This window comes from Schistocerca gregaria, chromosome 8, assembly GCF_023897955.1.
Source record: "Schistocerca gregaria isolate iqSchGreg1 chromosome 8, iqSchGreg1.2, whole genome shotgun sequence".
NCBI lineage: Eukaryota > Metazoa > Arthropoda > Insecta > Orthoptera > Acrididae > Schistocerca > Schistocerca gregaria.
In genome coordinates this window covers 157,419,157-157,477,072 of record NC_064927.1, presented here as the reverse complement: position 1 = coordinate 157,477,072, position 57,916 = coordinate 157,419,157, and the positions used below count along the sequence as shown (strand labels likewise).

The following is a 57,916-nucleotide window of genomic DNA, read 5'->3' as shown; positions in this document are numbered from 1 at the left end:
TAGGCCACCATTCAGTACACGGCTCGTGCGCCGCCCATCACGGTTTTTGCCTTCCAAGACAGGGAGGTGGCGCCGCCCTTAGTGAAACACTGCTAACAACGATATATTGCAATCAAGGCCGCACCGAAGAACGTTCAGTTTTGATGAGAGATAGTACAGGATTCCACGTCTTGCTAAGAGGAAACCCATTGTGTCTGTTGATTAAATTATCAGCCAACCTAATTTCAATTGCCTCTTCATAGACACTGTTCCAAAAACCGGAAATGTTGGCAACTACCACAGTTTCATCAGATTCCACACTGTGTCCCTCATTTAGGCAGTGTTCTGCTACCGCCGAATTTTCCGGCTGTTGTAGCCTCGTATGACGGCGATGTTCCACACACCTGTCATGCACTAAGCGAATCGACCGGCCTACGTAAGCTTTCTCACATTGACACGGAATTTTGTACACACGGGGTTTCCTAAGCCCCAAATCATCTTTCACAGAGCCGAGTAGAGGCCTAATCTTAGAAGGTCAAGAAAACACACTCTTGGTGTTAAAATTCCTTAAAATTTGTCCAATCTTAAACGATAAGCCTCCAGCATAAGGAAGAAAGGCCACAGATCTATGTTCCTCTTCATACACCTCCGGAGATGGTCCAAACTCCATAGCCCGACGAATCTGCTTCTCGGTGTATCCATTTTCCTTAAAAACAGTCATCAAATGCTCAAGTTATTGGGTTTAGCTGTCTGCGTCGGAAATGGCATATGCTCTCCGTACCAAAGTCCTAAGGACGCTACTGCGTTGGTGTAGTGAATGACAACGCTTAGGATGCAGATACCAATCTGTGTGTGTCGGCTTTCGGTGAACACTGTTCCCAAAGTACCATCTGGTTTTTTATAAACCATAACGTCCAGAAATGGAAGCATCCCCTCATTTTCAACCTCCATAGTAAATTTGTCACTTTTAACCATACCAATTCCCGTACTTCCGCTCCACTGTAGGTACGCCCCAAGGCTCCATCCTCTCTCCTCTCCTTTATCTCGCCTGCAATATCGACATGCCCAAACCAACTCCTCTGATCCACCTGATGACACCGCTTTTTCGCCCTTTACCCTACACTCCAGAAATCCGAACGATCCCTCTAGACTCACCTAAGACAGTTTACCTCCTGGTGCAACCAACGGCTTCTCCGCATAAATCCCTCCCAATCGTAAGCAATAATTGGAGGACGAGCCGCTGTACTTTTCATCTCCATGACCTTTATCTTACAATTTAGGCAGTACGATGCAGTTAACTGTCAACTTCCGTAATTCAGTGATGTCCTCCTGCTATTCAGGGGTCTTAGATTCGTTTTCCTTAGTAGGAAGACTGGTGCGATGTGCACACAGCTTCATCTTTTTTAGGCACCTTCGGATTGGCTTACGGAAGAAATACAAAATTTCATAATAATGGCTTGACCCCATTTAGTGACACTGAATTACTAAGAAAATATTAAACAACTTACTGATATTTGGTGGCGACGGCTACATCGGATACCATGTATAAAATATCCCAGCGGGTAAATGCCCCTTCTCAAAGTTTTAGAAACGCTGTGCGGTGTCGGTGTCCAACAGAATAGAATAAAACAGAAGATGATCGAAAAGTATATTTTAAAAAAAATATATATGCAACTTGCTTTGTCCCTTAACTGACAACCCAAACTAGAAACAAGGAGGAGGCAGAAGATTACCCTATTACGGCATATGGTCATACAACATTCTGGAAGCGTAGTTCATAATACGGCTGCACACATCACGCCGGGTATGAATACCTACATAGGCTCTAAGACTAGTGCACGCAGCTCTCGGCAGATAGTGCCTGGATACTGCGAGCTACGATAGTGCAAATTTGATAAAACTTGTCATGACAACAAACCAAGACAGTTATTACAGATGACTGGAGTTCTAAAAGTTGCTGATGAAATGCTTACATTAATTATCCGAATAATCGGGGTGAACCAAAATTAAAAACCAATGTGCAAAAAAATACATTGCTACATAGGGAAAGCAAATAAGTACATAGGGAAGCTCCGAATGCCAATTTTGAATGTCCGAAGTAGTGCTATAGCCAACAACACTGTTCATACCCGAACCTCCCTAAAACCAGAATTTACGCCCGTCCCCTCTCCTGATGATTTACATTTTTAATTTATTTATAGTAACTAGGATAATATATTAAGACATAACATTCTAAACGTGCTAAGGACCAAAACTAATGTTTTGTGATACAACAAAAAAATATTGTATGACAAATTAAATTACCATCCTCATTTTTATAGTGTTAAAAATTTATTGTATTCCAGGAAATATAAACTATACTGCAAGTCCAGAGACAACTGCGTTGAATTGTCCAGAAAAAGAAAGATAAAAACTTGATAGCGGAAGGTGTCTTACACATTACGTTATTCAGATCAAATGGGCTAAGTCCTACAGAGATGTCATGCTATAATGGTTGACAAAACATATCCAAATATAAATACCTGATCAGATGTAAACAATACGAAACAAAAATCATCACTTTACAGTATCATTAAACAAATTATTAAAAAAGTGCCTATAGTGATGTGGTATAAGGGATACCATATCAAACGGCTCCCTTTTTCAGCACACAACCGTGAAATATTTTGCACTACTGAAAGTGGTGTACGAATGACATCACCAGCAGTTTTGCTTTTCTTTTCTTTAGGATGTCTACTCTTTCGCAATGTTCAACGTCACTAAATGTCCTACTGATGCGCGCTGTTGCAGGTGAAGTGGTTTTAATTTGTGTAGCTTTGTTGTGATGATGACTTTATAAGCAGAAATTTTGAAGCCCATAAAGTCCTTTTCCTCTGTTCTGAGTGTGTTAAATGGTAAAGGAGGGCGTGCTCAAATGATTACTTCTCGTAAATCATCAGGTAAGTAACAGTTAACAACCTTCTCCCGCACTTCTAGTAAGGCAAAATTTCTTTTATGAGATACGAAACTGTGACCTGATACCAGATACTTACGTTATATTGTATTGACTGATTGTTCCATCGGTTCTTTGTAGAATATTTATACACTGTGAGTGAAACACAAACAACACTGGTGTAATATTCTACAATATTTATTATTTGTTACGCGAACCGGTTTTGGGCTGTTACGCCATCACCAGCTATATATGTGGTGAAGTGAAATTTTGTTGGATCAAAAAGTTAAAACTATTGCAGGCATATAAGTCGCAAGACACTACTAATATCTACGCCGTTGCTGGTCTTCATGCAGACCAAACAAAATTTGTTATCTCTGTGTGTCATCTCTGCTTCCCTAATAACACAGATACATGTTTACTTTTGTGTGCTGGCTCCCCTATGTGACTAGTGTTTGAGGGAGGTAGAGAGACAATGAACTAAGTGCCAAGTCATGAAGTGTTATCCATAAGTTCCTGCACTTTGAATATAACGCGTAAATTCTTACGAGTACACTCAATTCCTGCTAAGAGTCTCCACGAATGTCCTTATTGAATCAGTAAGGCAAGTGGCTATGAGCTGAGTGGTTTTCGTAGTTGCTAGTGAGGATATTTCCGCTGTGTTTCTGTGAATTCAGGCTGCGCCATGGTTCAACTAAAAGAGTAGCGAGTATGTATAAAATTTTACTTTAACTTACAATAATCACTGTAGACACAGGCAAAATTTTAGTCCAAGCTTTTGGGAACAAGGCTTTAGGTCAGGCATCGATCGATGACGGTGACAGTTCCGATCGCCTGTCAACCGGCATCACATTGTAAAATGATCAGAAAGTGAGGTGCCTGATTCTCTAAGGTCGTAGATAGATCATGTAAGAGTTCTACAACATCTGGAGAATATTTTGTGGTACATCTGAAAGTATTCTGTCAGGAGAGTTGAACACGAGCAAGATTTCAGCGAAGTTTGTTCTATAAGTGCTTGAAAGCCATCCAAGGCAACACCACGTGCAAATCTGCAGCAAAAGTTTTATGTATGCAGACTGAAGCAGCGTGTAACAATTTGTACCAAAGCCGGGAATCGTATGCAGGACTCCTGCTTACGGGGCAGATGCGTTAGCCACTAAGCCGCGTTGGCACAGCTGTTCACACAACTGCACGAATTACTCTGGCACGCCTCCTTCCTCGATCCAAATTCTCACTGCCGCCCCAGACTATTTTAAATTTCCCCATACACACCAACAGAACAGCCGAGTCTTTCCGTTTACGTACGATGCTGAGCTGCTATTCCAGAATGGAGAGCTTCAGGAGTTCTGTTCGTGTGTGTGGGGGGGGGGGGGGGGGGGGAATACAAAGTAAACTGGGGCGGCAGTGAGAATTTGCATCGAGTGGGGCGCGTGGGGGGGGGGGGGGGGGGGGGCGGCCTGCTTTCCACGGTAGTGGAGTGAACCGCAGTCTCGTGGTGGCTGCTTAGTAAGCAAAAGATATAGGTTCGATTTCTGGCTTTGGTACAATTTTTCACTCGCTACATCATAACTGTATGAGACTGGTGAAGTCTCTGAAATTGTGACATTTCATCTGGAGGAAGACGATTAAGACTTTCTTTCGAAGGTTGTAACCGATGACGCACACTGACTTTATTGCTGTCTACAACTACATCTACATATACACTCCTGGAAATTGAAATAAGAACAACGCGAATTCATTGTCCCAGGAAGGGGAAACTTTATTGACACATTCCTGGGGTCAGATACATCACATGATCACACTGACAGAACCACAGGCACATAGACACAGGCAACAGAGCATGCACAATGTCGGCACTAGTACAGTGTATATCCACCTTTCGCAGCAATGCAGGCTGCTATTCTCCCATGGAGACACTGCGAGAGGGCTGTACCAGCAATGATCACACGCACGGCACAGCGGACATACCAGGAACCGCGGTGTTGGCCGTCGAATGGCGCTAGCTGCGCAGCATTTGTGCACCGCCGCCGTCAGTGTCAGCCAGTTTGCCGTGGCATACGGAGCTCCAACGCAGTCTTTAACACTGGTAGCATGCCGCGACAGCGTGGACGTGAACCGTATGTGCAGTTGACGGACTTTGAGCGAGGGCGTATAGTGGGCATGCGGGAGGCCGGGTGGACGTACCGCCAAATTGCTCAACACGTGGGGCGTGAGGTCTCCATAGTACATCGATGTTGTCGCCAGTGGTCGGCGGAAGGTGCACGTGCCCGTCGACCTGGGACCGGACCGAAGCGACGCACGAATGCACGCCAAGACCGTAGGATCCTCCGCAGTGCCGTAGGGGACCGCACCGCCACTTCCCAGCAAATTATGGACACTGTTGCTCCTGGGGTATCGGCGAGGACCATTCGCAACCGTCTCCATGTAGCTGGGCTATGGTCCCGCACACCATTAGGCCGCCTTCCGCTCACGCCCCAACATTGTGCAGCCCGCCTCCACTGGTGTCGCGACAGGCGTGAATGGAGGGACGAATGGAGACGTGTCGTCTTCAGCGATGAGAATCGCTTCTGCCCTGGTGCCAATGATGGTCGTATGCGTGTTTGGCGCCGTGCAGGTGAGCGCCACAATGAGGACTGCATACGACCGAGGCACACAGAGCCAACACCCGGCATCATGGTGTGGGGAGCGATCTCCTACACTGGCCGTACACCTCTGGTGATCGTCGAGGGGACACTGAATAGTGCACGGTACATCCAAACCGTCATCGAACTCATCGTTCTACCATTCCTAGACCGGCAAGGGAACTTGCTGTTCCAACAGGACAATGCACGTCCGCATGTATCCCGTGCCACCCAACGTGCTCTAGAAGGTGTAAGTCAACTACCCTGGCCAGCAAGATCTCCGGATCTGTCCCCCATTGAGCATGTTTGGGACTGGATGAAGCGTCGTCTCATTCGGTCTGCACGTCCAGCACGAACGCTGGTCCAACTGAGGCGCCAGGTGGAAATGGCATGGCAAGCCGTTCCACAGGCCTACATCCAGCATCTCTACGATCGTCTCCATGGGAGAATAGCAGCCTGCATTGCTGCGAAAGGTGGATATACACTGTACTAGTGCCGACATAGTGCATGCTCTGTTGCCTGTGTCTATGTGCCTGTGGTTCTGTCAGTGTGATCATGTGATGTATCTGACCCCAGGAATGTGTCAATAAGTTTGCCCTTCCTGGGACAATGAATTCACGGTGTTCTTATTTCAATTTCCAGGAGTGTATTTGCCCGCCAAAGGCAAAGGTCCCGAGCTCGAATCTCGGTCCGGCGCACAGTTTTAATCTGCCAGGAAGTTTCATATCAGCGCACACTCCGCTGCAGAGAGAAAATCTCATTCTGGACATACTGTAAAAGCTCATGCCAACTGAACTTCACGGCGTGTGTATAACACACCCAGGACAGTGCAACAAATGAGAGCATGTGGATTCGTTCTGCTTGCAGCTATATCGGCCTGCTGCAGAAGGTGGTGAGTCGCGCCATATCCGTGTTGCTGGCCTGCAACACCGTCAACATCTGCTTCAATATCATCGCGACAGTGGCAGTAAGTACGCAGCGTTCATACACAAACACGCTATCATGCACTAGCGTTGTCTTAGGAGCTGTTCTTTTACAGTACCATTAGGCAATGCTGCTTAATGGAATACACAGATAATAATAACAAAATTACTTTCCCTGAATTGAAGTTAATGAAAAATGAAATGAAATTAATGAAAATGGGATTGCTTGAAATTGTATCAGCAATAAACTCAACCCAAAATATCCTGAGCTGTCCTTGTAAATGGATAAATGAACTCGTGTAATCAACTAGAGGTAATGAGAATCTTCATTTTCTCCTGGTAGCTATGTTAATCTAACAGTCCATGGGTGTACTCACAGTTCATAGTATCCAACTGGTACACTATTTCTGGAATCAGAAATGTCGCCATCGTCAGGTGCGCTGACGAACCCGCACACGCACACGCACACACACACACACTTTGTCTCTGCAGAAGAGCAGGCCGGGGTGGCCGAGCAGTTCTAGGCGCTACAGTCTGGAACCGCGCAACCAATACAGTCGCAGGTTGTCTAACATCCTTTATATTCCGAGCACTTCGTTCTTGGTCATCCACTCTTACTATTCCCTCTTGGCCTTGTATATGTTGTATGTCACCCCTCTTTCCCCATAGCTTACCCCTACTTCTGAATTCCGAACATACTGCACCATTTGACGTTATCGAACACTTTTTCCAGAAAGACAAATGATATGAATGTGTCTTTTTTTTTTTTTTTTTTTTTTTTTTTTTTTTTTTTTTTTTAGTCTTGCTCCCATCATCAACCGCAACATCAGAATTGCCTCTCTTGTACCTTCACCTTTCCTAAAGCCAAACAGGTAGTCATCTAACACTTCCTCAATTTTCTTTTCCACTCTTCTGTATATTATTCTTGTTAGCGACTTGGACGCATGAGTTGTTAAGCTGATTGTGTGATAATTCTCGCAGTTGTCGGCTCTTGCAGTCTTGGGGATTGTGTGTATGATGTTTTTCTGGAAGTGTGATGCCAGACTCATCATTCTACAGACTAACATGAATACTCGTTTTATTGCCACTTTCCCGAATGATTCTAGAAACTTTGATGGAATGCTATCTTTCTTTCTGCTTTATTCGGTTTTTAAGTCTTCAAAAGCACTTTTAAATTCTGGTTCTAATACTGGATCCCCCATCTCTTCTATATTGACTCCTGTTTCTTCTTCTATGTCATCAGAAGAGTCTTCCCCTCATAAAGGCCTTCAGTGTACCCTTTCCACCTATTTGCTCTCTACTCTGCATTTGATAGTCGAATTCCCGTTGCATTCTTAATGTTACCACTCTTGCTTTTAATTTCACCGAAGGTTGTTTTGACTTTCTGTATGCTGATTCAGTCCTTCAGACCATCATTTCTTTTTCGATTTCTTCACATTTTTCAAGAAGCTATTTCGCCTTTCCTTCTCTCCACTTATTATTTATTTCGCTCCTAAATGACGTGATTTTTCGTATACCTAAGTTTTTCTTTACACCTTCTGTTATTGCTGTTTTTAAGGAACTGTACAGCCTGCTGAGGTATTCCTTATCACAGTATCTATACCCTCAGGGAACTTCAAGCACATCCCTTCATACCTTAATACCTACACATTCCACTTCTTTACACACTGATTCTTCATGACTAGTATCTTAAGCTTCAGCCTTCTCTTTACTAAATTGTGATCTCAGTCTATATCCGCTTCTGGATATGCCTTACAATCGAGTATCTGATTTCGGAATACCTGCCTGACCGTGATGTACTCTAACTGAAATATCTCCTGGCCTTTTCCAAGTATACCTCCTCCTCTTGTGATTCTTGAGCAGAATATTCGCTATTATTAGCAGAAGTTTATTGCAGAAGGCAGTTAGTCTTTCTCGTCTTTCATTCCTACTACCAAGCCCGTATTGTCCGGTAACCCTTTCTGCTACTCCTTCACCTACAACCAAATTCCAGTTTCCTATGCATACAAATATACTAAGGCTTGATTCGCATGACTGGGTGTCATATGGCACTGAAAAGTCACTTTTGCCTGGAGGAAGATTTACCAGTGGATATGTTGTGTAAAAAATGGCTCTGAGCCCTATGGGACTTAACTTCTGAGGTCATCAGTCCCCTAGAACTTAGAACTACTTAAATCTAACTAACTTAAGAACATCACAAACATCCATGCCCGAGGCAGGATTCGAACCTGCGACCGTAGATGTCGAGCGGTTCCAGACTGCAGAGCCCAGAACCGCTCGGGCACTCCGGCCGGCGATATGTTGTGTAAAATAGAAAGGCTGGAAGGAAAAGGTTTGTTGTTGTCTGGTTAAAAGGAGTGTCGTATGCATATGGGAAAAGGAAGTGCCCATCAATCTCCATCATTTCTGCGCCGAAGAAGTGAAGGCGATGTTAACAGCGAGTCTGAACATTCTGGAGGAGGAAGACTACTGTACAGAAGCTGTAAGCCACCGGGCTGTGTCAGTTACATACCACAGAATTTCTACAGGCAATGAAATACCAGTGTGCCTCAGACCCTATAGAATTCTTCGTTATTTACAGTTGATTACTGAGGATTTTGTCAGCCACACTCTCGCTAACGGCATAATAGAAGGGAGCATTAGCCCATGGTCGCATGAATTGTGATTGTTCCAAAGAAGTTGATGAACAGATTTAAGAAGTACAGATTTTTCTGTGATTCCCCTCATACCCAGCATCACAGAAACAGTCGACAAACTGGGACAATGCTAGCATGGGTGTAAGAAGTCGATACCATCAGTTGGAGGTGGTTCCAGAAGACTGACCAAACACATCGTTTTCGTTTGTTGGGCGGGATACTGAGGCGGTTGAAGCCACGTTACTGACTCTTTTATCTGAACGATATATCTGTGTTCTGAAAAGACAAGGAGAAACACAGACAATGTCCGAGAGAGGTACTTATGAGATTACGCGACGGTACATCTGACTTTGAGTACAGATGAGTGTCATTTATCACTGGAGGAAGTAGGTCATTTAGGTCACGTGATTAGCATAGATGGAATGGAAATCGTTCCAAGACTGCTGAAGGCAATGTGAGATATTCCAGTGCCAAAGATGACTGATGAATTACAATCATTGTTGGGACTCTTGTAGGAAATTTGTGATTTGTTTCGTTGAGATAGAGTGACCTCTCACGCAGCTTGTGGCAGGACAGAATGAATGAGTTGGATGATTGTAAGGATTTTAAATTATTAATGCGAAATCACACCGTAATGATTGGGATATATACCTTTCATTTGGCATGACTCTGTACTGTTCAGAGGTCGACACTAGTAGACGGCAGTCCCCATATGTGGTGATGTTGGAAAAACAATGTCATCGCCATTTCATACGATTAAAGTGGAAAGAGGCAAGTACCTAGTCTATCCACGAGTTCATGAGGACAGTGAGAGAGGTATGGGCACAGGTGAAGATCGTAAACAGATAGGCACTATAGACACAGGAGGAAGCATCAAATGCACGGGGAACTTAACGCATTACAGACTAGGCCGACAGGTCATGTTATTCTGCGCTTATGGTCCTAAGGGTGAGACAAAGAAATTTGTCACAATGTTCCAAGGTCTCTACTAAGTGATCGAGACTACAATTCCAGTCAAGATTAGGCTACAGTTGCCAACTAGGTCGACAATAGTGCATGCTGAATGCTTGCGACCATCCAGAGGAGCTCCGGAGTCATTCCCAGGAGTAGCCAGAATGAAGACAGAGAGAGAGGCAAAAAGGAAGAAGCAGGAGCGTATACATGAAGCTATAGATAATAATGTTACGGAAGTACCATACGCATTGACAGAGTGTTCGGGAGTTAGGTGATTGGAAGGATGTTAAGTTATTGACGGAGTAACAGAAGTATTTTTTATTACGTTTGTTGGTGATTAAGGTATTATGTGCTAGGTATCGAGTTGTGATATGTTACGGGTGAACAAATAAGTTTTGCGTTAGAATAAGGGTTTCTTTATATTTATTTTTATATGACATTCTGACTGGTGACAGCTGTTAAAATTTTGGGGTGAGGGAGTGGGGTTGGGGGGATGGTAATACACCTAGTCCTCAGGTTGCTGTAAAAGGGCGAGCATGGGAAGCCACTGCTGTAGCTCTTTACGTGGGGTGAAGTGGAAGTGATGCAGAACCAAGACGTGGAGGGGAACGCTCTGCTGCCGCAAAAGAAAACATGGTGATTACTTGTGATCAATGGACTCCAAGCCTAGTTTCTAACTCATCGGAATTCCAGAATGAAGCAAGGAGTTCGGAGGAGCTATTTTCTGGTTTTAAACGGGTAGCCGAGAATGGAGTAGCACTTGGGAAAGTTTTAAGCAGTTTGAAACGTTCCATTAACCGTATGAGCAGTTACGTAAACAGATCAGCAAGCACTGGAGGTTGTGCTTCGTACGATGTGACCACTGAAGGGACGTTGGATAGAGCTCTGAAGACTGTGTTTGGAACAGGGGATGCCAATGACTTCAGAGAATAAACGGAACTATGGAGGCAGTGAAGATGTTGGCAAAGATTAACACATCGATAATAAAGCGGCATACCACGCAGATAGCGTGACTGGAGTGCAGAGTGTTGAACAATGTCAAGACTGTTGCAATCTTCAGCGGCTGTGTTTTGGACACAAGAGAGTAAGCTTGCAAGAGGTTATTCGTCATACACCGCATGGGCAGCTGAGTCTCATCTTGTTGTCTCCAGAACAGTATCTGTAGGGCCTGAAGAAAATGGAGGGGCAACTACGATTAGAGTTGAGATTGATAGCGAATCCCCGGAAGGCAGAGTTTGTCCCGTCATTTTTATATGGCAGTGGAAGTAGTGAGACTAGACCAAAGATGGTTCTACATTCCGGTTGGGATCTTGGTATCAGGCAGGCACGTCCAGCTTAAATGATACACCATTCACCCCTAGCTCGTGGAATAGGTGGCCATTAGGAAATTGGTGCAGGTAAGGACAGGAGTTGCGCTACGGACTTCATAAAAGTACACTACTGGCAATTAAAATTGCTACACCACGAAGATGACGTGCTACAGACGCGAAATTTAACCTACAGGCAGAAGATGCTGTGCTATGCAATGATTAGCTTTTCAGAGCATTCACACAAGGTTGGCGCCGGTGGCGACACCTACAATGCTGACATGAGGAAAGTTTCCAACCGATTTCTCATACACAATAGCAGTTGACCGGCGTTGCCTGGTGAAACGTTGTTGTGATGCCTCGTGTAAGGAGGAGAAATGCGTACCATCACGTTTCCGACTTTGATAAAGGTCGGATTGTAGCCTATCGCGATTGCGGTTTATCGTATCGCGACATTGTTGCTCGCGTTGGTCGAGATCCAATGACTGTTAGCAGAATATTGAATAGGTGGGTTCAGGAGGGTAATACGGAACGCCGTGCTGGATCTCAACGGCCTCGCATCACTAGCAATCGAGATGACAGGCATCTTATCCGCATGGCTGTGACGGATCGTGCAGCCACGTCTCGATCCCCGAGTCAACAGATGGGGACCTTTGCAAGACACCAACCATCTGCACGAACAGTTAGAGGACGTTTGCAGCAGCATGGACTATCAGCTCGGAGACCATGGCTGCAGTTACCCTTGACGTGACGCTGCAACACAGACAGGATCGCCTGCGATTGTATACTCAACGACGAACCTGGGTGCACGAATGGCAAAACGTCATTTTTTCGGATGAATCCAGGTTCTGTTTACAGCATCATGATGGTCGCATCCGTGTTTGGCGACATGGCGGTGAACGCACATTGGAAGCGTGTATTTGCCATCGCCATACTGGCGTATCACCCGGCGTGATGGTATGGGGTGCCATTGGTTACACATCTCGGTCACCATTTACTCGCGTTGACAGCACTTTGAACAGTGGACGTTACATTTTATATGTGTTACGACCCGTGTCTCTACCCTTCATTCGATCCCTGCGAAAGGCTACATTTCAGCAGGTTAATGCACGACCGCATGTTGCACGTCCTGTTAGGACCTTTCTGAGTACAGAAAATGTTCGACTTATGCCCTGGCCAGCACATTCTCCAGATCTCTCACCAACTGAAAACGTCTGGTCAATAGTGGCCGAGCAACTGGCTCGTCACAATACGCCAGTCACTACTCTTGATTAACTGTAGTATCGTGTTGAAGCTGCATTAGCAGGTGTACCTGTACACGCGATCCAAGCTCTGACTCAGTGCCCAGGTGTATCAAGGCCGTTATTACGGCCTGATGTGGTTGTTCTGGGTACTGATTTCTCAGGATCTATGTACCCAAATTGCGTGAAAATGTAATCAAAAATGGTTCAAATAGCTCTGAGCACTATGGGACTCAACTGCTGTGGTCATCAGTCCCCTAGAACTTAGAACTACTTAAACCTAACTAACCTAAGAACATCACACACATCCATGCCCGAGGCAGGATTCGAACCTGCGACCGTAGCAGTCGCACGGTTCCGGACTGCGCGCCTAGAACCGCGAGACCATCGCGGCCGGCAAAATGTAATCACATGTCAGTTATAGTATAATATATTTGTCCAATTAATACCCTTTTATCATCTGCATTTCTTCATGGTGTAGCAATTTTAATGGCAGACATGCAATGATGACAGAGGAGGAGCTATAACTATGTAAGAGGGAGAAGATCACAGTGCGTGGAGCTCGAGTGATTCAGACCAATGAAAGCAGAAGCAAGGTTATTCCTGGGCAGAACAGGGGCATTGTCCTAAGGATAGTGTGGAACCTAGACGTTATTTACAACAAACAGGCCTGCACTAGATTTATTGTGTGTAAGGAAGCGTAGCAGAGGTACTTCAAAAGAGTCGCTGCAGGCCTGACCACCATCCACTCAGACGTAAGTTCTTGTAAGTTTCAAATATTCCACACACACACACACACACGCACACACACACACACACACACACACACACACACAGAATATCATTTCATGACAATCAGATATTGTCATATACCTGTTTTCAAATTACACTTTGTACATCGCATGAACAGGAATGGTAGCTGTTAGTCAAGTGTACAACTTTATTCTCTCTTTTTGGTTCATAGCTTCGCTATTCAAGTGACTTCTTTACAAACATTAATTTTCAAATAATAATAACAAAAAATTGTCGGTGTGTTTATCGGTATGTCAAATATGCTAATTTTATAGCTGATTTTAGTATCTGTTCAGTGGTGTATCATATGCATGTATAATATGTCTGTTTTATTTGTTGCTTTTCTTATAAACAGTTTTATACAAACGTGCCAATATAGTTCACAGTATAAGGCACTTATTCTATATAACCCATGTCTTCATTGTGATTTCAGTGCTGTTACCAGATTTTATTTAGCGTCCCTGGAAGCGATTTTAGTGTATTTAGCGAATAAATGGTGCATTAGTTTTTGACACATTCAGAATCTCGTCACGCAGTATAGCATCCATACCCACGTGGGGGTTCAGTCTTACCCCTTGCCTCCAGGCAGCTTCCGTTTACTGGCTGACTGGATACCTATTCACCTCCCTCCTCGACTCGTTGTGGTCCCTCGGATCTCTTAATGGCTCCTTCTTACTTGCATGGCCCGGGAACTACACCGCAACTTTCCAGCCATATATCGTTCGAGCAAACTTCCGTTCTTAAACCAATTCATATATCATACAGACCACTTGTATAACCTTATAGATGGTTGTTGTTGTTGTTGTTGTTGTCTTCACTCCAGAGACTGGTTTATGCAGCTCTCCATGCTACTCTATCCTGTGCAAGCTTCTTCATCTCCAAGTACCAACTGCAGCCTACATCCTTCTGAGTCTGTTTAGTGTATTCACCTCTCGGTCTCCCTCTGCGATTTTTACCCTCCACGCTACCCTCCAGTAATAAATTGGTGATCCCTCGATGCCTGAGAAAATGTCCTATCAACCGAACCCTTCTTCTAGTCAAGATGTACCACAATTATATTCAGTACCTCCTCATTACTTACGTGATCTACCCATCTAATCTTCAGCATTCTACTGTAGCACCACATTTCTAAAGCTTCTATTCTCTTCTTGTCCAAACTATTTATCGTTCCTGTTTCACTTCCATACGTGGCTACACTCCATACAAATACTTTCTGAAACGACTTCCTGACACTTAAACCTATAATCGATGTTAACAAATTTCTCTTCTTCAGAAACGCTTTCCTTCCCATTGCCAGTCTACATTTTATATCCTCTCTACTTCTACCATCATCAGTTATTTTGTTCCCCAAATAGCAAAACTCATCTACTACTTTAAGTGTCTCATTTCCTAATCTAAATTCCACAGCATCACCTGATTTAATTCGACTACACTCCATTACCCTCGTTTTGCTTTTGTTGATGTCCAGCTTATATCCTCCTTTCAAGGCACTGTCCATTCCATTCAACTGCTCTTCCTGGTCCTTTGCTGTCTCTGACAGAATTACGCTGTCATCGGCAAACCTCAAAGTTTTTATTTCTTCTCCATGGATTTTAATTCCTGCTCCAAAATTTCTTTTGTTTTCTTTACTGCTTGCTCAATATACAGATTAAATAACATCGGGGTAGGCTACAACCCTGTCTCACTTCCTTCCCAACCATTGCTTCTTTTCCATGCCCCTCGACTCGTATAGCTGCCATCTGGTTTCTGTACAAATTGTAAACAGCTTTTCGCTCCCTGTATTTCAACCCTGCCACCTTCAGAATTTGAAAGAGCGTATTGCAGTTAACATCGTCAAAAGCTTTCTCTACGTCTACAAATGCTAGAAACGTAGGTTTGCCTTTCCTTAATGTATCCTCTAAGATAAGACGTAGGGTCGGTATTGCTTCAGGTGTTCTAACATTTCCATAGGTGGTATTCAGGCCTTTAGGCAACTCATGACCAGATGTTTCCAGTGCATGCGAAATACTGAGAGCGTACTGGCAAGAACAGTATTCGAACACCCTCTGTACCGAGGTAAAGTGAAAATTACAGTCTTGAGTTACCTTGTTGAAAAATAACATCACGGAGACTTCCAAGGCAGAGGACATCACTGGCCCCAAAACGTGAAAAATGTAATTTCTGCTGTCCAGATTAACGACTAGGCAAAGCAGAACTGAGAGCAGTAGAAGTGTTACGTAAGAGGGTAGCGACCATTCAAATTAATACATGTACCCCATTAGTTAAGTAGGCTAGGTCAGTAGGTCGCAGGCAGAGTCTGCGGTCATTTGTGTGTCAGCTGCGTTTGCGTGAGTGTGTGTGTGTGTCTGTGCGCGCGCGCGCGCGCTCGCGTGTGTGTGTGTGTGTGTGTGTGTGTGTGTGTGTGTGTGTTCTATCTCCGGTGAAGTCCTGATTGGCCAAAACCTCATTTTCAGACAGTCTTTTTGTTCTGTCTATCTGACTCAGCATCTTTGCTGTATGGCGAGTCGCTACTGTCCTTTTCATAATATTGTTTACTGATCACAAAGTATGCATGACGCGTTTCGGAACGCTTTCCATCTTCGGAAAACCAAGTGCACAGCTACCACAAGGACAAGGCTATTACCAGTCGTTTACGTAACGTTAGATGACAGACTACCCACTAGTTTTGTCCTTGTGCTACCCCTGCCCTTAAATTTCTTCATGAGTTGTATGATTTTCAATATGAGCTATCCAACTTAATGAGAGATGACAGTGTTGCGTCCCCATTGTCACCCCTTACCCAGAAGCCAGCAGCAGTGACACACAGCTGTCGCTGCGTCCATTCTGCTATTAACTGCCGGTGGCTCCCCACATTCAGTTTCAGCATCTGCTGTAACGGTAGCTCGTGATGCAATCATTATGAGGCCAGCGAAGCAATACGCCAGAATAACATGTTTTTTTTAATATCAGGTTATATTTATACATACCACATAGGCTTCCACAACCGATTGTCTCGGTTATAGGTAAATCTACCGGTTTGTACAGTCATGGTCCATGAAATTTTTTTGTTCCGAACGTTTCGTCCAGAGCTGCGCACAACATTTTCAGAGGAACTCGTGGAGCCGTGGGCCGGCAAGACTCTGAAAATGTCCAGTGAAATGTCAGGCACGAAAACCTTCCGTGGACCACGGCCATACAATCCAGGAGATGTATCTTGGTGCAAATTTAAATTGCCATTTTTAAGCAAGATTCAGTGCAGCGAAATAGAGTTCGAAAACCCTGACAAGTTGTGGGTTCTATTCACATGCAACTAATGTTCATAACGTTTTGTTTCAACTGTCATTTCAGTAAAAACGAAACTCACTTTTAAAAAGATCAAAGTAAAACAAACTTGAGCTGAATAACGTTCATATTTGTAAGAGAAAATTTCATTTGATTAGTAAAGAGCATATTTTGAATCGTATATTGTCAATGCAAAGTATTTTGAAAGTTATCTAAGTTTTAAGTAATTAAAACACCATCTTTTATATAGCACAAGTTAACTGGTTCGAAGTATTTCGATCTCTTACTTGGAGTGTGTTACCTGAACTGCTATAAACTGTTTTTTAAAGGAAATGTAAAAAAGTTAAACAGTACTGTTGTTTATGTCCTACAAAACATATTAGGTCACTACAAATAAAAACTAGTTCTGAGTTTCAATGAACTTTGGTAACGTTGGTCGAAATTTCTAAAAGGGAAACTGATATGTGCGCTGACAGCAGCGTAAGAATTGCCCAGGTAGCAATGATTAAACAAGTTTATTTATCAAACGTTAATAGCATAGCATGGATTGAAACAGAACATAAAACAAGTCATGTCTGGAAACAGAATAACACTTACGGTTGAAGGCCTGTCAGACTCTCATGGAGTCTAAGTTCAACAAACACACACACTTTATAAACATCATTGTCCCTTAGAATGTTCAGAATTATTGAACAAACTGAATTTAAAAAGTTTCCTTGCCATCGGGAGCAAAACTGTCTAATTGAGCGTGAAACCTTTTGAAAGTTAAAGAGGAATAAATTTACGAGTCCACAAGTCTGCCACAATGACAGAGTCCCCGTCTTCTTTGGCATGGAGGGTACTAATATGCTACGTCCACAGTTAGCAGCTCCCATTGTCGCAAAGTAAGACCTGAAAGGCAGTGACATTGCGGAGGCAGTTCTCGAGTGAGAAGCCTAATGGATGGAATCCTTGGGAAATCGGCACCTGGCCCAGGGAAGCTCACTTGAAGCCGTTTGGTCTGGTGCGGCCCGAGCACTGCTCGATATACAGCCCAGCGCTAGGATACAGACGGCCTATTGTCGATCATGTGTTTTGCAGAATAGTGCACCTGAATGGTCGGAGCATGGCCGTCAGTCTTTCGGAAAACTGTCCCCTGTGTGTCAGGCATCTTCGAAGCACTGGTGTGACGGTTGCTGACACAGCAGGCGTTAAGCCTTAGTACAGCAGAAACCAATAGCAAAAATTGGATTCGGATTTCGCTCCAACAGCTGCAAAATTTTATTTATTGTCTACCGGTTCTTGTTCTAATTGCCATGTTCGCAGAAGATAATAATGTACATCAGTTCATCAAAAATATATCTCTGCCAAATATGAGAACATCAAGAATAACACATGACAACAGCAGGGCGCTGTGGCCGAGTGGTTCTAGGCGCTTCAGTCCGGAACCGCGCCGCTGCTACGGTCGCAGGTTCGAATCCTGCCTCGGGCATGGATGTGTGTGATGCCCTTAGGTTAGTTAGGTTTAAGTAGTTCTAAGTCTAGGGGACTGATGACCTCAGATGTTAATTCCCATAGTGCTTAGAGAAATTTGAACCATTTTTGAACATGACAATAAATATTAGTAGATTTACACAACAGAAATGTCAAACATCTACACACTTAATACTAACATCAAAAAACCACCACATGTTCAGTCAGTGCTTCAACAATTGATGTACATTACCGTCTCCTGCAAGATGGTAGCCAGTACTGAAACAGGTGGAGAATAAATAAAATTTTACAGATGTTGAATATGAAGAATGGTTTTTTTTACAAATTATTATCGGCTGTAGATAATTACTGAAAAGAAAGCTTTACAAAAATTTGAAGTTGGGAACTGATAGAGTAAATATCAAATAATCTGTTAAGTTAAAGCAGAACCAGATTTTGAATCGAAAAATTAGGTTATGACGAACAAAGAGCCTTCTAACTGAAGATGTTGCTCAAATGCTTGGAATCGATATTAAATGAATCAAAAGAGAAGAGGATACAATGGATTTATATCACAAACTTTTAACATTCCTTCCTCTCCACTCCAACACTAAACACTTTCTGATGTCCTACATTTAACACATATCTGACCACAACTTCACAACTGTTACACACGCCGATTATCAGTCCTTTTCCGTTATTTCCCTAAATCGCTTAAGGTGAATGTCGGTATCGTTCCTTTAAATAGACACGACCGCTTTCCTTCCCCGTCCTTTCCTAGTCTGTGCTCCGTCTCCAATGATCTCGCTATCAACGGGATGTTAAAACATTAATCTCCTCCTCGTCGTCCTCCACTATCCTTGTACTAATTCTCGCCTACACTAACACATTGCTAAACTTACACCAGCACACCTCAGCCATCATATGTCAAACAAATTGTTATCATTATCACTGTGAGATGTAACCACGCTAACAGATTTAACACACTTCTATTCCTGCCCGTCTTAAGGGCTCTTTTCTCCTCATTCCTACGCATAAGTTTCAAACAGATTTTTTCATGACCATCTTTTCCATCATTCCATCACACATCTTTTCCCAAACGATCTCCCACGTAAAATCCACATTAATTACACTACTGGCCATTAAAATTGCTACACCAAGAAGAAAAGCAAATGATAAACAGGTATTCATTGGACAAATACATTATACTAGAACTGATATGTGATTACATTTTCAAGCAATTTAGGTGCATAGATCCTGAGAAATCAGTACCCAGAACAACCACATCAGGCCGTAATAACGGCCTTGATACGCCTGGGCATTGAGTCAGAGCTTGGATCGCGTGTACAGGTACACCTGCTAATGCAGCTTCAACACGATACTACAGTTAATCAAGAGTAGTGACTGGCGTATTGTGACGAGCCAGTTGCTCGGCCACCATTGACCAGACGTTTTCAGTTGGTGAAATATGTGGAGAATGTGCTGGCCAGGGCAGCAGTCGAACATTTTCTGTATCCAGAAAGGCCCGCACAGGACCTGCAACATGCGGTCGTGCATTATCCTGGTGAAATGTAGGGTTTCGCAGGGATCGAATGAATGGTAGAGCCACGGGTCGTAACACATCTGAAATGTAACGTCCACTGTTGAAAGTGCTGTCAATGCTAACATGAGGTGACCGAGACGAGTAACCAGTGGCACCCCATACCATCACGCCAGGTGATACGTCAGTATGTCGATGACGAATACACGTTTCCAATGTGCGTTCACCGCGATGTTGCCAAACACGGATGCTGTAAACAGAACCTGGATTCATCCGAAAAAATTACGTTTTGCCATTCGTGCACCCATAACCCATGCTGTTGCAAACGTCGTCGAACTGTTCGTGCAGATGGTTGTTGTCTTGCAGACGTCCCCATCTGTTGATTCAGGGATCGAGACTTTGCTGCACGATACGTCACAGCCATGCAGATAAAATGCCTATCATCTAGACTGCTAGTGATACGAGGCCGTTGGGATCCAGCACGGCGTTCCGTATTACCCTCCTCAACCCACTGATTCCATATTCTGCTAACAGTCATTGGATCTCGACCAACGCGAGCAGCAATGTCGCGATACGATAAACCGCAATCGCGATAGGCTACAATCCGATCTTTATCAAAGTCGGAAACGTGATGGTACGCATTTCTCCTTCTTACACGAGGCATCACAACAACGTTTCACCAGGCAACGCCGGTCAACTCTGTTTGTGTATGAGAAATCTGTTGGAAACTTTCCTCATGTCACCATGTTGTAGGTGTCGCCACCGGCGCCAACCTCGTGTGAATTCTCCGAAAAGCTAATCATCTGCATATCACAGCATCTTCTTCCTGTCGGTTAAATTTCGTGTCTGTAGCACGTCATCTTCGTGGTGTAGCAATTTTAATGGCCAATAGTGTATTCCCTTGTCACGAATCACACTCGTACTACCAGCTGCTTCCTCAAAATCAGCAGATCCGATTTCCCACCCTTCCTCGCTTCCTGTTAGTCACAAAGCCACGTACCTCCAAGGTCAGAAGTAGTGTTACAGCCAAAGGACGACATCAGTTTCTGTCATGACTAACATAGAGAAACTTGGTCCTTTAAATGCTTATATATAACGGCTGTATGACACGTGTAATTTAACACCGTTTCAACATTTCAAACTATCTTTACATATTACAAAACTCTTTGCACAATTGTTGTTGTCGCTTTTGGTCCGAAGACTTATTTGATGTCTCTCTCCAAGTTCGTCTGTCCTATTCAAGCTTCTGCATCTCACCATAACTACCGCAACCTACCTCCATTTGAACCTGCTTACTGTATCCAAGACTTGGCCTCGCTCTACAGTTTTTGTCCCCCAAACTTCACTCTATTACCATGATGATGCCTCACAATGTGTCCTGTGAATCAGTCCTTTCAAATGTTGAAATGTGTGTGAATTCCTAAAGGACCAAAATGCTTAGGCCATCGGTCCCTAGACTTACACACTACTTAAACTAACTTATGCTGAGAACAACACACACACTCATTCCCGAGGGAGGCCTTGAACCTCCGGAGGGAGGGGCCACGCGGTCCGTGACATGACGCCTTAAACCGCGGGGCCACTCCGCGCGGCAATCAGTCCTTCCTTTTAGTCAAGTTGTGCACTAAACGTTTTTTTCCTCAATTCCATTCAGTACCTTCTAATTAGTTATTCGATATTCAGCATTCTTATGCACAGCCTTATTTACAAATCTTGTATTCTCTGCTTGCCCGAACTGCTTAGCGTCCACGTTTCACTTACGTATAAGGAAGCACATTACACAGACATCTTCAAAAACACTTCCTAACACTTATTAGATATTAACAAAGCCCTCTTCTTCAGAAATGCTCTCCCTGCTGTGCCCAATCTGCATTTTGTATCCTCTCTGTTTTGGCAATCATCAGTTATTTTGCGCCCCAAACGGGGTGACTTATCTACTGCTTTTGCTGTCTCATTTCCTTATTTAATTCCTACAGCATCATCTGATTTAATTCCACTAAATTCCACTACCCTTGTCTTACTTTAGGTGATATTCATCTTGTAATCTCTTTTCCAGACATTATCCATTCTCCATTTCTTAGCTACCGTGGCCGGTTTCGAATCACCTAGTGTGGGAACCTTTATTCATTAGCGTAGCATTGTTCCTCATTCACAATGTATATAATTTCCACTGTCCATTCCATTCACATCTACATACATGAGCCGCAAGCCACCGGATGGTGTATGGAGGAGGGTACCATGTGCTACTCGCAAATGGAGGGAGGGAAAAACTACTACATCTCTCCTTGCAAATTCTTATTTCTCTTATCTTGTCTTCGCGGACGTTACGCAAAATAATTGTTGGAGTTAGTAGAGTCGTTCTGCAATCTGCTGCAGATGTCTGGTCTCTCCATTTTCTCAGTAGTGTTTCGCGAAAAAAGCTTCGTTTTCCCTGCAGGCATTCCCTTTCGAGTTCACCTAGCATCTCCGTAACACTCGCATGTTGATCAAACCTGTCGTTAACAAAACTAGGAGCACGTACTTTAATTACTTCGATATCTTCATTTAACCTGATTTTGTTGGAGTCCCAAACACTGAAACAGCATTTAAGAATGTGTAGCATTATTATTCTGTATGCGGTCTCCGTTGTAGATAAGATACACTTCCCTAAAACTCTCCCAGGAAAAACCATTCGCCTTCCCTACTACCGTCCTTACGTGCTCCTTCCATATCATATCGCTTTCTAACGTTACTCTAGGTATTTAATCAACATTACTGTGTGAAGCAGCACAACACTCATTCCGTACTCGAACATCACTGAATTGTTTTTCCTACTCATCTGCATTAAATTACGTTCTTATACATTTGTACCAAGCTACCATTCCTCATACCAAATAGAAATGCTGCGCAAGTCATTTTGTATCCTTCTACAGGCACACAAGAACCACACTTTTCTGTACACTATAACGTCAGCAGAAAACAGTCACAGATTAATGCTCAACCTATCCGTCACAATATTATTGTATACAGAGAACAAGAGTGGCGCTATCAAACTTGCTTGGGGCACTGTTGTTTCTGACGAACGCTACCCGTCGAGGGCAGCGTACTGCGTTCTATCGCTTATGAACTCTTCGAGCCATGCACACATCCTCGAACTTTCGTTGAGTCTGCAGTGGGGTCCCACATCAAACGCTTTCCAGAAATCTAGGGATATGTAATCTGGTTTACTCAACTGCTCTTCCAAGTCTTCTGCCGCCTCTGACAGAATCACAGTGGCAAACACCAAAGTTTTTATTTCTTCTCCATTAATTTTAATTTCCTTCGCAAATTTCTCCTTTGTTTTCTTTACTGCTTACTCATTGTACAAAATTAATAACATCGAGGATAGGCTACAACTCTGTTTTACGTCCTTCCGTACCGGACGTAATAGTTACAATTGATATTTCATCAAGCGTCCATTTGTCCGTTTGATTAATTAACAATAAAGAAATAATAAATTGCATGTGAAAGACACATGCCTTTGTGAGTACTGAAAATGATTTTAATTCGCTTCCGGTCAATTACTCCGACTTATGAAGTCTTTCAGCTGTTGCAGGAAGACATTGAGGTAGTCGGAATGACCAAGATGGTGGTGGGGTCGGCGCTCTATGCCTACCAGACGGCGATCTTGTGTCTCCTAGGGCAGAAGATCACAACAGAGGTCAGTTTTCCACGTACGTACAGCTTTTCTGTCAGTACATATAGCCTTTTTGTTAGTGCTTCCTCCCATGAAATGTGTCAAAGAAACCTTCATTTGTGTTACACCTCGAGAGAGATGCAACAGCTCTAAACTCATTACTTCCGTTATATCTTCTTCACGGTTTCCACTTGTGCCATCAAATTATGCGTGTAACGTAGGAGTATGCACTTGTTCATGTCGTCATTATCAGAATACTTGGATTCAGGATTGTATATTCTTCATGACTCTAACCTTTCTCTTATACAGACCTTTAATTAGCCAGTAAGAAGGCAGCTGACAGTGGCTTTTGTGAAGTTACACAAACGATTTGTTTAAAGTAGGTGAAAACATCGCCTCAGTAGTTTAGTAGGTTTTTTTTTTTTTTTTTTTTTTTTTTTTTTTTTTTTGCAAAGTATCTGTTTTTCTTCCGACGTACATATAGGGTGCTATGGATACAAGTGCAGATATTTCTGTTAAGGACTGAAGACAGCACACTGAACAACGTTAGACCAGTATTTATCTGCAGACTAATAATTATGCATATTACGAGTAGTAAGTGTTTAGGTTTGGTTAGTACCTCCAAGTATGCGTCGGTACAAGCAAGCTTTGTTTTGCTCCGGGTAGCAGGTCAGGTATTGAAATGCCAACGCTTGGATGCATAATGAATAGTGTATACCGACAAGCTTGGTCCGTTTCCTGGCACGGTTATAACCGTAAGCCGTCCACGGTAAGACTGTTAGACGCAAAGGAAAAACAACTAACATACTGACGTGAGTACAAATTAACGTTCCAATTATGACACTATCCGCACCTATACCACTAACGGCCTGTATACAAACTAATTTAGAAGTAATTGCCATAATTAGCACGCGCATCCGCAACCGAAGTCGTTAACGCATGCTTGTGTCGTGGCAGTCAATTCGGCAGAGGTACTCCACCTTGATTCCTGATAGTGGAAATTTTCATTGCCAGTATTTGGCCAGCAAGCAAGGGGATGCAGTAGCGTAATTAATATTCTTGATCAACAGACTTTGTGCCATTGTCTTAGATTAAATTTCAGACCTCTTCGCAGCGTCTCATAAAGCGAGGGCATGTGCCACCGTTGGTGGTGAATCTGCCCCCCTACCATAATTGGTTCAAATGGCTCTGAGCACTATGGGACTTAACATCTGAGGTCAACAGTCCCCTATAACTTAGAACTAATTAAACCTAACTAACCTAAAGACACCACACGCATCGATGCCCGAGGCAGGATTCGAACCTGCGACCGTAGCGCTCGCGCGGTTCCAGACTGAAGCGCCTAGAACCGCTCGGCCACCCCGGCCGGCCCTACCATAATTAGTGGCGTTCATAATTTGTTTATCTAATTTACAATGCAGTCGTCTAAGTGGACTTCTGCCTGCTAATGTAAAATCTGGATAGTTCCACATCCCTCAAGGCAATCCTACATGGTGGATTTACGGAACACGATTTCCGAATGAATTAGTAAATGAGTGAATGAATGAACGCACACAGTAATATTCTCTTAGAAATCTACTGCATTGTGTTCACAGTCGTGAGGTGGTATACATCGACAACTGTACTTCACGGGTACTGTACACAGCATGAACTTGAACTTTACCAACATAAATTTCGATGGTAGTTCAGAATCTTTTTCGGAGTGGCCTCGGCGGTCCGTAACAGAGTAATAATTAAAGAATCGAAAAATCTTTATTATTGTAATAATAATAAATACATCAAGATTTGCTCGCTTTGTTAGCAGATCTACCTTCATTTCTGTGGGAACAACTTCACCATGGTGAAAAAGCCTTTAATTGAGATCACCAAAATGGACAACAGAAAAAAGATAAATGCAACAGCCCTCAGGGGTAACACATACGCTGTTATCGCAGCATCGTTCTGCCCCTCTTCCACGGTATTCTGTGAACCCATGAACATGAGTTTTATTTCGGCCAATTCTTTATTAATAAACCTATCAGTACTCTTATGACCACTACCGGACAAACAAGCTCGAGGCAGTATGGAGCAGTACTGAAGGCAAACTTGAGCGTGGAGAGTAAAGTGGGTGCTACTGTAGCCAACAGCTTGTACAGTGAGTAAATGGAACGAGTTTATTTCCAAACAAGACACACAGCGCGTGCCATCGACATTTGCATTGTTGTGCGCATGTTGAGTTCAACATAGGGTGTCCCAGAAATGTTGCCACAAACTTCGAGGGGTTGTAGAGGATATCTTGAGGAACAAATCACGAATAGGATTCAATGTCGGGGAACGTTAGCCGACGAAATTACAGAGCGTCGGAGTTATAGGCATCGGGCCCTGCCACTAGGCCACCACTTTGGCAGCAAAAGTGGCTTTGTAGGCTGATGGATCGTGGGCGGAACGTCTCAAATTGTTGTTTGTTATGGAGTGATCACGACTGATTGCCACGAACGCCAGCGAAGAAGATGGCGAACCGTGACGAAATGTCACGGTTGGTTCTCTGCGTTTCCTCCTTGTCTGTAACGCGTTCCTTTTGAATTCCCGCTTCCCGCTCTGTTGTTCCCTTACCTTAGCCAGAGGGCGATGTGGCGTTGGTGCGGCCGGCTGCCTGCCGTGTTTGCGGGAAAGCACGCTCTGGAGGAGGGACTCGAACTGCGGACGTCTGGGAGCGAACAGGAGGCCATGCCGTTTTGCTGTTGTTTGGCGTGACTGGTGTCAGGTGTGATGCATTGTTAAGGCCGTGATAGCGGCCAATGTTACTGTCTTGGTCGCGGATGGATCAAAGGGGATGAGGCCTGGTTGTCCATTGAAACTTCTGTCCTACGGATGTCGTCGGACTTAAAGTAAGACGTTTTGACCATTATTTTGCGTTATTTGCAAGAAACTGGGCATTCCGGGGTCTACAGTAATTCGGCGAAGATTATTTGTTTCGTCGGTGTGTAAATGACTGAACATGGAGCAGTTTATTTAATGTTCACCTTATGCTCGTGCTGTGCGTGTGCTGTTTTGCGAGTGTAAACTTCACTCTCCCCTTAGTCTGTTGATTTTCAGCGCATCGTCAAATACTTGATTCAAGTAGCGACTTTAAATTAATTAGCTGGATTATTCCTTTCCCTCGTTATGACGAGTGTTAACTGGCAAAGTAGAATTGTAGACCTTAACTTACTACCTCATTTGTGTTGCTTCAGCCTGACGTGTTAACTAATTAAAGCTTGTGATAAAGAAATGTATTTAAGTATGTTGTTTTGAAATATTGTCTGAAATGTGACACCGATTTGTGTTGCGCTAGTTGAGTCTGGGGTATGAACGGATGTGTTGACACGTCTGTCATGTGAGGGAATCCTGCCAGTTTTTATTACTTTCTGACTAGGGTCCTTGTTCGACGCTTGTCTTTAAATACGCCGTTAACCTGCTTAGCGTATGTTGTGGCTATTTTAAATTAATCATTGCTTAATAGCCCAACACAGTTTGTCGCCCGTCAGAAGCCGTGTATATGTTATCTATTCTTTTATTCTAGTCAATCTATTAGCATACTATTCTTAATTTGTTACTCCAGCTAGCCATTAAGTTGCCATTTTCGCGGTGTTTAAATGGAGTGCGGCCTCTTTGAGTATGCATTTGTCAATTTCCATTTTATAGATTTTCTACAAGTTTTTAATTGTGCTTATGTGCATATATATATATATATATATATATATATATATATATATATATATATATATATATATATATATATATATACACTCGTGGAAATTGAAATAAGAACACCGTGAATTCATTGTCCCAGGAAGGGGTAACTTTATTGACACATTCCTGGGGTCAGATACATCACATGATCACACTGACAGAACCACAGGCACATAGACACAGGCAACAGAGCATGCACAATGTCGGCACTAGTACAGTATATATCCACCTTTCGCAGCAATGCAGGCTGCTATTCTCCCATGGAGACGATCGCAGAGATGCTGGATGTAGTCCTGTGGAACGGCTTGCCATGCCATTTCCACCTGGCGCCTCAGTTGGACCAGCGTTCGTGCTGGACGTGCAGACCGCGTGAGACGACGCTTCATCCAGTCCCAAACATGCTCAATGGGGGACAGATCCGGAGATCTTGCTGGCCAGGGTAGTTGACTTACACCTTCTAGAGCACGTTGGGTGGCACGGGATACATGTGGACGTGCATTGTCCTGTTGTAACAGCAAGTTCCCTTGCCGGTCTAGGAATGGTAGAACGATGAGTTCGATGACGGTTTGGATGTACCGTGCACTATTCAGTGTCCCCTCGACGATCACCAGAGGTGTACAGCCAGTGTAGGAGATCGCTCCCCACACCATGATGCCGGGTGTTGGCCCTGTGTGCCTCGGTCGTATGCAGTCCTGATTGTGGCGCTCACCTGCACGTCGCCAAACACGCATACGACCATCATTGGCACCAAGGCAGAAGCGACTCTCATCGCTGAAGACGACACGTCTCCATTCGTCCCTCCATTCACGTCTGTCGCGACACCACTGGAGGCGGGCTGCACGATGTTGGGGCGTGAGCGGAAGACGGCCTAACGGTGTGCGGGACCGTAGCCCAGCTCCATGGAGACGGTTGCGAATGGTCCTCGCCGATACCCCAGGAGCAACAGTGTCCCTAATTTGCTGGGAAGTGGCGGTGCGGTCCCCTACGGCACTGCGTTGGATCCTACGGTCTTGGCGTGCATCCGTGCGTCGCTGCGGTCTGGTCCCAGGTCGACGGGCACGTGCACCTTCCGCCGACCACTGGCGACAACATCGATGTACTGTGGAGACCTCACGCCCCACGTGTTGAGCAATTCGGCGGTACGTCCACCCGGCCTCCCGCATGCCCACTATACGCCCTCGCTCAAAGTCCGTCAACTGCACATACGGTTCACGTCCACGCTGTCGCGGCATGCTACCAGTGTTAAAGACTGCGATGGAGCTCCGTATGCCACGGCAAACTGGCTGACACTGACGGGGGCGGTGCACAAATGCTGCGCAGCTAGCGCCATTCGACGGCCAACACCGCAGTTCCTGGTGTGTCCGCTGTGCCGTGCGTGTGATCATTGCTTGTACAGCCCTCTCGCAGTGTCCGGAGCAAGGCTGGTGGGTCTGACACACCTGTGTCAATGTGTTCTTTTTTCCATTTCCATTTCCTAGTGGTAGGCGCTGGCGCCTATTACTCGATACTCTGTAGCATCATTGGATCATGTATTACCCATAAATTCAAACAAGAACTTTGTAGGGCAGCTGCAAGCACACCAGTAATGAACTGCAATTATTCTGTAACGAGTCACCAGTGATTCGGAGATGGCTTACGTGAAAATGCTTTGAACAACCTACCAAGTTTTGTCTGTGGAGTTCGAGTTCATGCTGTAGAAGTAATGAAGGATGGAATTCAGTGCCCCATCCATGACGAGGTCATAAGAGATGGAGCAGCTGCCTTAAGCTGTTCAGAGAAGCAATGGAAAAGCTAAATCTAGTTTGAACACAGTTGGCGTCTCTGCATACTAAATTTCACTCCAAATCACTTACAGATTTAATCGCGTATTCTTCCTCAATGTTTGTGGACAATAAGTAACGTTTCATCATGTTATAGTGTTGCAGTTTCAATGACCAGCACTGACTTTGTCTCTAAACAATACGACTCTCTTCGAATCAGTTGCACAGGCACTCCCATGGGTGAATTTAGTGGCCAATCCTGCTGCAGAGCATCACAAACCAAAGGATTACTGTGCTGTCTGAGGCTTTCCCGACGTAATAATTGCTTCGAAGATTCTCTGGCGTTGTGTCGGATGGGACTATTTAAACTGTACAATATTTCCACGAGGCAGCTGCTCCTCATGTTCAGGTGTGACTGTCGCTTGCTACCAAGAAAACGCAGGCGCCAACAGATGGGCCCGTCATCACCCATCGCATCCCACTGATATATTATAAACTATCGTTCATAGGGCTATAGCTATCTCAGATCCAGAGAGCTTTCAGCACTCCAATTACTTGATTCACAATGCATTTCTGAAGAAACCTGAAGAAACGGAGAACTCCATGAGGATACTTTTCTACCTTATGGGGGTGGTGTGTTCTTTGAGATCGGCGACCTGCCCAAGAAAAATTGAGTAAAATATTACTTCCATCCTCCAGCGCAAGTGTAAACGATGGTAGGTTCCGTCAGAGACGACCTATATCTAAAGATACCAGGAATATGTAAAATCCCATTCCAATTTGCGGAACCCTACACTGGCCATCCATGTCGTTCTGTTAAAGGTGAACATGGACGTCATACCAAATTAGGTCAACCAGAAAAATCTGCTGTTGTTGAACATCGTCTTGCCGTGGGACATTGCATGATCTATGGAGAGACCGAGATCCTTTCTTCTGCCTCTTGGAACTATTCCAACGTTAAAAAATCAGTCGAAATACGTATAGCTAGCGACTTTATTAAGAGAGAGGCGTGATTTCAGTTCAGTAGTGCACGGGAACCAGCATTGGTAGCACTAAGACATAGTCAGCCACATGCAAATAAATGCAACAAGTCAACGCACGAGGGATCGAAGCCAGGAAAGTTAATTTGGACACCAACATCTTACCTGTGCGCGTACGCTGTGGTGCGCGACTTGCGGCCAGGCTTTCCCAGTGTGGGAGCGCGTTACCTGTTTCTCCGACAGGGGGCTCTGAATGTTGACGTCCTTTATGATGATCTTATAGTCCCTCCGCTTGGAGCCTGTACTTTCCTAGCGAACCAGCGCATAAACTGGCGAGCCACATTAGCAAGCAACAGTCATGCCTAAAGATGAGCTGCTACTTAATGCAAATACTGTACATTTTGAACAGCACCATTCGACGCAGCGCCTGTGAGCTTTTCAAACAAAGTTTTTTTGTTTCTGTGTGGTCACCAGCTTCCACATACATGGTGTTTCATAGTGAATATACAGATTTTAAGGCCTTTTAGCATTTATTACATTCTACTTATTATTATAAATAAAATCAAATGAAAGACAAACTCAAAAAGTTTTGTTTGTTTACCTGTGCACAAAGGAAAGAGTGTGGAACAACAAAGAGTGACCGAAGAACGTGTTTAGTGATTGGACCTTACACTCATAGCCCCAGTTCTGAAGGCGTGTCATAAATTAGCAGCTCTAGTGACGTCTAAGTGGAGAGTTTTAAGAAGACGCTTAGAACAACGTCCTTATCGTCTGTAGTTGTTACAAGCTCTAGAGCTTACACTCAACGGTTTATGGGCCAAATTTGCAAACAAGATGTTATTGTATGACGATGAAGATTTTCTGGATCGTGATGAATCGACATTTCCCCTAAGAGAAAATGTGAACACACATAATGTTCGCTTGTGGGGCGGTCTGCAAATCCCCACAAGATGAAGCAGTTGCAACAAGACTCTCCTAAATTGAATCTTCTTTGTGACGTATCTTGTGGAAATTTTATGGGACTTTCTTTTTCGGTTAAGCAACTGTAAAAGCAACTGTAACTGGTGTCTCTTATGTTGATAAGTATCGCTCTTTCATTAGGTGGAAGAAGCTGAGCCACAGAACTTCATCAGGAAAGCAAGATGGTCCACCGTCTCACTATCATAACTCAGTACGCGACTGATTAAACAACGATGTATCCAACCGTTGATTCGGCAGCAAGGGGCGTGATGACAGAGCTTCTTTTGCAAGACCTCCCCATTCACACACGATCTGGCGCCATGAGATTTTTATCTTTGGGGTTTCACTGCCACCTGATCTACCCACTTAACAAACAGGTTACTTGCAACAGCTACCCCAGACACACTGATCAAGGTTTGGGAAGAACCCTCCTATTGACTCAATGTGTGACGAATGGTGTTCACATTGAAGATGTGTAAGAAAAGCTGTTGTCGTTGCCCTATCATTTGATGTATTATTTTTAACTGTACGTTGAATGTAATAAATGCTACGAACCCTTAAAACTTGTATATTCATTATGAAACACCTTGTATTTTACAAAAGAAAACATGGTATGTTGTCTGGTGTATAATGTTGTTCTTTGTTTAATTTGTGTGAGTAGCTTATTTGGGCTTTAGATCGTTTTCAAGCATTTGCGTGACAGCATCTTATGTACACCACAATGTTAAACGTGATGCACATAATTGGTGTCACACATACGCTTGAAATATGTTTGCAGCTATTCTATGGAGAAAGGGGATGTTGCAGGAAAAGCTAACACACACAAAGGTATTTCATCAGATTCTGATTTTGAGTTTACAACGTTGACAAAAATTATTTAGTGTCAAATATGGTTCAAATGGCTCTGAGCACCATGGGACTTAACAGCTGAGGTCATCTGTCCCCTAGAACTTAGAACTACTTAAACCTAACTAACCTAAGGACACCACACACATCCATGCCCGAAGCAGGACTCGAACCTGCGACCGCAGCGGACGCGCGGTTCCAGACTGAAGCGCCTAGAACCGCTCGGCTACCCCGGCCGGCCTGGCAAATATGTAAAAAACTTTTAACTTAATTTGACTTTGTCCGAAATGTACGAGCGGAGTTCAGTAAGTAGTGCAACACATCTTTTCTGAAAGGGGGTTGGTTTTATACAGAATTCAATACAACATTTTATTTCACGATCTTTTAGTACTGCAAAACCCTGTTTTTAAACACAAGCTCCATTCAATGTGACGACCTTACGCCACCTTACTGGCAAGGCATGTGTGCCAGCGTGGTACCATTCTACAGGTCGACGTTGAAACTAACGAACGTCTTGGTGCATCAATTACCTCCCCATCGTCCATGTACTGCTTCCCGAGGAGCGCACCCTTCATTGGACGAAACAGAAGGAGGTCAGAAGGTGTGAGACCCAAGCTATAGAGTGAATGAGGAAAAACAGTGCAAAGAAGTTTTGTGAGCTCCTCTCAGGTGCACAGACTTGTGTCAGACCTTGCGTTATCACGAATGACAAGGAGAAATTCGTTTGCATTTTTGTCGAGACGAGCATTCAATTTCCAGACGCTAAGTACTGACGGGCATTATGCGGGCGATATCACAGGATTGCGTGACCTTGTTGCAGTGATGATAGACGCCTCGCCCGCTCATCATCCTTTTGTTCTCTGCCAGGTCTTCGTAGACATTCTGCAAACGCCTATGAATATCAGCAACGTTCTGGTTATCTGCTAATAGAAACTCAATGGCAGCTCTATGCTTGGAACACACCTCCGTTACAGTCGCCATTTTGTAGGCTACATATAGTGCTGCCTCCTATCAGAACTTCATGAAACTATAGGAACAGAAACGGAAAAATTCCGTGATGTTCATCTAGAAATTCTGGGTATTTTAACCTGAAATTGACCGCGAAAAGAAATGTTTCTCATTACGTGTTAAACACCCTTCGACCGAAAATGTTTTGTCAAATAACTGCACCAGCCTACGTAAAAAATATTGAGGAAATTGCTTGTTGCGAAATTTCAAAAGAAAAAGAAATTGGCCAACAGCACAAATTAAATATGGAACGTTACTATAAAATCTGCAATGGAATTTGTTTTCATTTGTTTCAAGCAAAGGATCACAGGTTGAGAAACTGAGCTGTCTTGTGCTCCACTGCCTATATATTGTGAGTAATGACACAAGAGGAGACTTTCTCCAGCACTGAAAATCTTTTTCTTTTATTTTCCAAGAGCGAGCGCCTGTTGGCGTCCGCCTACGGCAGCCGCTGGTGGGAAGGCGACAGCCGCTACCGGAAGCTGCTGCTGATCTTCTGCCAACGGTCCTCGAAGGCTCTCTCCATCAGGGTCTGCGGCCTCTACTCGCTTTCCAGGGAGACACTCCTCCAGGTGAGGCTAGGCATCTTGCCACCCCTCTGTGGCCCTTGGCAGGCTAAGCGATATACACAGTGTAACATTTCACATTTCACTTTACTTACTTTTCTTGCGTCTTCACCACACTTTTATTATTTCCAAAAATACCTTACGCATTCCGACATACCGCCATTTTCAACAGCAGTGTTATGTCAATCAAGTAACATTGTCCATTAGAAACAGTGCATCACGTAAACATTCTCAGTCACGAGTTTGAGAATATTGCCGTGATGCAATGTATCTAATGAACAATTTTACATAACTGACAAAACAAAAAATGAAGGAATGTCGAACGCGTAAGCTCTTTTTGAGAACAATAAAATTGTGACCAAGAGATAAGAAAAGTTATTAAAGTGGATCCCAATGGCCGCTTCGCCTCACAGTACTGCATTTCACATTTCCTTACATCGTTTCTTAGAGCTGGATGTAGTCCTGTGGAACGGCTTGCCATGCCATTTCCACCTAGCGCCTCAGTTGGACCAGCGTTCGTGCTGGACGTGCAGACCGCATGAGACGACGCTTCATCCAGTCACAAACATGCTCAATGGGGGACAGATCCGGAGATCTTGCTGGCCAGGGTAGTTGACTTACACCTTCTAGAGCACGTTGGGTGGCACGGGATACATGCGGACGTGCATTGTCCTGTTGGAACAGCAAGTTTCCTTGCCGATCTAGGAATGGTAGAACGATGGGTTCGATGACGGTTTGGATGTACCGTGCACTATTCAGTGTCCCCTCGACGATCACCAGAGGTGTACGGCCAGTGTAGGGGATTTCTCCCCACACCATGATGCCGGGTGTTGGCCCTGTGTGCCTCGGTCGTATGCAGTCCTGATTGTGGCGCTCACCTGCACGGCGCCAAACACGCATACGACCATCATTGGCACCAAGGCAGAAACGACTCTCATCGCTGAAGACGACTCGTCTCCATTCGTCCCTCCATTCACGTCTGTCGCGACACCACTGGTGGCGGGCTGCACGATGTTGGGGCGTGAGCGGAAGACGGCCTAACGGTGTGCGGGACCGTAGCCCAGCTTCATGGAGACGGTTGCGAATGGTCCTCGCCGATACTCCAGGAGCAACAGTGTCCCTAATTTGCTGGGAAGTGGCGGTGCGGTCCCCTACGGCACTGCGTAGGATCCTACGGTCTTGGCGTGCATCCGTGCGTCGCTGCGGTCCGGTCCCAGGTCGACGGGCACGTGCACCTTCCGCCGACCACTGGCGACAACATCGATGTACTGTGGAGACCTCACGCCCCGCGTGTTGAGCAATTCGGCGGTACGTCCACCTGGCCTCCAGCATGCCCACTATACGCCCTCGCTCAAAGTCCGTCAACTGCACATACGGTTCACGTCCACGCTGTCGCGGCATGCTACCTGTGTTAAAGACTGCGATGGAGCTCCGTATGCCACGGCAAACTGGCTGACACTGACGGCGGCGGTGCACAAATGCTGCGCAGCTAGCGCCATTCGACGGCCAACACCGCGGTTCCTGGTGTGTCCGCTGTGCCGTGAGTGTGATCATTGCTTGTACAGCCCTCTCGCAGTGTCCGGAGCAAGTATGGTGGGTCTGACACACCGGTGTCAATGTGTTCTTTTTTCCATTTCCAGGAGTGTATAAAACAGAGATGCGCAAACTCGTTCATCCTTGGGAACTAGTGCACTGGTGACCGATCCTTTTTGGGAACCGTTCATTTTTACTCGTTTACCGTTCATTTGTGCATGTTATATGGTTATTATGAAAAATTAGTTGCATAGGTAACTGAGGATGGAAGGCGCCAAGTGGGGGCACTTTCCTCCCCCCCCCCCCCCCCCCCCCCCGAGATACAGACTTTTTATTCATTACTGAATTCTCACACACATGTAATTTTCGTAATTCTGTGCGAAACATCTCGTTTACCCAATTGTAGCGTTATGTGACTGATCGCAGTGAAATCAGATAAGGTGGCGCACGTAAAACCGGCTCCGAGTACAGACAACTCACCTGTTACGCACTATTTGTTGACCGCTACAAGCAGAATAGATAAACATGTATTAATTAGGTAGTAAAGAAATGACAAAAAGGTAATCTAAACAACAACTTAGAAACAATAGATGATGGCTGGTGGGCAACAATGAGCAGTCTAGTACTCGGGGCCGATTTCTCGTGCGCCCTCCTGTACCACTGGAATAATATTGCAGAAGTTATCGCATTCTCTTTACAAAATGTGACATCAGACAGTCGAGTATGGAACGCGGACTTCATTCAGTTGTAAGTCGGCCTGTCTTCCATAACAATGAACCTGCTCTTTTACCTTACATCATAAAAAGATGGAAAATGGCCACTAGTGTGTGCCGTGCCACCTTCCTTTGCATGTGTAATGACAAGAAATCTTGCGTTTTTACACGTATTTCTTCTACTATTTATCGAAATAGTGAAGTAAGCTGATATGCCGTTTTGTTACCGGAAAAACTGTATGCATAACATACCACGTAATGTTTATGAAATTTACGTAATTATAAAATACGTTTCAATTACCGGTCATGTACGCTGAATAGAATACGAAAAGAACCAGTAGTTCAGAGTTCAAAACAGGTTTGAAAGTGATCTAGAATGGGCATGCGCAGCGAACGAAACTAACAGCATCTTGATACTGAACTATGAGCAATCGGCAGTGGAACTGCGATGGGTGGCGACGCGAAGAAGAACGAGTCCGGCCGAGCGAGACCGAGACGAACGGAAACGGGACCGAGGCTGGAACGAGACCGGCCGACGTGCCGTTGCGGGAACGAGACCGACCGTTCCCCGTTCCCGGGAACTATAAGTAGAAATCCGCACCCGAAGTGAACTATGAAAGACCGTTCCTTAGAATTCGTTCCTCTCTCGTTTCGTTCATCTTGGTGAATTGTTCTTGTGGACTCGTTAGTTCGCGAACGGCCCATCTCTAATATAAAATGTCCTTTTAACGAGGTAGGTTAAATAAGTAATGTAACACATGTTTTCCAGGCCAATTTTGGTTGAAAAATAGCGAACTTGTGCAATATTCCTGCTTCAGTCCTATAGTTTCATGAAATTCCCATAGATGTCGATCCTATATAGATAAAGGTAAATTAATGCAGATGAATAGGATTCATGTTTGGATATTCCATTAGTAGTGTAGAGCTTGACACAGTCACGTCGATTAAATATTTGGACGTAACATTGCAGAGCGATATGAAGTGTTACAAGCATGCAATGGCAGTTGTGGGGAAAGCGGATATTCGCTTCATTGGTAGAATTTTGGGAAGATGTGGTTCATCTGTAAAGGAGACCGCTTATAAAACACTAATACGACCTATTCTTGAGTACTGCTCGAGCGTTTGGGATCCCTATCAGGTCGGATTGAGGGAGGACGTAGAAGCAATTCAGAGGCGGGCTGCTATATTTGTTACTGGTAGGTTCGATCATCACGCGAGTGTTACGGAAATGCTTCAGGAACTCGGGTGGGAGTCTCTGGAGGAAAAGAGACGTTCTTTCCGTGAATCACTACTGAGGAAATTTAGAGAACCAGTATTTGAGGTTGACTGCAGTACAAATTTACTGCGGCCAACATACATTTCGCGGAAAGACCACAAAGATAAGATAAGAGAGATTAGGGCTCGTACAGATGCATATAGACAGTCATTTTTCCCTCGTTCTGTTTGGGAGTGGAACAGGGAGAGAAGATGCTAGTTGTGGTATGAGGTACCCTCCGTCACGCACCGTATGGTGGATTCCGGAGTATGTATGTAGATGTAGATGTAGATCCTCGAAATGGCGTCTGGCACAGAGGTGCGTTCTAAACACAGAGCTGTCACTGAGTTTCTTTTGGTGGAAAACCAGAGCATCGCAGATATTCATAGCTGCTTGCAGAATGTCGAGATCTGTCAGTCAACAAGAACACGGTGAGTCGTTGGGCGAGGCATCTGTCACCATCGCAACAAGGTCGCGCAAACTTGTCCGAGCTCCCGCGTGTATGCCGCCCGCACACACCTGTGACTCCTACAATGTTGGAACGTGTGGACACGCTCATTCGAAGTCATCTACGGCTTGTAAACAAACGCTCGCTGATCAGCTGCACGGCTCTGTTTGTAATGCAGACACACTCGTCTACCAGTTGGGGTACTGAATGTCCCCTGGGTTCCTCGCAGCTTAACAGAAGACCATCTATCCGGAATCGCTTGCGCGTTACGAGTCTGATCGTGACAGTTGCTTGACGAACATAGGTACAGGCGGGTTCATCACTTCGAGCCGGAAACAAACCGCCAATCCATGCAGTAGAGCCACGCCATCTGTCCTCCGAAGAAAAAGTTCGTAGCCGCTCCCTCAACCTGTAAGTTCATTGTGACGGCCTTCTGGGACTTTGAACGGTTTATTCTCCACTCTGAAGTGTACGAGAGCGTTTTAAAAGTCCGTGCAAAAATAAAACTACTTACGTGTTTAGGGTAAACTTTCTTTTATTTTTCGACATAGTCTCCTTTTAGATTTATACACTTCATCCAACGCTGTTCTAATTTTGGATCCCTTCCAAATAATAGGAACTGTCCAAGGTGCAAAATACCTATTAGTTGCTGCGATCACCTCCTCGTTTGAATAAAATCTTTGTCCCGCCAGCCATTTTTTCAAATTGGGGTAAAAATAGTAGTCCGAGGGAGCCAAGTCTGGAGAACAGGGGGGATATTAAACGAGTTGGAATCCTATTTCCAATAATTTTGCGACCACAACTGCTGAGATCTGTGCTGGTGCATTGTAGAGATGGAAAATGACTTTTTTGCGGTCCAATCTCCGGCGTTTTTTTTTTTTTTTTTTTTTTTTTTTTTTTTTTTTTTTTTTTTTTTTTTGCAGCTCGGTTTTCAAACCGCCCAATAACGATTAATATTATGCACCTGTAATAGTTTTACCTTTTTCCATGTAGACGATTTGAATTATCCCTTGCGAATCCCAAAAGAGTCGCCAAAAAATTTCTGGGAGAAGGAATGGTCTTCGCCTTTTTTGGTACAGATTCTCCCTTGGTAACCCATTGTTTAAATTGTTGTTTGGTCTCAGAAGTATAGTAATGTATCCATGTTTCATCCACAGTGACGAAACGACGGTTGAAGTCCTGTGGATTCTCCCTGAACAGCTGCAACCCACACTTGCAATATTTCACATGATTCCGTTTTTGATCAAGCGTGAGCAATCGTGGAACCTATCTTCCGGATAGCTTTCTTATCAAATGTTTATGCAAAATATTATGTAACCGTTCATTCTCATGCACCTTAACTCTTCTGTCATCCCTCACCATATCATGGATTTTATCAATGATTTCTGGAGTCGTAACCTCCACAGGGCATCCAGAACGTTCAACATCACTTGTGCCCATATGGCCACTCCGAAAATTATGAAACCACTTATAAACTGTTCTGATCGAAGGTGCAAAGTCACCGTAATGTTTATCAAGCTTCTCTTTAGTCTCGTGAGGCGTTTTGCCTTTCATAAAGTAATGTTTAATTACCACACGAAATTCTTTTTCGTCCATTTTTTGACAATCACTCGACTTCCTTGATTCACACGAATGCCAAACACAAATAAATAGACCAATATGGCTGAAACGCGGTGTGCGTTCCTTCCAAAGATGCTACTAACTAAACATGACCCTGATACGCGCCGGTGGTGCCATCTCTCGGACTATGCACGGACTTTTCAAACGCATCTCGTATTGTACCAGACTTAGGAAATTCAAGAAACGACTTCAGCTATTTCGTCGCCGCAAAAAGTGCAAACGAACGTCTCCTCCTCCATGATATCCTAAGGCCTCATACAAGTCTGCTCACCCGAAAGGAGCTCACAAAACTTCATTGGACTGTCCTTCCTCGTTCACTCTACAGAGCGGATGTCGAACATTCCGACTTCCATCTGTTTGATCCAAAGAAGGATGCGCTCGTCAGGAAGAATACGACGATGATGTGGAAGTTATTGAGGCAGCAAGAACTTCGTTGGCTCCGATGTCGACCAATAGAATGGTAATATTCGGGCATACAGGCCTCCCAGTAAGGTGGCACAAGACCGTCGCCCAGAACGGAGCTTATGTTTAAAAATAGGGTTTTGTAGCCACAAGATTGAATATGGTGTATTGGAATCTTGACTATAACCAGCCTATTTTCAGAAAAAATGTGTTGCGTTACTTACTTAACGCCCCTCTACGTATAAAATGTCCTTCCTACTTTATAAGGAGTGACAGGTGCATGCTTAAGGGAAGAAATTTCGGACAAAGTCAAATCAGGTTCAAAGTTTTCGACGGAAAATATTTTTCTCAACTTCATAAACTCAAATTCAGAATTCACTTCGTTCATCTTACCTTCTTCTACAATAACTACTTACTTCTGCTTTGGACAATTGAAAGTATTTTTAACTTCAATAATTGTGATATATTCTTTCAGTTACCTGTGGCTTCAAATGGTTCAAATGGCTGTAAGCACTGTGTAACTTAACAACTGAGCTCATCAGTCCCCTAGACTTAGAACTAATTAAACCTAACTAACCAAAAGACACACACATCTATGCCCGAGGCAGGATTCGAACCTGCAACCGTAGCAGCAGCGCTGTTCAAGACTGAAGCACCTAGAACCGCTCGGCCACATCGGCCGGCCCTGTGGCTTCTAACTTCGTTAATTCCACGAGTAAATGGGAAAAATTTGATCTGAAAGCTCTTGGATCAAATACACATCTCAGATGCCATTTCAGTGTCTTAAATGCAAGCAACATTTATTCGCATCTGAAGTGTGTACGATCAAAAAAAAAAAAAAAAAATTTTGAGGTGGTGACTTAACTCATTTCTATGGAATAAAGCAAACAGATGTTGTTATCAAAAAATTTGTGGAAATTTACGGTCTCTTTAGCACTTCACCAAAATTACACTGAGGTGACAAATGTCATGCGTTATCGATAAGCACATATAAAGATGGCAGTAGTTTCACTAACACAAAAAGGCAATGCGCTGACAGACCTTCCATTTGAACTCAGGTGACTCACGTGAAAAGGTTTCCAACGTTATTATGGCCGCACGACGTGGATTAACGGACTTGGAACACGAAAGGGTATTTGAAGGTAGACGCATTTGACATTCAGTTTCCGACATCTTTAGAGAATTCAATATTCCGATGTCCACTGTGTAAAGACTGTTCTGCGAATAACAGACTTCGGGCACTATCTCTCACCACGGACAACGCAGTGCCCGAAGGTCTTCACTTAACGACCGAGAGCAGTGCTTTTTCCATAGAGCTGTCGGTGCTAACAGACAAGCAACACTGCATGAAATAGCCGCAGAAATCAATGTGTGGCGTACGACGAATGTATCCGTTAGGACAGTGCGGCGAAACCTATGCGTTAATGGACTATGACAGCATATGATCGACACGAATGCCTTTGCTAACAACTTGCAAGCTAGCAGCGCCTGTCCTGGACTCGTGACCATATCAGTTGCAGCCTAGATACCAGAAAACCGCGGCCTGGTCAGATGAGTACCGATTTCAGTTGATGGTAGGGTTGCTGCGTGACACAGACCCAACGAAGCCATGGACCCAAGTTGTCAACAAGACACTGAGCAAGCTGCTGCTTAGTCCATAAAGGTTTTGGCTGTGTTTACGTGGAATGGACTGCGTCCTCTGTACTGACTGAACCGATCATTGAGTAGTAATGGTTATGAACGGCTAACTGGAGAATATTCGCAGCTATTCATGGACTTCATGTTCCCAAAAAACGATGAAATGTTTGACTTACAATGCGCCGTGTCACTTGGCCACAACTGTTCGCGATTGATTTGAAGAACATTCTGGTCAGTTTGAGCAAAAGATTTGGCCACTCAGATCGTCCGACATGAATCCTATCGAACATTTACGGGACATACGCTAAAGGTCAGTTTGTGCATAACATCCTGCACTCTCCTGCTACAGAGATAGTATGGCTCAATATTTCTGCAGAGCACTTCCAATGGCTTGCTGAGATCATGTCATGTTGAACTGCTGCACTACACCGGAAAAAATGAGGTCCGACATTGTATTAGAAGGTATCCCACGACATTCGTCACTTTAGTGTGTAACGGTAAAAGATAGCAGCAAATATTCTGGCACTCCCTCTGGTTAAAATAGGTTGTGATCGCAGTATACATATAAATGCGGCTTGCGGGCAGGTCCTTCCAAGAATACCTTTGATAGGGAAAAAATTAGTATATGAATTAATTAATGCTACCAGAATTATTAACAAGCCTTTGTAATTCGTGCGCCTGTTTGCCTTGTTTGTATTCACGTTGTCATATTGTAGACGTACTGTTTCAGCTGCACGATGTAGCTCATGGGCTCATGGGCTCATGGGCTAAACTTTTAATGTGCTTTAGGTCAGAATAAAATGTTTTAATTGCTTTCCCACATTTCATTATACACTGGACGGAATCCCTTAACAACAATAGGACCATATTTTTATTTAAATTCTTAGGTAGGAAGTAAATTGACTTTTAGCTACATGCATCGGAGCGAACTGGGGCGCTTGAGGTCACCACGAAGTGAATTATAAAATTGGCGAAACTGCTAATGTTCTGCACTGTTGGCGTAATTCATGAAAGAAACATCAATAAAAGAGGGAAGGAAAATGGTATAACAAGCATTATAAAAGTCTGAAGTTATGTAGTTAAATCGCTTAAATCTTCTAAATATGTATTTATTCGCCAAATGACCAAAACAAGCAAAAATCCATGCAACATGCATTTTCATGGAGTTCCGCGCTATAGTCATCAGCCAGGAGAAGCGGGTACGAACAGTGTGTTCCAAAACTTGCCTATCCTAGCAATGTACACTGACATCATGTTTGCCACAGATGGTGCCCTATCCTGAGTTACGGAATGGGTAACCCATCGATATCGACGTTCTGTGCTGTGACGTGCACAGTCAAAACGTCGTGCTTTAACTGTCATTGAACATCTTTCAGTACGTGATAATGTCAGTATCACTTGAACAGTTGACCAGCTTCTTCGTTCTGATATGCTAGCTTCGAGGAGCTGGTCCGTAACAACCAGCACTTTGTCAAAGTCGCATTTGTCAGTGGATTTCGGCACATTGTGTGAGCGTGTCGGTGCTACTCTGTCACTCTGCGAAACGGATTAATCTTAGACGTACCCTTTACCCTGTGGCTCCTGCAAGATGCAATTTCCTCCCCCACACTGCTACAGACGCTCCTAACGTTCTAAAGAGAAATGCCTGAAAAACTTTCAGCAATAAATATCTTCTGGAGTCGCCCGCTGTAAGGAAATGACACAAAAATTCACAAAATTTCTTACATAACTAGTGGGATACTTTGGTACTGGAGTAGTGCTAGTTGGTGTAAGAAAAACATGAAACTAACGAAAATTATTATTTATTTTGCAAATATTCTGAGAAATCACAATGGCACTTTTAGTTATGAATTGAACTAGTTATTTCCAGGTTCTTTTCGGAATGTGAAGTTACCTCTTAAGGATAGGATTCGCTAAGGAAATTTCTGTACAAAGTTACAGATTGTTATTGACTTGGCAGAATGGCTGAGAGCCATGCCTATTCAACTTAAATAATTATCCGTTAGAATGTTGCTAGCTACGGTTGAGGCTGTTGCGTGTGAAATGCAGTGAAGTGTACTGTTGTGGAGGAAATATGGGGCTCACAAGAGCTGTAGCGCACAATACCGTAAGCTGCGATGACTGCTGTCTGCGCCGCTCGCTGCTGACAATAAGATAACTCTCGTTCTATCTGGATTGACCTTTGCCAATCAAACTCCCTTTATGTCTTGATGAAGTCAAGGACTCCTATTCGCCCTTATACTAACTATTGGCGTGATACACCGGTCAGATAACCAGTCCACTGCGATACCACTCAAAATTCGCTCGCAGGCATTTAACTATAACTCTGTCCATTTACACAACAAAATAAGTGTGGCAGCCAACACAGTGAACAATGCTTAATCGCAAGGACTCAGTACTGAGTTGCACCCCGATTCGCTCTCAACAGAGGCGCTCTCCCAGTGAAGTACTGAGGAGAGACTTGTTCCTCGCTCTTTGAGTACACGTACGAGAGTGTTCTCGCCCCAAGAGTGACAACGGAACGGCCCCTCTCCATGCCAGACGTGAAGGGGTTTATCTTTCGGTCTCTTCCACTACTCCTTCAGCTCAAGGCGTCGCAAATATCGTCTGCCAATCAGCACTGCTCTTCTAAAATGGGAGAATGACGTTTCGTTTAAGGCGACCAATCCGGAAATCTGTAGCATCGGCGTTTAGCGTTTGCTTTGTCCCTGTGAAAGTCTCTGAAACTGCCTGCTCTGTTTGTAAAGAATGCGTAGGCTGGGCGCTCCCACACAATGTAGCGGAATTTGCTTTCAAGCCGAACACGAGGTCGTTCTTCCTTTCACTCGGGTAAACGCTGTCTGCTCTATGGGCGGTCACCTGCTGACATAGATAAGCTGAAGGGACCGGCCCGCCAGCGTGAGGTTTGCGTCTTCTGAACTAAAAGCCCCTGCGACCATTGTGTCTTGAATGTGTGTGTGTACGCCAGCCTCGAGTATTTCAATCTTGGTGCGCATTTGCGGTTTATTAGTTATTTGCATATCGTTTACATGAATTCATACAACACTGACTTTATCTTATCGAGTTTGGGTTCGAATGAAGCGTATTGATGTGTGGAATATGAATGTGAGGGCAGAATATGTAATCAATGAAAGTCAGGAGACCACGACATCTTACATACAATTGTGGACCGTATCGTTGTAAGGATGGCTACCCATTCGTCTTTGGCCATTTTACATATCTTCTTTAATGTGTTTCGTGCCGACGACACCAACAAGCACCAATCAATCTGTCTGTGAGCTGTGGTCATTATGTTTTGGTTTATTAGTGTGTATATTATCAAAATCCTAACCAGTTTTCCTGCTCAAAATAAATTAACATTATGAGTGATTTGTTTATCCAGAGGTTTTTAACTTTCTATACGTTTATGTTACTCTCCCGGTACAAATGAATCTCTGCTGCCAAATGATAACTACGTTCGTTTGTCGTATTTTATTAGCGTCGTTGAAACGAGCTCTGTGCTTGTAATTTTAGACAGAATTAAGCAGTTCTTAGCTCCGGGTACTTATACACTGAAGTAGCAGAGGTCATGGGATAGCGATATACAGCTATATAGATGGCGGTAGTGTAGTGTACACAAGCTATAAAAGGGCAGTGCATTGGCGCAGCTGTTATTTCTACTCACCTGATTCATGTGAAACGTTTTCAGACGTAATTGTGGGCGCACATCGGGAGGTAGACGCATGGGACATCCCATTTCGGAAATCGTTAGGGAATCCAGTATTCCGAGATCCACAGTCTCAAGAGTGTGCCGAGAATACCAAACTTCAGGCATTACCTCTCACCACGTGAACGCACTGTCCTAACAGATACGTTCATCGCACGTACCGCATAGATTTCTGCGGTTATTTCACGCATTGTATTCTGAGTTAGTACCGACAACTCAAAGCAAACTCCGCTGCTATCAGTCGTTAAGTAAGGCCGTCGGTCACTGCGATGAACGTGATAACTTTAAAATTTGATGATGATATTGTAATTCTACGACTGACGGCAAAGGACTGGAAATAATCTGAACAGAATGGATAATTTCTTGAAAACTTATGTTACGTTTATGACACAGCTGTCAATATCGCTTCGCAATTTGGATTCAGCTCTGCTAAGATTTCGCGATTTTAAGTAGTGTGAGTTCGACACAGTTTACGGGGGACACATGGTATTCGTTTTCTCAGCAGATGGAGACAAGTCAGACTAACCTGGCATTTCCTAAGTGATTAGCAAGTGGCGTGCACTGCACCTCTAGAGCAGTGGCCTAGCTTTACACCGAGGGTGCTAGAGCGTGAAATTCGCCTTCCTGTTTGTACATCATAGTGGATCCCGTCCCGCTACCTTCCTGGAGTGGGAAAAGTCGTTATTGCTCTCTAAAACTTACAGCGAGTCCAATCGGAAATAATACCCCTGCTACCAAGCACGGGGCAGACACGTATAGCCAATGTAGAAAGACCATTTGAAGGCTGTACCAATCTCATGATTTCGAATTGTACGTTTTGCTAAGGTAACTGGGAAGTTACGATTACTTTCATCTGTTTTAACATAGAGAAGGGAGATAATTTTTCGTCATATTAACAGAAGCATACGTTTTTCCTTTGAAAATTGTGCACAATTTGTGGAGTGTGATCTTGGAGTTCGAAGGGATTAGTTTCCCGTATCTAACGTGGTGCTTATGGGCACCTGTTTGCTGTTTCCGAAGACTGTACGTTTTGTTGAAGCGTAGTGTATCTCACCTTCTGAGTACTCGTACTAATTTCGACACGCACCTTGTTTGGTCGGTTATTTACGTTTTAATATTTCATGTACTTTGTGAAGTTCCCAGATATAGAGGTCTTATCCGTTTACATCTTCCAATCTCCCAGGTAACGTGAATCCTACAGAGTTTAGAGTCACTCACTTTATTTTGGAATAGTTTTCAGAAGATCATTTAGTTTTACGGACTGTTCAGTGAATTAGATAAAACAAAAATTTTGAGACCACTGACTTCCTACAACCCCGTTCTGGTTAAACGAACCTTAACATAAATATAATCTGTTGCATTTCTAAAGTATTTGCTTCACTGTGACGAATTTCCGTTGTGTGTGAAGAAGCATTAGTTTCACATAGGTTTCAAAAGAGAGACAGAGCTGTTGACGGCAGTCTAAGGGTCACATCTTTTGTTAGTAGTATAGTTATATCAACCTCTTCCAGGTCTGTTTCACTATGTGTTAACTTTCTTGATTGGTGCATTGCGTTCTGGTCAGTGCATACTCTCGACGACAAGTTTTCAGATGACACAATTATTATCACCCAAAGTTAAGCAAGGGCGGTGGAATGCAGTTAAATCAGGAGATTCTTAGAGAATTAGAGTGGAAAGGAGATACTAAAGGTAGTAGATGAAATTTGCTGTTTGGACAGCAAAATAGCTGATGATGGCAGAAGTAATCGGAATATAAAATGTAGACTGGCATTAGCAAGGAAAGCTCTTCTGAGAAATAGACTTGCTAACATCAGATATCAGTTCACGTATTAGGAGTCTTTTCTAAAATTATTTATCGGGGGTATTGCTTTGTATGGAAATTAAACACAGTAAAGATATGAAAAGATATAAGATTTTGAAAGTGGTATTACAGAATAATATTGAAGATCAGATGAGTAGATAACACAAACAATAAGAAGACACTAAATCGAGTACCGAACGAGGTGGCGTAGTGGTTAGCACACTGGACTCGTATTCGGGTGGACGACGGTTCAATCCCGTCTCTAGCCATCCTGATTTAGGTTTTCCGTGATTTCTCTAAATCATTTCAAGCAAATGCCGGGATGGTTCCTTTGAAAGGACACGGCCGATATCCTTCCCAATCCTTCCCTAACCCGAGCTTGCGCTCCGTCTCTAATGACCTCATTGTCGATGGGACGTTAAACACTAACCACCACTACTAAATCGAGTCGGGGGGAGAATGTCTGTGTGGTACAACTCGACTGAAAAACGATGTATGTAAATTGATAGGAACCTTCTGAGGCACCAAGGAATGGTCAATTTAGTAGCAAACGGAGGGTTGGGAGGGTAAAAATTGTAGAGGGAGGCGAAGACTAGTCTATAGGAGGTAGGTTCGAATGGATGTCTGCTGCAGAGATGTATGCAGGAATTGACTTGCACAAGGTTAGCAAGGAGATCTGCACTGAACAAATCTTCGGACAGAGACTACAAGAACAACAATAGTTAATTGGGTAGGACGGTAGTAAGTGTTTATGTAAAAGATATGGGGTTTTAAGGTGAGAGTAGTTGCTCCCATGATTATTTCCTGACTTTGATGGAATAAAAATGCAGTGGACAACCATTCAAGATTTGAATGCTTCGATCCCCAAGAATGTCCTTGCTGTTTTCCCTACCCATTGTTCCTCACATCATATCACTTGGGTGCTCAAAAAATGGTTCAAATGGCTGTAAGCACTATGGGACTTAGCATCTGAGGTCATCAGTTCCCTAGACTTAGAACTACTTAAACCTAACTAACCTCACGACATCACACACGTCCATGCCCGAAGCAGGATTCGAACCTGCGACCGTAGCAGCAGAGCGGTTCCGAACTGAAGCGCCTAGAACCGCTCAGCCACAACGGCCGGCTACTTGGGTGCTCACTTTATTTTGCCTTGTAGTTCTTGACACGGTAGACTATTTTCTAACAATATCCGTGATATACACTTACGTAGTAGGACACTAGTAATTATGCCATTAATTTAAATTACGCACTGTGAATTCCTGCAAAATTCGTGAACATGCTGATCTATACTTGCGTAATATTAAAAATGTGACAGTAACTGTGTGTTGCGCTTTCACGACTAAACCGCTGAACCGATTTTGATGAAATCTGATATGAAGGTAGCTTAAACACCGAATAGGAACACAGACTACGTTAGAAAGTGTACAGTACAACAAATTTATTGATTTGAAGAATATAACGCGAAATAAGGAACAATAATTACTCTTTGACAAACCTACACACATCAAAAGAGTTTTGCATCACCCCGGTTCCTAGAACTCCTGAAGACAGACTCTGATTGCGGATATTGCATCACAGACACAGTTCCTTTGTTCAGAGATGTCACTAAACCCGCCGAAAGACATAAACAACCATGTATGAGCAGCGCCTATTAGACGGAGGGGGTCCGACAGCCGATCAGTTCCAGTCATTCCACCAGGAAGGAGGTAGACGGCTCGTGTTGTCTGTAGTTAACCATGCCTAGACGGTGAATACCGCGGTTCGATCCCGTCCGCATTGTTACTTTGTGCCAGGAAGGGCTCTCAACAAGGAAAGTGTTCAGGCGTCTCGGAGTGAATCAAAGCGATGTTGTTCGGAAATGGAGGAGATACAGAGAGACAGGAACTGTCGATGACTCGCTCAGGCCGCCAGGGGGTACTACTGCAGTGGATAACCGCTACTTACGGATTATGGCTCGGATGAACACTGACAGCAGCGCCACGATGTTGAATGATGCTTTTCGTGCAAAGGACGTCATGTTACGACTCTAACTGTGGGCAGTAGGCTACATGATGCGCAACGTCACTCCCGACCTCCATGGCTAGGTCCATCTTTGCAACCACGGCACCATGCAGCGGTACAGATGGGCCAGCGAGATGCCGTATGGACCGCTCAGGACTGGTATCACGTTCTCTTCACCGGTGAGTGTCGCGTATGCCTTCAACCAGACAATCGTCGGAGACCTGTTTGGAAGCAACCCAGTCAGGCTGAACGCCTTAGACACACTGTCCAGCGAGTGCAGCAAGGTGGAGGTTCCCTGGTGTTTTGGGGTGGTATTATGTGGGGCCGATGTACGCCACTGGTGGTCATGGAAGGCGCCGTAACGGCTCTACGATACGTGAATACCATCCTCCGACCGATAGTGCAATCATATCGGCAGCATGTTGGCGAGGCATTCGTCATCAATGACGACAGTTCGCGTCCTCACCGTGCATGTCATGTGAATGACTTCCTTCAGGATAACGTCATCGCTCGACTACAGTAACCAGCATGTTCTCCAGAGATGAACTCTATCGAACATGCCTGGGATAGATTGAAAAGGGCTGTTTATGGACGACGTGACCCACCAACCACCCTGCGGGATCTACGCCAAATCGCCGTTGAGGGACAATCTGGACCAACAGTGCCTTGATGAACTAGTGGATAGTATGCCACTACGAATACAGGCATGCCTCAGTGCAAGAGGACGTGCTAATGGGTATTAGAGGTACAGGTGTGTACAGCAATCTGGACTACCACTTCTGAAGGTCTCGCTGTATGGTGGTACAACATGCAATGTATGATTTCATGAGCAATAAAAATTGAGGAAATGATGTTTATGTTGATCTCTATTCTAATTTTCTGTACAGGTTCCGGAACTCTCGGAACCGAGGCGCTGTAAAAGTTTTTTTGGTGTGTGTATTTACTCTTTGACTTTATAACTTCATCATACTTGTGAAAACGCTCTTATTGTTTGGTAAGTTGTCCATAAACTCATTCATTGTAATGAATACAATGCTCACACAGTCATCTTCGTGTTTAATCCATGCTTCCATATTTATATCAGTCACAAGCACGTGGGATTTTAGATACTCAACATCACGCGACCCTTATACATTGAAGCGGCAAAGAAACTGGCATAAGCAAGCGTATTGAAATGCAGAGATATGTAAACAGGCCGGATACGGAAGTTGTTAGATCGGCTACTGCTGCTACAGTGGCGGGTTATCAAGATTTAAGTGAGTGAACGTGGTGTCAAAGGCGGCCCACGAGCAATGAGACACAACATCTCCGAGGTAGCGATGAAGTGGGGATTTTCCCGAACGACCATTTCACGGCTTTACCGTGAATATCAGGAATACGGTAAAACACCAAATCTCCGACATCGCTGCCGCCTGAAAGTGATCCCGCAAGAACGGGACCAACGATGACTGCAAAGAACCGTTCAACGTGACAGAAGTGCAGCCCTTCCGCAAATTACTGCAGATTGCAATTATGGGCTATCAACAAGTGTCAGCGTGCGAACAATTCATCCATATGGGCTTTCGGAGCCGAAGGCCCACCTGTTTAACCATGACGACAGCACGACACAAAACTTTACGCCTCGCCTGGGCCAGTCAGCACCGACATTGGACTGTTGATGAGTGGAAACATGTTGCCTAGTAGGATGAGTCTCTTTTCTAATTGTATGGATCGGGTGAACGTGTACGGGTATGGAAATAATCTCATGAATCCATGGACACTGCATGTTAGCAGGAGACTGTTCAAGCTGGTGAAGAACCTGTAATGGTGTGAGGCGTGTGCGGTTGGAGTGATATGAAACCCCTGATACGTCTAGGTACGACACTTAACAGGTGACACGTAAGTAAGCATCCTTTCTGATCACCTGCATCCATTCATGTCCATTATGCATTCCGACGGACTTAGGCAGTTCCAGCAGGACAGTGCGACACCCCGCACGTCCAGAATTGCTACAGAGCGGAGCCATGAACACTCTTCTGAGCTTAAGCACCTCCGTTTGCCACCAGAGTGCCCAGACATCAACATTATTGAGCATATCTGGGATGCCGTGCAACGTGCTGTTAGAATAGATCTCCATCCCCTCGTACTTTTACGGATTTATGGACACTGAGTGTGTGTTTTGTCTTCATCATCATTTTATCATCACCAAAGTATAACCTGCAGTAGTGGCGCCAACTAAAAAGCTTGCACCAAGCGCACCAACGTTCCGATCGGTACCTCGCACCCAATAAGGCCACAAGAATATTTCATTTCATTTTACTGGTATTTGAGGGCAGCCGTGGGTGACAGTTACTGTAAGATAATTTTGTATTGCCTTTTTCCACAGGTGCTGAAAGCTGCCTACTCACTGTTCAACTTTATGTACCAGGCAGCCGAGACGGGTAATCATTAAGCTGATGACTCCACAAATCAGAATATTTCTCACTTTCTGTATACACGGTATGCACCTACTATTAGTTGCTTATTTTTAGTTACAGATACAATATTATAAAACAAAATAATAGGTTTTAAATTTCCTAGTTGAAATAACAATATACAGCAATGAGCACATGAAAGAATTTTCAAATGTTAAAGCAACCCTTCCTTGTTAACGATCATTTATTTTGTGATTATTCTCCTGTGAGTAATTTGATTTCACACTGACGTTGACAATGGTTTCAGCATACTTGACAAAAAGTGCTGAAGAAATTTTTAATTCGATAAAATTAATTTCGTAAAATGCAGTTGTTGTGTACTATTCGTGAAACCAAATTGCAATAATTTTTCGAAGGATTTACTTTACTAATTATAAGGTTGGTGCACAAGTTCGTAGCATTATCCATAAGTTTTATAAACACTGGGTGATCAAAAAGTCAGTATAAATTTTAAAACTGAATAAATCACGGAATAATGTAGATAGAGAGGTACAAATTGACACACATGCTTGGAATGACATGGGGTTTTATTAGATCCAAAAAAATACGAATGTTCAAAAAATGTCCGACAGACGCCGCTTCATCTTATCAGAATAGCAATAATTAGCATAACAAAGTAAGACAAAGCAAAGATGATGTTCTTTACAGCAAATGCTCAATATGTCCACCATCATTCCTCAACAATAGCTGCAGTCGAGGAATAATGTTGGGAACAGCACTGTAAACCATGTCCGGAGTTATGGTGAGGCATTGGCTTCGAATGTTGTCTTTCAGCGTCCGTAGAGATGTCGGTCGATCACGGTACACTTGTGACTTCAGGTAACCCCAAAGCCAATAATCGCACGGACTCAGGTCTGGGGACCTGGGAGGCCAAGCATGACGAAAGTGGAGGCTGAACACACGATCATCACCAAACGACGCGCGTAAGAGATCTTTCACGCTTCTAGCAATATGGGGTGTTATTCTTTTTTTTTTTTTTGTTCTAAGAAAACCCCATGTCATATGTCATTCCACGCATGTGTCAATTTTTACCTCTCTATCTACATTATTCCGTGGTTTATTAAGTTTTCAAATTTATACTAACTTTTTGATCACCCAGTACAACAGATACACAACACAGAGACTTTAGCCATCAATAATACAGGATGATTCAAAAAGAATACCACAACTTTAAAAATGTGTATTTAATGAAAGAAACATAATATAACCTTCTGTTATACATCATTACAAAGAGTATTTAAAAAGGTTTTTTTTCACTCAAAAACAAGTTCAGAGATATCCGATATGGCCCCCTCCAGACATTCGAGCAATATCAGCCCGATACTCCAACTCGTTCCACACTCTCTGTAGGATATCAGGCGTAACAGTTTGGATAGCTGCTGTTATTTCTCGTTTCAAATCATCAATGGTGGCTGGGAGAGCTGGCCGAAACACCATATCCTTAACATACCCCCATAAGAAAAAATCGTTGGGGGTAAGATCAGGGCTTCTTGGAGGCCAGTGATGAAGTGCTGTGTCACGGGCTGCCTGGCGGCCGATCCATCGCCTCGGGTAGTTGACGTTCAGGTAGTTACGGACAGATAAGTGCCAATGTGGTGGCGCTCCATCCTGCTGAAATATGAATTGTTGAGCTTCTTGTTCGAGCTGAGGGAACAGCCAATTCTCTAACATCTCCAGATACTGTAGTCCAGTTACAGTAGCACCTTCGAAGAAAAGGGACCAAAAACTTTATTGGCTTAAATGGCACAGAAAACGTTCACCTTAGGCGAGTCACGTTCATACTGAGTTGTTTCACGCGGATTCTCAGTGCCCCATATACAGACACTGCGACGGTTGACTTTCCCGTTAGTGTGGAAAGTTGCTTCATCACTAAACACAATCTTTGAAACGAAAGATTCATCTGTTTCCAGATCTGTTTTCAAATGTACAACTAAATGAAACTTTATAGCTCCCTTAATTCGACGACAGATAGTGCTTAGCTCTGCCTTTTGTCGTTGCAGAGTTTTAAATTCCTAAAGTTGTGGTATTCTTTTTGAATCACCCTGTATATTCTCCTTCACTATTTCAACGGCTGCCAACGCTGGGGTAACTACACCCCTGGAAATTGAAATAAGAACACCGTGAATTCATTGTCCCAGGAAGGGGAAACTTTATTCACACATTCCTGGGGTCAGATACATCACATGATCACACTGACAGAACCACAGGCACATAGACACAGGCAACAGAGCATGCACAATGTCGGCACTAGTACAGTGTATATCCACCTTTCGCAGCAATGCAGGCTGCTATTCTCCCATAGAGACGATCGTAGAGATGCTGGATGTAGTCCTGTGGAACGGCTTGTCATGCCATTTCCACCTGGCGCCTCAGTTGGACCAGCGTTCGTGCTGGACGTGCAGACCGCGTGAGACCATGCTTCATCCAGTCCCAAACATGCTCAATGGGCGACAGTTCCGGAGTTCTTGCTGGCCAGGGTAGTCGACTTACACCTTCTAGAGCACGTTGGGTGGCACGGGATACATGCGGACGTGCATTGTCCTGTTGGAACAGCAAGTTCCCTTGCCGGTCTAGGAATGGTAGAACGATAGGTTCGATGACGGTTTGGATGTACCGTGCACTATTCAGTCCCCCCTCGACGATCACCAAAGGTGTACGGCCAGTGTAGGAGATCGCTCCCAACACCATGATGCCGGGTGTTGGCCCTGTGTGCCTCGGTCGTATGCAGTCCTGATTGTGGCGCTCACCTGCACGGCGCCAAACACGCATACGACCATCACTGGCACCAAGGCAGAAGCGACTCTCATCGCTGAAGACGACACGTCTCCATTCGTCCCTCCATTCACGTCTGTCGCGACACCACTGGAGGCGGGCTGCACGATGTTGGGGCGTGAGCGGAAGACGGCCTAACGGTGTGCGGGACCGTAGCCCAGCTTCATGGAGACGGTTGCGAATGGTCCTCGCCGATACCCCAGGAGCAACAGTGTCCCTAATTTCCTGGGAAGTGGCGGTGCGGTCCCCTACGGCACTGCGTAGGATCCTACGGTCTTGGCGTGCATCCGTGCGTCGCTGTGGTCCGGTCCCAGGTCGACGGGCACGTGCACCTTCCGCCGACCACTGGCGACAACATCGATGTACTGTGGAGACATCACGCCCCAAGTGTTGAGCAATTCGGCGGTACGTCCACCCGGCCTCCAGCATGCCCACTATACGCCCTCGCTCAAAGTCCGTCAACTGCACATACGGTTCACGTCCACGCTGTCGCGGCATGCTACCAGTGTTAAAGACTGCGATGGAGCTCCGTATGCCACGGCAAACTGGCTGACACTGACGGCGGCGGTGCACAAATGCTGCGCAGCTAGCGCCATTCGACGGCCAACACCGCGGTTCCTGGTGTGTCCGCTGTGCCGTGCGTGTGATCATTGCTTGTACAGCCCTCTCGCAGTGTCCGGAGCAAGTATGGTGGGTCTGACACACCGGTGTCAATGTGTTCTTTTTTCCATTTCCAGGAGTGTATTTCATTACGCACCGTGGAAATCACTTGATTTCCAGAGGAGGAACTCGTCAACTCGTGGTCGGGTTGCATTTTCATCCGGAAAGTGAGTTCCCTGAAGGCGGTTCGATAGAAAGTGGAAAAGGTGAAAATTTGAGGGAGCAAGATCGGGAGAATAAGGCCGTTGCAGAATGACTTCACAACCCAGCCCCTGTACAGTATTTTTTTCTTTTTTTTTCAGTCTAGCAGAATGCGGGTGGGCGTTGTCGTAGAGTAGTATCACTTCATGCTGTCCTCCTGGTCGTTGGTTGTGGATTGCGTCTACAAGATGTCTTAATTCTTGCTCATAAATATCAGTTCAGACCTCGAGGAAGCAAGCACCAGATGCATAACGTTACCTTTTGTGGTCTCACGCTGGTCTTTCTACGGGGAGTTGCTGCTTTGTTTGGTCTCGACCATTTCTTTATTTACCTTATGTTGGCATAAAGATGCCATTTCTCTTCACCACTAACTATACAGGATCAAGCATAGATGCACATATGGCCACCAGCTGGTTTTTATGATTTTGGCTTGGAGCATACGGTACCCATACACCCTATTTTTCAACCCTCCCCATTGCGTGCAAATGTCACACGATGGTGGAATGATCACAGTAAACCACGTTTGTCAGTTGTGGAGTACACTGACGTGAATCGGGGATTAATGCCCTTAAACGACCTTCGTGAAACGCTGAAGGTCTTCCTGAACGCTGAGTCACTGATATCAACTCGGTCCTCCTTAAAACGAGAAAACCATTTTCTGGGCGTGAACTGTCCAGTGGCATCAACAAATGTTTCTGGCTGCCTCTGCTTCTGTTAGCCCCTCTCTACTCAACTCAAACAGAAAAATGTGTCGGAAATGTTCCGATATCTCCAACTGAAACTCCATTTTCTAGCGTCCACAGCTCAACTCGCTGTCTCCAAATGAAAAAAAAATGTTCAAATGTGTGTGAAATTTTATGGGACAACTGCTAAGGTCATCAGTCCCTAAGATTACACACTACTTAACCTAAATTATCCTAAGGACAAACATCCGCGCCCGAGGGAGGACTCGAACCTCCGCCTGGACCAGCCACACAGTCCATGACTGCAGCTTCTTAGATCCCCAAATGACAAAATTACAATATCTCAACTCAAACTGCAAGATTGGAGTACTAGTAAACAATGGCAACCAATAAATAAACCCGTAGCAACCGGGATACCAACAAGCAAATCAAAAACACTACAAATTCATGCGCCAAACAAATAATATTTTATGAAGATTATTTCAAAAATAATTAGCATTAAGTTTTTGTTTTTCAGTACCTACATGTTCTTGTTTCCACCCTCTGGCTTCCCAGTCCCAACGATACAGATAACGGTACAGTGGATGGAACCACACTGTAGCGGTAATTGTATAGAGTCCATACCAACATGTGGCTTCTGAAGAGAGGCAGCAACTATTCCAGTAAGTACAAGGGCAAGAGGCTAGCTGACGCACTGATCTGTACTTCTAACACTAACCAACATCGTCTTACAATGTTGGTACTGCAAACAACTGAAAGGTATAGCCACTATACACTGATTAGCCAAAACATTATGACTACTGCCCATAGCGACGTTGGGTGTCGTCTGATGGTTTTGTGGACACGTGGCGCGATAAAAAAGAAAGTATGTTAGCGGAGCAGAGACGAACGGAGGATCACCCTAGCGAAGATATTGACTGCAAATGGGAAAATCCATTGAGATAAGAAACTTTGACAAAGGGCAAATTATTATTACGCAGAGCCAGTGAACTAGTATTTCGAAAACGGTGAAGCTAGTCGAATGTTCACGAGCTACTGTCATGAGCGTCTACGGAAGAGGCAGTAAGACAGTGAAACTACCACTAGACGCTAAATAGTTCGACTTCCAGGACTCCTCATAGAATGTTGGGTTCTGCTATTAACAGAGTATTGAACGCATTACCGTAGTCTTGACAGATACAAACCAACACCCATCACAGCAGTATAAGTTATATGTCTACTATTTTCCCAGATATTGAAGAGATTCAAAGAACGTATGACGATGTGACTTCGGAATGTTTCGTAGTCAAATTTTAAACTGTCTTATGTTTGCAGGCGCAGATGTGAACTCTGATCATTCCTTATTGCCTATTTTCTTCAGATTAAAATTTAAAAAATGTAGAAAGACACGAACTGAAGCAGATATGAAGAGAACAAATTGAAAATGTTGTTGAGAATTTCAAAGGGAACATTAGACAACGATTGATTGAAATGAGGAAAAGAAATACAACGGATGACGAATGAAGAGCTTTGAGAGAGTCAAGGAAAAGAAGACACAACTACGCAAAAAGACCAAGCCAAGGTTTCATTCGTGGGTAGCATACGGCATGTATAAAATTAATTAACAAAAGAAAATGGTTCAAATGGCTCTGAGCACTATGGGACTCAACTGCTGTGGTCATTAGTCCCCTAGAACTTAGAACTACTTAAACCTAACTAACCTAAGGACATCACACACATCCATGCCCGAGGCAGGATTCGAACCTGCGACCGTAGCAGTCGCACGGTTCCGGACTGCGCTCCTAGAACCGCGAGACCACCGCGGCCAGCACAAAAGAAGAAATATATAAATACGGGAAATGCAGCATGCTAAAGGGAACACAGACTTTTAATACATGATGTTGACAAAAATTGCAAAATGACAAAGCAGGAATGGCTAAAGGATAAATGCGAAGCTGTAGAAGCACGCATGACTATGGGAAAGATAGAAGGCAGTGCCGGAAAGCAATGGCTCTGAACTTTTTATGTGAAAATTCTTAAATCTTTTTCAATAAAACGAACATTCCACATCTTTATTCGACATATCTACACACTTGCAGCGCTCTGCCGCTGCAGGGCTCCGAATTGTAGCGTGTAACGTGTTGGTGTGTAACACAACTATATCAGTGCGTGAGAAACAGTGCGCTGTAATCGAGTTTCGCCAATTCGAAGAGTCTGTCTGAATTCGAAGAGTCTGTCCGTCCGCACATGGAGCATGACAGTTATCAGTTTATCCCCAATGCATTTGAGCACTCAGTAACAAATTTATGCACTGAATGTATATGAGGTTCATACCTTATATCCTTGTGTAAGTTTTGTATGTATGTAAACTACTTCGGAGGTAAAAAGTATGCTTGGTTAATTAATAAGAGAGTTTTAATCTGCCACCAGGTCAATTCATTCTCAAAATTGAAAAAAATATATCTCTGCAGTTACGGAAAGCCTAACGCTGACTACCCGTAATATAATCAGATCGTCGCGTTTTATTAAGTTCGTGTCATCGGGAGAAGAAGGTCTTAAATTTGTGATTAGCAGGCACTTAATGACAGAATGAGCGGGTGAAGCTCTGTTTCAAATACCTTGCATAAATTATGATACCTCATTGTTGGCATCACCAATTTTCCTGTTCGTTAGGGTGTATGTCAGTTTGCGTGTCATCGGCTTTAAGACCCAGCGTTTACTTCTTCTTATTCGTCTTAGTTCTTGTCGCAGCTTTGCAGCCATAACCCGCACAATGAACGCTATGCCAACCATGTGATTTCGCTTAACGCCATACTGGAAAACGTGCCTCATGAATTTTGCTGTGTCGTGTGGAAACAACAGCTCACAGTGCCACTGCAGTCAAGTTGCTTGTAGGGGCATCTCTTCAGCTGCGTACGTAACAC

The 57,916-nt window shown here is 44.2% G+C and overlaps 1 protein-coding gene across 1 annotated transcript; it reads left to right on the top strand.

Annotated features, from left to right (window-relative positions):
- Nucleotides 1-6,376: 6,376 nt before the first annotated feature.
- On the top strand, nt 6,377-50,675 carry LOC126285083 (putative odorant receptor 69a). Its single transcript, XM_049984407.1, has 4 exons — nt 6,377-6,499; nt 23,204-23,317; nt 32,975-33,130; nt 50,610-50,675. Exons 1-4 carry the CDS (start codon nt 6,377-6,379, stop codon nt 50,673-50,675), a joined length of 459 nt encoding a protein of 152 aa, XP_049840364.1.
- The last annotated feature ends 7,241 nt before the right edge of the window (nt 50,676-57,916 follow it).

Coding starts and splice junctions, on each gene's coding strand:
- LOC126285083 (XM_049984407.1), top strand. CDS start 6,377: ATGTGGATTCGTTCTGCTTGCAGCTATATCGGCCTGCTGCAGAAGGTG. Junction 6,500..23,203: donor ATATCATCGCGACAGTGGCA/GTAAGTACGCAG, acceptor GAAGTCTTTCAG/CTGTTGCAGGAAGACATTGA. Junction 33,131..50,609: donor CCAGGGAGACACTCCTCCAG/GTGAGGCTAGGC, acceptor CTTTTTCCACAG/GTGCTGAAAGCTGCCTACTC.